The sequence below is a fragment of the Cibotium barometz genome, chromosome 18 (assembly GCF_041138505.1).
Source record: "Cibotium barometz isolate CiBa-2024 chromosome 18, ASM4113850v1, whole genome shotgun sequence".
In the NCBI taxonomy this organism is placed as follows: Eukaryota; Viridiplantae; Streptophyta; class Polypodiopsida; order Cyatheales; family Cibotiaceae; genus Cibotium; species Cibotium barometz.
Window position 1 is genome coordinate 1653156 of NC_141063.1, and position 53399 is coordinate 1706554.

Sequence of the window (53399 nt, forward strand, 5' to 3'; positions counted from 1 at the left end):
CTGCTGGGGCCATCTGTGCTTGGAGATGCCTACAAATGGGCCAAACAATGTGATGTGTGCCAGAGCAACTCAGCCAGCCGACTGATAGAGATCGGATGCCTCACAATCCGATCCTCTCGCTAGAACCTTTCCAAAAATGGGGGCTTGACTTCGTGGGTCCATTCAAGCTGTCAGTTTAATTTAGGGAACAAATACATTCTGGTGGCAATAGACCATAGTACCAAATGGGTGGAAGACAGAGCCCTTAAGGATAATACGGCCAAGTCCACGCGCAAAGTTCCTCTATGAGATGATCATCAATAGGTTTGACTGCCCGATAGACTTGATAAGTGCCTAGGGTAAACACTTTGTAAATGACGTCATTCGGCAACTGGTCACTCAGAACCTGATAACCATAAGAAATCCACAGTGTAGATAACCCATAGGCCAATGGTGGTCAGGTAGAGTTCACCACCAACAAGATACTGCAGCAGATTCTCAAGAAGCTGGTAAATGAGAATCGTTCAGATTGGGATGAGAAGCTGTATTCAGTACTATGGGAATTTCGCACTGCCTATAAGGTCCGTTTAAGCTAGTAGTGCCAATGGAGTTCCTGGGGTGCCAAGCCTTTAGATCACCAAAGCCAAAAAGCTAAGTCCTGAGGAATCCCTACAACATCGCCTAGATCAACAGCTCCTGCAACTCGATGAAGATATATTCAACAGCTTCTTCATGACCACAGTGATCCAGAAGCGGGGGAAGAAGTGGGTGGACCGCGTTCTCGATTTTGGCTATTTGAAGAAAACGATCTGGTCCTACTATTCCAATCAACGGATGGGTTCGCATCCGGGAAAACTGAAGCTACGGTGGAGTGGAACCCTTCTGGATTGTGGAAAAGTTCTATGATAGAACATTCCTACTCATGACGCTGATAGGGGAGCGCTTACAGAAACCGATGAGTGTCTACCGCCTTCGACCATACAACGGGCCAATGCCACCTAACCCTTTCATTTATGGGGCAGCACCTAGTAATCCACTACCTGAAAATTGGTCACATTAATAATGGGGGCATACTTCCGAGGACAATCATTGCAGATTTTCTTAAAAAATTGAATGTTTTAATACCCAGTAATCACGATCACTCAAGGGCTCCATGGCAATCAATCATGTACAGAACAAGGCACGGTAACCCTTTTTAAATTCTCGCATAATGTCGTTACTTTCTCACTGTCGTCAATCTTTTTGCATGTAGAGCATCTTCTTGCACAAAGCTTTCTAAGCTACAACCTGGCACCCGCACGCTAAGCGTTGCGCAAACCACCACAGCTCTTCTTGTGCAACCCCAACTGCACGTCCTTCCTACACAGCTTCTTCTTCTCTTAGAGCAGCCATGGTAACCTTCGAGCCCTTCACCAGCTCACCACAGATAACGCAGATGTGTAGGGGTTGCTGGGACTCATGCGGCTCGCTGAATTTCTCAATATGCCATGGCACACAATCTCGGTGCACCCTAGAGCTAAAGAGCCTTTTAGGCAACTGCGTAGGGGGGCACGACAATTAACCTACGGGACATCAAGATCAAGCTTACAAAAGCCTTAGTGGCAGAACAGCTAAATTTGCCCCTCGACGGCCTTACAAAGATCACCCTGGCAAAGCAAGAGTACATGATCCGACATTTTGGGGGGACTAGGTCAATGCACAGGCTGACAAATCACAAAAGCACCACAACTATCCTCTAATATACAGATTGGTTCTAGAGACACTGTGTGGATGTAGAACAAGACTAACACATCTTAACAGGTGGCTATGGGCTGGATGCGAAAGGCGGAGAAAAGTGAGTACATCAGTTGGGCCACCCTCTGTTTCACAAAACTTCAAAGGGAGGCCACCGGCCTGGCGAAGAGCAACACCCATACCAAGAAAATGGGACAGCTGATGGTGTTGTTTCTAGGCAGTGTCGGCGGGCCATTGCAGAACCCGCCCCAGCAGGCCAAAGTGCAAAATGCTCCAGAACCATGGCTAGAGCCACAAACATTGCAAAACCCAATCGCGATGGTCAAGTTAGAGAGGACGGTTAGCCCAACCTTTGAAATGGAAAGAACCAGATCAATGGCCATGGTATCACAGTTCAAGTGCAAGATGGTGCCGGCCTCCCAAGTGTCGCAAGAAAAGAAGCAATGAGTACTAGTGGAGCTGCAACCACCACAAATCCGGTTGAAACAGACCTCCAATAGTCCCAATTGCCCCTGCATAGTCGGTAGTGGTCTCCAGCCAAGCAGGTCTCTCCACCTAACGCCCGCCCATCGACATCCCCACCAATGGACAAATGGTATGCCGAGTACCTGGCCCAGTGCTTCAAGGGGGAGGATGCATTTGGCACATGCCGTGCTGAGGCCCAGACACTCTGCCTACAAGAAAACATCAATCAAGTCCAGCAGAAGAATGACAACCTGAGAGAGCATGAGTAGAGGGAGGTGAGCCAAGCCGCCGCCCACTTCATAGGCTTTCTAGACTTGGTCAAAGACCAAGTCCTCAAAGATAAAATGCAAATCATCTTTCTTGAAGCCTAGCTGAAGGCACACACACTCGCCCCTCCCCCAGTACCATTACAAATTGATGGAGGTCATGGCCAACCTCTCTGACACCCTACAGGACGATCTGTGTTGTTAGTGGGAGAACCTCATGGACCAACTCCGCCTGATTCTCACAGGCCAGTGCAAACAGCCTGCAATCCAACCAAGGGAGGACGCCGACTCAGATGATTACAAGGATGCTCAATCCGAACGCCCGCCAACAACAATTGGTTGTGCTAGGAGCCCCAATAGCTCCACCCCATGCCCCACCACACCGAAAGGATCGACTCTTTCCGTGTCCCATGACGACCTCTGCTGAAGATGGAGCAAGAGCTCGCCAGGTAGAAGGAGCAGAATGCCAAGCTGACTGCTGAAGGTAGGAGGCTTCTCCAGGTCCCACACGAGGAGCCAATCGACATGCAGAATCTACAATTGCCAATGGTTCCATACTTCGGGGTAACCACATCAAGGGAGGACTTGACCATGGCCCTATTGCAAGAGCATGCAACGGCTGTCCCAGAAAAACTATGATGAACTACAGGACAAGATAGTGGCCCATGAAGATGGCCTACAAAGACCAGCACAAGCAAGCCACGGAGGATAGGGGAAAAATGCAAGCTCACATAGATGAGCTAAAATCCAAGGTAGCAGCAGGGAAGAGGCCCATGGCTCGGTGGGGGAAGCACCCAAGACACACACAGGGATATCCAGTCAACCACCATAGCCAGCATTTAAGAGGCCAAGAATGTGATCATCCGTGCCAAACTTGCATCTATCCAAATGGAGATCACTGACACACAACAAGGAGCAATCAGGCAACAAGGCAACCTCACATAAACAATCCGCCAAGGATGTTACTACATACAGATCCTAGCAGGTGCCGTTGTTGCGGCCAACCTACCCAAACCCCGAGCCTGGCGCGGATGGACACCTTTCTGGCATGCAGCATTCCCTGCACCATTAGCCCCTCCCCAACCTTGCCTTGACTTTGGTCAACCCAAACAATCTGACACACAGCAAGGAGCAATCAGGCAACAAGGCAACCTCACATAAATAATCCGCCAAAGATGTTACTACATACAGATCCTAGCAGGTGCCGTTGTTGCGGCCAACCTACCCAAACCTCGAGCCTGGCACGGATGGACACCTTTCTGGCATCCAGCATTCCCTACACCATTAGCCCCTCCCCAACCTTGCCTTGACTTTGGTCAACCCAAACAATCTGAACCAACCTGTTGCTAGCAACAATGATGATGAGATGGGTGGAGTTGAAGACTAGAGCCTCCGGACCTGTGGGATCATGAATGCGCCCACCAAGCAGGTCAAGGCTAACAAGTTTGCTCATAAGACAACAAAAACCACAAATGTGCGTAGCCAAACAAACACCTATGGAGTCTAGGATCAAGTATATGCCAAGGCTGAGGAGGATGCCAAGGAGCATCAACAGGGGACCCTATCTCTGAGTGATTTGTTCCATTGTACCAACATCAAGGAAGATTGAAGTTTTGGTTCGTCGGATTGGGAATCCGACCCACCGGGTATGCCAGGTGTTGGGGTTGGACAACTGGCAAGCTGGAACACAAGAGTCATGGCCCAATTGGGCACATTTAACACCATAGTCGTAACTTAGTCGTATAACAGTAACGACTGGCATGTTAATAAGCCATCATGGATGTAACTCAGTCGTGCTTAGATCACGATGCCATCTCTTGTACCTTTGTAACTCCACCTTAAGCAGTATAAAGTTGTAATGGAATTTTGTACAATGGTTGTTGTTAGCCAGTTGTGTGTAATCAAAATCTACCATTTCTGTATATCCGTCTCTTAAGTCTTTTCATTTTCAATCCGGTAATATATACGGGTCGATTTATCTTGTGTAATCATTCTTCTTTTCAATCTCATGTAAGTTGATTATGTGGTTTTCCGCGTCTTTCTTTGTATGTTTTCCGTATCAAGTTGGTGTATTACTATGCACATAACTAGAGCCACTTAGTCTAGTCAGTCGACAACACCCCATTGAAGAGGTGGGCTTAAGAGTTGGTCAGGGATTGTCAAGCTCAATTAGAGGATGAGCCTCAAATGTCATACCTTGAAGCATGTCCCTCCATCTCCAGCATAAGACCAATTGGGAAAGCTTATGAACATAATAGAGGTTTCATGACCAAGCACCCTCTAAGAGACCTCCTCGGTGACAGTTGCTATAGATACCCCCCTCCAAGGAAACCCGGTTGTGGAGTATCTCAAAAATCTAGGAGATGATCGCCCAAAAAGAATAGACATGGAAGTCCAAGTTCCGATACCCTACACTCGCCTGCAAGAGCCTAAACACGGACAAGGGTGGTCCAGCTTAGGAAATTGCATCCGTTCCGAGAGACATTGCAGGTCTCTCTTCCTTCCTATTTTCTCAAATCCAAATCCCCATTGGCACCTTACTCCAAGGTAGCCTGAGCTTATGGAAAGATTTGAAGGATTGGATGGAAGAACGCCTAGGAGCAGGAATGCAAGAGCCCACAGAGCTAGAAAGCTCTAATGAGACAAATGAGGATGAATGGAATCACTGGTGCTAGGGCAATATTTCGAAGGAGATGAACTCAATGCAGCACTACCCATAACCTTCGATGTCCTTCAAGTCATGCCAGATGTCCTAGATGGAGGAGCGGGAGTGAGCACTGTTACTAAACAATGCTGTTAATCTATGAAAATATCATGTTGCAGTAAGTTCAGGCGAATGGTTCAAAAGTGAAGGTCAAGGAGTTGGGATGGGTTCTGGGGGGGAGGGATGGCGAGGATTGGTAGTTGAGTTGCAGTGTCCACCATCAGCCCATCGACCTTTTTTTTTAGCGCGCTAGGGATAGGGCCAAATGGGCGGGTTGGGCGGCTGTCCACCATCAGCCCATCGACCTTTTTTTGAGCGCGCTAGGGATAGGGCCAAATGGGGCGGGTTGGGCAGCCCGAGCTTCCCGACTTCGCATTGTGAGGTTTTGTGGTGGAGGGCTTCCTCTGCGCGCGACGTCGTGGTATTGCTGAAAGGCGAGGTTGGTGGTTGTGAGGGCTTCTTGAACTGTGGCTGCTCTTTGTTGGAGGTCTTGTGCTTCGGCTTGGGCAAGGAAAAGGAGTTCCCGTTGTTCTGCTTCTTGTGCTACCTAGAGCTATCACTGAAGCTCTGAGAGCGAGGAGAGGGTGTTGGCCAGGGTTTGCTCTTATTCCTCCAGTTTCCGTTGGAGGTTGAGGTTGGTGACGGTGGCATCATAAAGGGCTTCTTGGCTCTGTTGTTCCTAGGTCTTTGCAAGCAACATCTGCTTCTGCTGCACCACAGTCTTGTTAGTTCTTGCTATATCTATACATGCAATCCATCATATGGCTACTGATAAGCTCTTTGGTGGCCAAGTGTGAGAAGCCATTGGCGAAGTCCGGCACTTCCCCATGCAATGAACGGATGCCTTCTGAGTAAGCCTCACGTAAACGAAAACTACCTATGCATGCTCAACGAAGGGTTTCCAATGTGTTACCCTAGGAGGAGGCAGGGGAAGATGGGCCAACTTCCAAGAAGTGAGGAGGGAATAGATTGGAGCATGGAGTTGGTGGGGTCTCATACAGATTCTGATAAAAAAGGCTTTACGTTGTGCCTCCTCCTCAATAGCCTTGTGGTGGGCTTCATCCGCTTGTGCCTCCATGTTTGGGGCCAAGACTTGATTGGGGGGAACTTGCTCTTGTGGCTGAGGGTCCAAGTGAGGGTGCTTGTGGGGTGGAGAAGTGGCAGAGGAGCGAGGGGGAGGGAGAGAGGTTGGAACTCCACTTGGACCCTCCAACTGAATGGTCCTGCGGCATGTTATAGCACTGTTGTGAGTAGGGACACGACCGCCGCGAGCTTTCCCTGTGGTAGGGAGAGAGCAAAGAGTGAGGAGAATGAAGTGTTGGGCCTAGTATTTATAGGTTTCTAGGAAGGACACAGGCATGGCATTCTCCAAGGTATGGGCGTGGCTTCTGGTTGTGGTATGGACGTGGCTTAGGATGGAACAGGCATGGCTTCAGGTTGGCAAGGTCGTGGCTTCAAGTTGGCACAACCATGGCTTCAGGTTGGCACGGTCATGGCATCTGGTTGGTACGATCGTGGCGTTTAGTTGGTACGACCATGGCTGCAGGTTGGTAAGGCCGTGGCTCTTTTTTTGGGCACCTTGTAAATAGGTTTTATACCCCTAGGCTATGCAGCCAACACCCCATTGTGGGTTTCTATGCCCAGTTTGCCAAGTGAGAAGACGGCTCCAATTTGGTTGTGGCAAGATCAATATGTCCTTTGGAAGTTTAGAGGCTTCCAAGAAGGGAGCCACTAAGGGTGGAGAGGCAAGGGGTTGATTGGGATTACACAAAGGAAGTCGGATACTAAATTGTGGGGGGGGAGTAGCCGAAGTTGAGGGTATATTATATTTAGGGACCATGGGCTGTTGTGGAAGGGGCAAGGGTGCTTCATGCAGTTTTTGCTTCCCTTTATTCTCTGCAGTAGTAGTGGCGGAGGCCACTTTGGGATTCCATTGGAATATTGATATAATTGTGAGAGGGCAGGGTTAGGAAGGGTGTACCTTCGTTGTTTGGGGACCCAAATTTGGAAATTTTCCTTGATAGTAGTTCTGAGCTTCAAGCAGAGGCTTAGGGATCCACCGTACGTTGTTCGTTGGGGCGAGGCCAAAGGTGTGGGTGAGGATGGTTCGGCCTTGGGGAGCATTTCAGCGATTGTCCTATACCCTGTGGGCTTGGGGTGTCGAATGGGTTTCATGCAAGAGGAACAAGGAGTTGATTTTGTTGGTATGTGAGTGTGGGAAGTGGATCGTCAAGGGATCCACAAAGTAGTGGTACCTTCATAATACCCTTGGGCCGTGAGAAGCTTCTTAGGTATCTAATGGCAAGAGTGTGTTCCCTGTGTGCATTGGTTAGATTTGTTTGTATAGTTAGTGTTGTTAGTGAGGTTAGTCTTGCGAGGGGGTCAGCCCGATGATGACATTTGGGATGTGGGGTTGGGCTGTTGGAGAGTTGGGTAGTGGTGAGGATATGTGAGGCAACTGGGTGTTTAGAGTGGGAAGAGGCCTCTTTTTAGGCGGCATGGATTGGTGTTGGGTGGAGGGTGTGGATTCTTCTTCTGTCATTAGAACTGTAACCTATAGCCGAAGGTCAGTTGTAGGGTGGTAGCCCTTGCATCCCAATCGATGTTGCAGCAGTTGTGTGCCATCCACCTCAACCAAGAACAATTTCCTCACGCATAGTTCCTACAAGCATCACATAAAACTTCCCTTCCAAGGGATTATTTCCAGTGTGGAATAAGCTTGTGATTGTGCCTAAACATTGAACTGCTTGTTGCGAGGCCACTGTTGTGACTATTTCTGGTGTATGTTGTAATGGGGGCCTCCCAAGGGAGAGCCATGTGTTTATGACATTAAGTTTTGATTAGCCCCTATATCGACAAGAGAAAATTTTGGGTGCAGCTTGTCGGGGTGGTCATTCCTAACCACCACAACCAAGCAGGTTTCACATCCCAGTCTTCTTCTTCAAGGTCGACTACTTGGGCCATGTTGACCATGATGTTTTTCCCCTGAATTTTGGCTTGGAGGGGGCATCCGAAGTGAGTGATTACTGACTCATACAGAAATTGGCAGTGGATCGCGCATTAGCCTAGCGGGTAGCCCTTGCCTCGACCCATTTCGTGCAATAGTATGTGGCTACAATGATGTATCGAGCTTGAGTGTATCGAGCCACTGGCTAATGGGTCCTATGAAATCAATGCCCCATTTTTCAAATGGTTGTAAGGAAACGACGGGGTTCAGGAGCATGTTGTCCTTAAAGCATGGAATTGTCGCTCGTTGGGGGGGTATCTGTTGGTGGGTGCTGCTGCTTGTGTTGGCCTATTAGGGGGTGCTTGTTCTTGGGAACTCTCTATTATACACCTAAGCTTACTCGATAGGTTGCAAGTTGGAATCCAAGGGTAATGGCTCGAGGTTATCTGTTGGAGGCTCATCCTCTAGTTGAGCTTGGCAGTCCGAGACCAACTCTTGGTGGGCTGCCACCCATTAGCCTCTCCTTTTCCTCAATGGGATTAGGGTATTAGGCTAACTTTCTAGGAAGCTGGGTAGGGTCAATTGGCTCCCTGGCATGGGTAGCTGAAGGTAGTAGTTGTTCCTCTGTAGTAGATGAAGAGGTTGACTCATGGGTAGTTGTGCCATCTTCCGAACCACTTTTAATGACTACCTAGCTATCCCCTTTTCCAATTTTTGTGGTCTTCTTTCGCGAGTGTCTAGTCACGCGCGCTTGTTCAAGGACATTCTTTTGAGAAAAAACTTTTACATGTCCCTGGCTTCGTGAGGTCGATGCCTCAGTGCAGCGTGAGTTGTGGCCCTTTGTTTGCTCTGTAATCTGGTCACTGCGTTGAGAGGGAATGTGTGGATGAAGTCGTCTCTTACACTCAACAAGTTAATGATGGTGCTGGGTTTAGCTTCATCAAGGTATTGACATAAGATAGATTTTTTCCCACTAAATGGGATGTGTTAATATAGGGTAATGCTTTTTAGTTGAACAAAAGCCTAGGGACATTTCAAAGATTAATGTGTAATAAATTTAGAAATTCCTTGAGGTCTTCATGGAATACCTCTATGTCAATTCTATGTGGAGGATGTGTAATGTCTTTTGAAATTCCTTGAAGTCTTCATGGATTACCTATCTGTCAATTATATGTGGACACATCTATTGTGTCTAAGAAAGGTGATAGAGAGAGAGAGAGAGAGAGAGAGAGAGTGCGTGTGTGTGTGTGTGTGTGTGTGTGTGTGTGTGTGTGTGTTACAGACTAGACCCTGTGATCTAGAAGCTTATGTCCATAAGTGATTCAATATTGTATTTGTATTAGATGGAAGATTAGATGAAGGTTGTGGTGTGACCAAAACAAAAATTGTGAGGGTGCTCTTCTTTCCCTTAGATTTCCTTGTGAGACAATGAACTTACAAAGGTATGCACTCACACCCTCTCCTTCATTCACACACTGAATTGGTTAGATGTCCTTTATTAATGCCTAAAGGGACCTTGATAATGCCTCTGCCAAATCTATCCAAAAAAATCCAAAATGCACATCTTCCATTGTGGGAGTCATAAAAGCCCATAAAATGCATGCTAAATGGTCAAACCACGTCCTCCAATAATAGACCTTGTTGTTGCACATAAGAAAGTGGTGGCATGTACCCTCATCCAGAGGTCAATCCACTAAAGCGTGAACAACTCTCCCATAGATGAATCCCACCACTCAGGTCAAATGGAAATGTATCCTTTCGAAATGTTGTGTCATCCACAGTGTGTCCATTATTCCAACCACCGGGGTGAAATGGAAATGCATCACCCTCTTTTATGAAAGAGTGGTCCTCATGTGACTCTTCAACTTGTGTTCCTTCATGGTAGTCCTTAAACTCTTGAACTTCATGAGACTCCTTGGCATCCTCTCCTCCATCCATGCGAATCATGGTGGCTACAATCTTCTTATCTTTACATACATGCCCAGGTGACCATGTCTCTTTACACTTGAAGCATAAGCCTTTGCTTATTAACTCATCAATATTTGGGTCATCCATCCTTTGAGTCTTACTGAAGGTTTAAGGCGTGGAAGTATTCCCTTTCTTTGGATCAAAACGAGCTTTGCATACATGCCCAGGTGACCATGTCTCTTTACACTTGAAGCATAAGCCTTTGCTTATTAACTCATCAATATTTGGGTCATCCATCCTTTGAGTCTTATTGAAGGTTTAAGGCATGGAAGTATTCCCTTTCTTTGCATCAAAACGAGCTTTGCATACATGCCCAGGTGACCATGTCTCTTTACACTTGAAGCATAAGCCTTTGCTTATTAACTCATCAATATTTGGGTCATCCATCCTTTGAGTCTTATTGAAGGTTTAAGGCATGGAAGTATTCCCTTTCTTTGCATCAAAACGAGCTTCAGTCTTGGGCTATCCACTCCCATAAATGGTAGGAAATCTAGGAATGGAAAAAGGTGGTATAGGAAGAGAGTTTGTACCCATATTAGGAGAAATAATGGGTGGCTTAGATAAGTCATTCATGAGTAAAGTGGGTTGTGATTTTCTATATTTGGGCTCATAAAGCTCCACCAACCTCATAGCCTCTTTAATGGTAGGTGGTCTTTGAGCCTACACATCCACCTTGATGGAAGAATCTAACCCATGCACAAACTTCTTCATCTTCATTCCCTCACTTAGCCCTTCCACATACATGGATAACTTCATGAAACTCTTTATGTACTCCCGAATTTCCATGCCCTTTTAAGTGAGCTCCTACCATTGTGCATGGTATCTATCAAGCACCAAGGGGATGAAAGTCAAGTTCATCTCCCTTTTCAAATCCTCCCATGACTGCGGTATATTCCCAAGTTTAACCATGTGTCTCCACCATTGGTGAGCATAATCTTCCAAGTGTAGGGAAGAAGATTGCACTTTATCTTGATCACTCTTGGGGTAGAGCTGAAAATAAGTGTGTAGCTTGGTGATCCACTTCTCCAACTCATGCAAAGCAGAACCATCAACTCACCAATAGCTCCAAATGGTATGTCATTTGGTTTGTTTGGAAAGCGTTGGGATGGGGAATGAAGTGTAGGTGTTCAATTCAGGTCAACCCAAAACCCCTCGGACTGAATTTCACTTTTTGCAAAATTTGCAGGATTATGCCCAAATGTCAACCGCAAGCATCCCCTTTGCACACTCTTGCACAAATGCATGCTGACATACCCAAAGCATCATGTGGCATCCAATTAGCATCCTTTAAATGCATCTTAACTCGCTTTTGACAAAATTTTACTATAATTTTGTTGCATTTGCAAGCGGATCTCAACCAATGCAACCAAACAAGATCAACTATACATCCTTGCATAACCACATTGTGAACCATTGATTTCCAAGTGCATTTCCAAGTATCCTTGAAACCATTTCCACTTGTATTGTAGGAATTGTTACCACTTAATTAGATTGAGAGAAGTTGGTGTAGAGCTTTTGCTTGCCGATCTCCTAGCCAAGCCTTCCTACCCCCTTACCAAGGTTTAATTTCTGATGGTGGTAACGATTGGGACCATGTCTTCACCATCATGTACCTAATCCCCTTCCTTACCACTTTACCATCATACTCATGGCAAGAAAGGTTCAAGCAAACTCTCCCCTTGGCCTCTCCTCCAAGGTGCCAAGGTACCTCTTACACATTCAACTAGATTCTAGGGCTTTGGAATCAAAGATTGAATAGCAAGAGGAAGATAAGAGTACTCACCACTAGCATGACTTATGCCAAATTACAATGCTTATCCAAGCTCAACACAAGAGTTTAATTTTTATGAAGAGTTATCTCAACTCAAGAATTTCATGTTGATGAATAGATAAAAGAATGTTAATAACATGGCTTCAAATGATTAAGCTTTAGCTCTTCAATCAAGAGTGACTTCAATCATCTTCCAATTTGCACCACTTTACCTCTTCTTGGAGAAACGAGTGTAGAGGCTTGTAGAGGATAAAGGATCCATGAAATTGATTCTTAATCTTGACAAACCAATAAGACTTATCAAGAGTATGCATGATGGAATCTCAAGCAAGGTTAGCTTTCCCAAGAATGCATGTGTTGATGAAATTATTGATAGAAATCTTCTCAAATGGTATTTAAAGTTAAAAGGATCATTATGTATATCAAGAAGGAGGCTAAGGGGTTCAACTAAGCTTCAATTTTTTGTAAAATGTCCATAGAAATCCCTAATTTGAGCAAGAAACTCCAAAACTCGAATCCATTCAAGAAACCCTAATCCCCTATTAATTTTGATGCAAGAGTGGTATGGATGGATAGAGGAAGACTTTGTCAAGAGAATGAATGCCCTGGATCCTAGAAAGTTTAAGTGAAAACCCTAATTTTGGTAAGAAACCTCAAATCTCCAAAGTAGCCAAGAAACCCTAATTTCTTATGCATAATGCAATAAGGGTGGTATCTATGGGTAGAGGAGAGTATGAGGAAGAGCAAGGTGATGCTAGTTTCTTGAAAATGTGTGAGAAAACCCTAAGTTTATGAGAAATCCTAAATCTTAGAAAATCATGAAATCTCACCATTAAGGCTTGCAATCACTTCAAGAGACTCCCATATGATGATCACAAGCGACTCCAAGCATTATTTAAGGGTTTAGATCATCCATTTGTTCTCCATCTCCATGAAAATAAGTGCCGATTTTCGACACCCTTACGTGCAAAAACGGCGACCTTCCCATGCTTGATAGGTGCTTAATGTGTATCTCTTCAAGCTCCCAAGCTTTGCCCTAAGCATTGCTAAGCTGTAGAGGCAAGAATGGTGAGTAATGGCCATGAAAAACTCAACCACAAGGAGGAAGAAGAGGAAAAACATAGAGATGCAGAAATTTTCTTAATTTTGGTGCACAACTTCCCAAAAATTTATCCCTTTACCAAAATTGATGCAAATCTTGCCCAAATGCTCCAAAAGCTTAGAAAATTGATGAAATGAAGTAGAAATTTGCAACTATACCATCTCCCCCATCAACATCAAGAAAATCCAAGAAAATCTAAGAAATAAAGCTTATAGAAATCAAGAAAATTACCAAAATCACATGTGGATACCCATTTTCTTGCAAATTTCTTGCCCAAATGCATAAGAAAGCTCCCAAAAATCAAAATCAAGGCTCTGATATCAATTGAAATGGAGTAACTATAAGCTAATATTTGGGACAAATCATTATGCTGATTAATATGCAATTAGTTAAAAATCATTCACAATGCCTAAGTCATTTAGTCTTTCACCAAAGGATAGAAATAGCCTTCTGTAAGCCAAGGTATGGTAGCTCCAAGCTCCAATGTACATTCCAAAAGTCATATGATCAAAAGATACAAAAGAGGGTCCATTAGCCCCTTTTATACTTGAGCCATATGACCATAAACCTAAGCTATATGACCATAAACCGAAGCTAACTATTAAAGTTGCTACTCCATTCAATTAAGAAGAAGAAGGATTGAAGATAAATGATCACATGCCTTCCATTTTTTATGTTTCTATTTTTCCATACACAATCCTTCAATTTATGCTTTAAAATGGGCACCTCCATCTAATTATTTAAAAAACCCTTGATGATGATATTGGTCTCCTATTCTCTCTCTCTAGGGTAGGTCGTCTCTCTCTCTCTCTCTCTCTCTCTCTCTCTCTCTCTCGGGGGTAGAAATGGCTAGTGGGATTGCCCTTGGGATGACATGAACCCACCTAGCTTCAAGTCTCTCTGTCGATTGGTCTCTCTAGATCAATAAAGTTGACGTTAAGCGGCTCCGTCTCTCTCTCACGCACACACACACACACACAATTTTGTATCTCTAGTGAGATACTTTTAATTTGTTCTATTTGATTTTCTATTCCATGATGAGCTACGCAATGGAAATTATCATCTCACTTTGGTCTCATATGTTCATTGGGTCTTTAGGAGACTCTCTCTCTCTCTCATATATGTATTTGTGTTTTTCTACGTGTGTATTTGTGGTGGAGAGAGATGCCTGCAAGATGTGCAAGACTTTGTATTCAAAAATGAAAAAAGAGAGAGAACTTTACCTCCTTGCTTCTGATGGCCATTACAAAAAAAAGACATCAAGATGGCCTTTCACACACAATGCACGCAAACACATACACACGTTTCTCTCATATTTTTTTCCTTTTTTTTCTCGTTTCTCCCTTTTTCCTTCTCTCTCTCTCTCTCTCTCTCTCTCTCTCTCTCTCAATATACGCAAGCCTTTGTGAACATCAATAGGATGTACTCCTTGTTTAAATAGGCTTTCAAGTACTCTTTATATCTCCTCAAGGAGATTTTTTTTTAATTAAAAAAAGGCATATTTTTAAAAAATACTTGTGATTTTTAATCTTAAAATCAAATGAAATGTTTTTAAGATAAGAAAACAAAGCCATTAACTTTTACTTTTGTGATGTAAATAATATTTTAACATTAAAGTTGAAAATGGGTTCACTTGGTTTTTTTAAATGAAAAACACACTTATTGGATTATATACGTCAAGCTTAGATGCTTATTAAGTTTCAATCAAGTATCATCATCCAAATACCCCCCCCCCCCCCCCCTCTCCCCACCCACCCATACGAATATATTCTACATAAGGGTAATTTATTTTTTGTTCTATATATAGAGGGTTTACTGATATTCGCATCAACATAAAAAACAATTGATATAAAAACAAAGGATGTTCAATTCATTATTAGTTTTGATTGAACATAAGCAAGCTAAAAATCGTGCCATAAAAATCGTGCCAAGAGCTCAATTTTTTTTCTTTATGATGAATGACATGTGAAGTCTTTGTTTATGTTTTATAACTGTGTAAACTACTTGCTTTGGATCATCCAAGACAATAATAGCTGATCTCACCAAGACAATATTCTAGATAAAATTCGAAGAGAGGACTGCCACCCACGTTGAGGCTATATGGATCCCAATAAAGCAGTAGTTCCACATACTTCTATTATGCCCCTGATTTTAGCACTAAGTAGTAGTATCAGAGGGTTTTAGAACACACTATGTAGGTCCCAGACACTATCTCATTTCCTAGCAAACATTCCAATATATAAAAATAATTTCATGCAACATAATATGGTCCATGTTTCTGCAAGCACTGGCAACTGTGCAGTTCATGACAATGACATGGTTGTCCAAAACTCTCTACACGATCTAACAATCATCAAAGTTCCCTCCCACTGCAACCCCGCAGCCTAGGTTCTCTATTACAGGATAAAAAACTTGGTACCAAAAAAAAAAACATTGACAGGATGCGCATTCACAACAAAGCAAACAGCTACAGATCTGATAAACCACTCGTGGAACTGCGTGCAGCCTTGGAAATGCATTGGATGGTGGTAATTTAGTGTACCATTACTGCGCTTACCTCATTTAAATTTCAGCAAGATGCACCACCACTCAAACTCAAAATGATCAAGATGAAAGAAAACAAAAATGTGACTCAAAATCAAAATATTGGCTGTCCAAAACCACCAGATAACACTTCGAGCTCACAACACAGCACATTTTGGAGAAGAAAGGATGGGGAGCTCAATGTAACCATAACTATCTACACATATGTAAAGGTTTACACCAGATGGATTTGGAATAGCGAAAGTGCACATTAACCATTTGACAGTACAAGGGATCATTTGATCCTCGCTCACAATTGGTTTTATACCTTACTCATCAATGTCTTCCACCCGACTGTCACTATACTAAAATAACCCACCCTTTCTGCTTTATAATCCGTCACCTTTGAAGTAATGTACATATCAGCCAGTAAGAAAAAATATTTGGGTGAGGCTGATAATCCGCAAAAAGGTAAACCATCTGAAACATGAAGTCTTATTAAGACCTGAAAACAAACAGCTACATATAATGATGATATAAGGCCCTCAGAAGCCAAGGTCCCCCAAAAAAGAGTAAAGATTTGACTGTTTTTCTTTTGCCAGCAAAAGCTCAATCCCACGCACTGACCCCAGCACCATAATTGTTGTAACCCATAGAGCCTCCATAGCCTCCTGCATAGCCACCCCCACCCCCTCCATAACCACCCCCAGCGTATCCACCACTTCCACCCGTATAACCACCACCGCCACCTCTACCCCCTTTCCGCCGGAAGTCCCGGCCTCCAAACCTGGAGCCTCCTGACCTTTGATTTCTACTCCCACTTCCCCCAAAGTTAGCCCTAGTGGCATAATTCATTAACCAATCAGGAACAATTTGGTTTGCCTCTTGCATTAACTCAGTCAATGGCCTTGCAAGTGACATGTTGTTCTCGTTGAAAAAAGCAGTGGCCAATCCAGACTTGCCAGCACGTCCTGTCCGTCCTATCCGGTGAACATAATCATCAATATCATTTGGAAGATCAAAATTAATAACATGTGCAACATGGGGAATGTCAAGCCCACGAGCAGCAACATCAGTGGCAACAAGTATTGGAGTGACACCAGTGCGAAATGAACGCAACGCATGCTCACGCTCCTGCAAACAGAACAACTTGTAATTATCCACAATACAAAGAGAAAAGTATATAGCAATGGAAAGGTCAGGTTATTAAACTTAACAAAACCAAACTGCAGCCTCGACTCCATGAGAGCCTCCTCACAGTTTCAAATCATCAACTCCATGCATAGCATAGACTACCTGCTACTATGATGTCCACCAGTCTGGTTATTAGAACCCAAGAGTGGGTGCAGGTTCATGCAAAGATAAGCCACCTCAGTAGACAAATGTTCATGCATAAACCATTAGACTGAGTTTCTATCACTTCTCCGAAGGTGAAGAGTAGACTCAAGGTGGCAGCTACTTTTTTTTTGAAGAAAAAAGCACACGAGAAAAATTTCCGGCGTCCCTGCCCGTTGGTGCACCGGGTGGTTACGCGTTTAAAGAGTCGGTCTTGAAAACCGAAGTATTCGGAAAAATACCAGGGGTTCGAATCCCTCTCCATCCATGAGCATGGTCGTAAGTTAAAAGCAAGCCAGGAAACAAACAAACAAAAAAAGTGTCTTTATTACAAGGGCACTCCATCCCAGCAAGAAACGCACCCTACTTTTGATCTCTCAAGTATACATGTCAGTTTCTGAAAAAAACAGCAACTAAATTATGGAGGGAGGTACAAGAAGCACCACACAAGATTATACCTGTTGTGTGCGATCACCATGAATTGTGGTAGCGGGAAAACCCATCCTACATAACCAATCCTCCAATGCATCAGCTCCTCTTTTTGTTTCCACAAATACCAGGGTCAAAGATTGCTGTTTCCAAAACAAACCAATTATTGGGTACAACCATTTCCTGCCATTTTCTTTAAAGGAAAAACCAGACATTAAACTAATGGAAATACTCAGAGATGCTTAAAAGGAGCTTAAAAGGAGGATAAAAACAGCTTAAAAGCAGCCTGATTAGAACAGGCTGGGGACAAGTCTGCCGAGCACCACCATCTCAGCATTAGACAGGAGACTGAAAAGACAGCATACACGAATGTACCTTCCCCTGAACTCCTTGAATACCATTGCTTTGTGCATGAATCAAGTCCATCAGCATGCTGCGTTTCTCATGATCAGAAACATATTCCACTTTTTGCACAATAAGATCAGTACTTGAGCCCACCCTTCCGACCGCTAAAAAGATATAATTGAAAAGAAAGTCTGACGCAAGCCTCTGTAAGTTCACCACACACAACCAAGAGTTAACATAACAAGGCAATCAAATCTCTCTCTCTCTCTCTCTCTCTCTCTCTCTCTAAGCAAAAGAGGTCAAGGACCATCGACGAAATGATGGAATCCTCCAGGTGGAAGTAAAAACTCAAGTCAAGGAGATTCCTAGCACAATCTTTAGCAAAGTCAAATCGGGTGGCCTCCGAACTTGAGGCCACAACAGGACAGTCTAGCCTTGAATGTCCGACTTGCAAGCTTCCAGACGCGTGGACATGTGGTACCTTCAACAAGACAGCTTCATGGAGACATTCACCAGAGTGACCAATGCCACACCAACAATCAAATGGGAGGTAAACTCCTTACCACCGACTGCAAAGCTACAACCAGGCAATGATCACCTTCAAGACCAAAGAAGATAGAATTGCTATCCTAAGGCACTCCCAAAAGTACAATTCTATGGTTAGCACAAGACTTGACACGAGCACAGCTCAAGCAAAAGGGAGTAGAGCTAGAGAGGCATGCAAAGCAAGGAAATGGGCAATCCTCCAAAATGGCAAGGCCATCATTCAGGAGTTTACACTCCTAAATCGATACTCTCCCCTCCTCCAGATGTGGAAGGGCACAAGACTATGGATAGCTAAAGAGTTAAACTCCAGCACAAGTCAAATAGAAAGGTGCAGAATTAGACAAAGCCTGAAATGCATGCAAAGCAGACAAAAGGGCAGTTTTCTGCTGTGGAAGGAACTCATTCAAGACTTCCACAAGGCCAAACCCCCAATTGAGGTATCTTGTGTATCAACAACCACAACAACCCACAGTAGGGACCACTGTTTTCCCTTTTAGTTCTGTTCAAGTGTTTTTTTGTTAGCAATTCTGACTCAATTGAAGACCTTTCATTCCTTAGGTCTTATAAAAAGGTAACCTTTACTTCTAGTTTTCTGCCACTAAATGTAACCAGTAGATTATTCCAATGATCTTGAATGATAACATAGAAGCAGGAATTATCGCCTAAACTCAAAATTGCTTTTTTTAATAGCTCCAGGGAGTTTCTCACTGTTCATATCCTTTTAAAGATTTCAATAAATTCACACTATGTGAAGTTTCTTTACATCTATTGAATACAAAAAAGGTGCACACAAAAAGCCTTCCACTTTCATTAGGTATCCACAACATTACCAAAACAACAGGGTAAAAAAGTACGATTGATGCATGTACCTGTATTTCTCTCGGAAATGTCGCACTAAAAAGCATAGTTTGCCTTTCACCCCTTCGGGGCATATCCATCTGCTCCACAATCCTTCGAATTTGTGGCTCAAAACCCATGTCCAGCATTCGATCAGCCTCATCCAATGCCAAATACCTCACTTGCGAGAGGGAAACTCTAGCCCTTTCTAAAAGATCTGCTAGACGACCAGGAGTTGCAACTAGAATGTCAACCCCTTTATCCATCTCTCGTAACTGGAAGAGAAGTCCAAAAATACAAATCCATTACAAACCTTGTTGAAAACAAAGGAACACAACAGGGTAAAGAGTGATATCACAACAAAAGAACTCTCAATAACTTAATTGCTTAAAGAGTACAGTGAAGATCAGTGTTACTGGAAAAGCTAAAAACTGTCATTAAATCAAAGAACAAAGCCAAATTTTAGTGTATCACCCTGAGTCATAAAATTATCACCCACAACACTTCACACATATTTCCTCAAGAGGAAGGTTTCAAAACTGTGACAGAATATCCAACAAAAAGTGAGCCACCATTCCAACTTCAAGCAGTGTCTTTACTCTGTTATGTGTGAGCAAACCTTCTTCAAAAAATAGGAGCACAACAGGGTAAAATGTGACCAATATTACTCGAAAGCTAGAACAATTATTAAATCAAAGTACTGAAGCGAGACAAAATGTTATCACACCCACTTCACAAATACAACTTGGTTGGAATAGTTGGAGTCTTATTGGTGTGAAAGGATTTTCAGGTCTTTTGGTGAAGTATTGTACATGGTGAAGTCTTAGGTATGTAGTTCACTCATCATTGTGTTGTGCAATCACTCTCTCCATTGTGCTCCCAATCTCTCTCACAAAGGACATGGAGGGAAAACTTGAAGCCACGCAGGCAGGATGGGTTGAGGTGGTGAAGAAGAACATCCGTAAAGAAGTGAGGGAGGAGACTCAAAGGGAAGAACATCAAATCATTCACACCACCATTGAGGAGGAGAAGATGAGGCATGCCCGCCGCCTCAACATTCGAGTCACGGGTATAGCCGAGACACCCAACTCCACTCCCGAGAAAGATGGACAGCTTCTATGCATGAAGCTAGGCTACAGGGAAGAGGACCCTCTCCCCTTCACCAAAGCATGGAGAGCCGGGAAAGACTCAACACGCAAGAGAGCCCTCAGTTTGCAGGAGAGACGGAGAGGGTCACCTTCATGAGGAAGAGGGTCATACTACGAGGCTTAGAGGGAGCTCCTATTTTCTTGTATATTGATCTCACGAGGATGCAGCTAGAGCATAGGAGAGCTTGCATGCCACGAGTCTTACACGCGAGAAGGCAAGAAGGCCTTCTATCGAGATGGTCGGGTCATCATCGATGCCGGCCCATGGATTAGCGGTTTGGGGCCTATGGGACATAAACCAAGCCACTGACAGAGATACACATGGCAGTATGGAACTGTAATGGTTCACTATGGGTGCAGCCTGGACGACTGGAGCATGTTATGGGGAGGAGAGACATCATACTTCTGACAGAGACACATCAGAGCCCAGAGAGAAGGCTACCTCGAGTAGAGGGATTCCAGAGAGAGTCAGCATACAAGAGGACCGCACGCCAGGGTACCTCGAGAGGGTCTGGGGGAGTAGCTCTATTCAGACGGGAGCTACAGGGGAGACTGAGAGTGGTAGCACAGGATCCACAGGCCAGATACATGTGGATCAGCTTACATCTCTCACAGGACAGGGTTATATACATAGCCCTATGTTACTCTCCTCCGTCAGGATCCTCCTATGTCATTACAGAGGACATGCCACAGGAGGAGGAGCAGGAGCCTCCCCATACACTTGTTTGTCAGAGGAGATTATGCATTATTCTACACAAGGGGAAGTATTTCTTATGGGTGACTTCGATGCCCACACACACAGCAGACAGTGTGAGGTGTATGACTAAGATGACATGGAGATCCTCCACCCTGTGGATCCAAAGGAGATAGCCGCTAGTCGGGCATCAGAGGCGGACACTGGACCAGACAGAGGACATTATGGGTACCACTTACTAGAGTTGGGAGCCAGGCATCGTCTCGTTATTTATAACGGGATGCTACAGTGGCCGGGATCAAGAGGACTGACATGCTTCCCACATGGGGGTCATACACGGACCCGAGGCACCGTGGTAGACTACATCATGGGGTCTTTGGAGGCATCACAGCTTGTCACCTCATTCTCCATCCCACCTCGTCCTATTGGGGTAGATCATACATACTTGGCATTTTCACTAGCCGGATCACCAGTATCACCAACCCCCCACATACCAACGCCACACACTACCATCTACTTCACACATGACATGGCAGACATATACACTGGCAGAGTAGAGGATGGGCTCCTACTCATGGATCCCCTGACACCTCGCAGATCATACATACTTGGCATTTTCACTAGCAGGATCACCAGTATCACCAGCCCCCCACATACCGACGCCACACACTACCATCTACTTCACACATGACATGGCAGACATATACATTGGCAGAGTAGAGGATGGGCTCCTACTCATGGATCCCTCGACACCTATGGATACCATTACAGCCCAGCTGGCATCACTCCTACACACGACTGCATTACAGAGCTTCCCACATCGTGTCCACTCAGGAGAGCCTACAAGATCTGGGACTATGCCCCAGAACAGATGGTATGATGACGAGTGCAGAGCCCTATACTCACGGCTCCGCATACAGAGAGCCTTGGGAGCCATCACAGAGCAGGAGTCGAGGAGAGAGATGAGAAGACTTACTCGCCGCAAAAGGCGGGCCTTTGCAGAGATACAGGAGCTAGAGATCTTCCATTTCTTCATGAGTAAAGATGGCCCTATCTCATGGCGGCACTTCAGAGAGCCCCGGACACCGACACCCATTGCAGACCCACAGACATGACACACATGCAGAGGGCCTATACCACGCCCCACAGCAGCCACCTATACCTCAACCACAGGAGCCTTGACCTACCACAGCTAGCTTCTTTACCCACTCGATGGTAAAGGAAGCTATCCGCCGCCTACAGCATGGACGGGCCGCCGTCCATATGGGCCTACAGGGTGAGCATCTCATATATGCAGTAGATTCTTTGGCTCCTTTTCTTGCACACCTATTTAACAGGGCACTAGCAGAGGGTTTGCCTGCGGAGTGAACGATGCACACCATTGTGCCGATCCACAAAACAGGGAATATGCTCGATCCGAGCAACTACAAGACGGTTATGGTTGGCCACGTGTTGGCCAAACTCTATGGTGCAGTGTTGGAGCAAGAGCTTAGCTTATATGCTGAGCGAGCAGGTTTACGCTCATCAGGGCAAGCAGGCTTCAGGAGAGCTTTCTCTACGACTGACCATGTATTCACTTTGAGATGTATGATTGATCAGGCCAGAGTGAGGAAGAGAAAGCTCTATTGCTGCTTTGTGGATTTCCGCAAGGCATTTGACACACTACCACGAGAGAGGCTCTTTCAGCGCCTGCAGTCTCTTGGCATACCAGCAGATATGACATGGGGCATCTATGCATTATATGAGCAAGTTTTTGGGAGAGTCAGATGCCCAGGAGGTATGTCCGAGACTATTGCTAGCACCACTGGTGTGAAGCAAGGATGCCCACTTTCCCCCACGCTATTTGGGTTATACATTGATGAGGTGGCTGACTTCATTACATGGGGAGGCGGAGATGGAGTTGATCTAGCAGGTACCTCAGTACATATTATGCTTTATGCTGATGATATCGTATTAGTGTCTGAGTCTCCAGGAGGTCTACAGCAGCATCTACATGCACTCGATGATTTCTGCACACAGAGGGGTCTTACTGTGAACCTTGGGAAAACCAAGGTTATGGTCTTTCATACATCGAGACAGGGCAGGAGTCAGTTGACATTCACTCTCGCAGGACGCCAGGTGGAGGTGGTGACATCATACCTGTACCTAGGGGTTACCTTCTCTGTAGCAGCCACGCGCTTCACCATGGGTTCAGCAGCCAGAGCTAGACTGACACGGGGATATGCAGCATTGGCTATGCTAGAGAGACAGTGCCACCAGGTGCATTTTCAGGAGCCCCGGACGAAGGGGTGGCTATTTGACACATTAGTCACACCGACACTGATGTATGGAGCAGCGGTATGGGCGCCAGGCCTTGCTACCCATTGGTGGACACAGATAGAGAGACCACAGGCCCTCATGATACGCAGCAAACCGTCAGTACCTCATGATACGCAGCAAACCGTCAGTACCTCATGACATTATCCGAGCAGCGTTTGCTGCGCGTCCTATGATGGTAGAGGCCATATTCCAGACTATATGCCTGCTAGACAGATTCAGAGAGATGCCACAGGACAGATTGTCATACAGAGCTTTTGAGGCATCTAGACAGCTGGCTGAGGCAGGAGACAGAGGATCACGGTATGCACAGGTCACACATTGGTTCTCACAGCATGGCCTAGACATGGATCATCTACCACCATTCCAGTATGACAGGGATGCACCACATATCCGTCTCTCTCATAGTGAGAGGAACGGAGTATTGAGACAGGACCTATGGCAACTCTATACACGAGACATGGATATCGCCTACACATCCTCTTCCACCGAAGATGCTGTACTGCAGAGATCACTTCATGAGTATCACTGATGATGGATTTATAGAGAGGCCTAGATACATGGAGGGCTTTTTACCACACGGCTCCCGAGTAGCTATTGGTTAGCTTAGAGTCTCATCACATCGATTGGAGATCGAGACTGGCAGAGCAGCATGGATCCCCCGAGAGGAGAGGGTATGTAGATTGTGCAGAGAGGAGGTGGAGAGTGAGGAGCATTATGTATGCAGATGCAGAGCATATACAGCCATCAGAGAGAGATATCCCATTTTATTCAGAGATCAACATTCCCTACGCCAGCTCTTTGAGGCAGCAGACCAGCGCATACTCGGGAGATTCATTCTAGACATACAGCGTCACAGAGAGACATCCTTACAAGCTCAGACAACTCCAGAGGGGGGACGACAAACACAGATTACTACATTTTTTCAAAGATCCACCCCACTCGCAGTCCCTACACAGCAGGGAATTACTCTCCAGAGAGCAGAGACACTCAGAGCCCGCAGGAGACAGAGAACACCTGGCTTTCAGACACCACGCCTATACCAGAGAGAGATGACAGAGAGCAGAGCTCAGTTTCACAGAGAGAGTGCGGAGCAACTGGCTCGCTTCAGAGCAGACCCAGGCATGTTCTTCAGGGAGCTGTGGACACCCCCTTCATTGATGTATACCATTTTATACCCCCAGTATGGTACAGGATGGAGCTAGCTAGGTTGCATATCATGATTGTATACTCCATGCATATAGCTTTGCATTCTCCTAGTAGTAGAGCTCCATGCGCTCCCCCACTCATTGTACTTATTGCACACCCAGATTCAGCTTTTTAGTTCAGTACTTTTTCATTTTGTTGGGATGACAGAGGATACCCCACACAGGTACACTGATTTGTCTCATAGGCCGAGTTCGGTCTTTTGGAAGACGTTAATAAAATCTTTCTTTCTCTCTCTCTCTCTCTCTCTCTCTCTCTCTCTCTCTCTCTCCCTCCCTGAAGAACATGCCTGGCTCGCTTCAAAGCAGACCCAGGCATGTCTTCTTCAGGGAGCTGTGGACACCCCCTTCATTGATGTATACCATTTTATACCCCCAGTATGGTACAGGATGGAGCTAGCTAGGTTGCATATCATGATTGTATACTCCATGCATATAGCTTTGCATCCTAGTAGTAGAGCTTCATCCCCTCCCCCACTCATGGTACTTTTTGCACACCCAGATTCAGCTTTTTAGTTCAGTACTTTATCATTTTGTTGGGATGACAGAGGATACCCCACACAGGTACACTGATTTGTCTCATAGGCCGAGTTCGGTCTTTTGGAAGACGTTAATAAAATCTTTCTTTCTTTCTTTCTCTCTCTCTCAAGCACGCTGTAATCTCAACCTGGCACCAGAGCCACCATATCCACCTCTCACATGTGTCTTCCATCCCACCATGCTCATGCTTGGCTAACCCTTTGCTCATCTACTTCTCTACGTTTTTTAGGGTCTCTGCAAATTTTTGGGTTTTGGCATTTTTTAGGGTGTGTGTTTTTGATGCCTCTTCTGCCCGCCATGTAGCACCACACATAGCTGCAGTTTTTGCTACATAATCTGCTTGTTCTGTTGTCCATCAGCCGTTTGCAACCTCCATGCACAAGCCACCACAAGATCATACATAAGCTGTGTCTTTTTCTTTGCTACATGAGCTGCATTTTTCCCTTCATCTAGAGCACCCATTGTTGCAACTTTGGCATCTTCTTCAGGATCATGGGCTTCATCAATAGTATCTTCCTTGAAAAATATGCCTAAGCTCCAAGTCACATTGACTTGGAAATGATGACGCAAAAGGATCTTCATTGGCATTGAGGGGAGACTCTTCTTAATCAACTTCTAGTCCTTCTTTATTTGAGTCAAGGGTTCTCTCCTTGGGATGTTCCTCGAAATCTGAATATTTTGAAGTCATGGTTTCTCTACTCGGTTCTCGTATTCACACTTTAATAAGTTTCGGGCCAAAACTCGCTTATAAATTATGACCAACCCTGTGTACTTACTCACTGAAATCACGAGGCAATCACAACCCAATGTCCGGGTGCCCAAGCCTTATCCCTTTGTCCAAAGTAAGTATTGTCACGTACACACCCTGTTGGTGTACAAGTGACATGGCATTCTAGGCATTCATAAACATTTAGCAGAGCATTCTTGGCATTAAGTAAAGGCATTCAAGCATTATCTAGGCATTTACAGCAGTTAACACATGTACCCAAGCATATATCACAACATGAGCATCAGTGTAAGGGGCTGTTACAAGGTACATAAGCCATTCAAGTCATTTAGGACATGTAGCACTCCAAGTCGGGGCATAGGGAACCAGCCGACACGTGGGTATCGACAGCCGATAGCATACAAAAGAGCATATTAGGCATTTGGCCAGTCGTGGAGATATTTTCAGTAGGCCGACAGCATAAGCTGGCTGACTAGCAGCATCACTCACTACATAAGAAGCGCATCATTCATTCTCAGAAGGGAGGGCATCATACATCTTACATCTTCTCAGCGTTTCCTTCCTAGGGAGCAAGGGGAGTCAGCAGTTCATCATCATCATTCAACAGATCATCAGCATATTCAGCATTCAGTTAGAAGACTGTATACAGTTCATCTCCTACCTCCTACATAGAGGAAAGCCAGCATCTCAAGGGTGGACCTCACCATTAGAGAAGGGAACATTCAGTCAGCATCAACATTCAGCATCTCTCTCTCTTCCCGAGATAGATATTCATCTAGGATGGGCATAGCTCTATTCATAGATCTTCATTGTAACCATTGCATTTAATATAGATGCATTGCATTAACACCATTGTCTATCTCTTAAGTATAATTAAGTGTAGTTTAGTTAAGCCTAAGGTTGTTTTACTGCGATCAATCCCTCGCATGTCACATTGGTATTAGAGCATTATAGGGTAACTAGCCTTAGGTCATGTTCATTCCAAAGGTCATTCAGTAAGTCAACATGTTAGTCGCTTCCGCTCAGTTAAATCCAGTCCTCAAGATCTTGCATGCCATCCTTGGGGTTTTCCCCTTAGGCATGTATCAGTAACCCATCCATCTGCATTCTTACATAGCATATAGGGTTGCACATGGCTTGCATCAACATAGTAGTCATCCTAGCAATCAGTCTAGCATCTTGCATCTACAAGGCATACATGATCAAGGATGAATGACATCCATCATCAAAGGAGCATGTCATCATTTGGTCCCTTCGCCAGTCTTGAACAGTGTTTCACACACTGGGCGGAACCAAGGTGTTAACGGGGATTTTCCACAGAAGAAAGCTACAGCATTTTACTGGCATGGTTTGGCCTGAAAGATAGCCATACAGCATGTGCAGCATGGGATTTTATCCAATAAAGTGACTTATAATATTTATAAGTCGGTGTGTTCTCACATCATTAAAGACAGGCTGGACATATTATTATTCTAGGCTTGGACAGGTGGACAAAAGGAGGCACCTAGATGAAACTTGGGCATCAAGCCAGGAAAATCATAAAAGCTGATATATTTCGACAAGTTCAGTTATTTTTGGGCTAAGACTTGGAGTACAAGCCAAGGAAAGCATAAAGTTGATATTTTTGGGCTAAAACTTGGAGTACAAGCCAAGGAAGGCTAAAAAGTTGATATTTTTGGGCTAGCTCAGCTATTTTGGGCAAAAAGGAGAAAGTGCAAATATAGCAACTCGACTCTATTAAAGCAAGGTTTGGGGGCTGATTTGAGGGGGGGGGGGGGGGGGAGGATCACTCTGGAGCTCTCTCTCTCTCTTCTGCTGGCCGACTACAGTTTGCTCTCCCTCCTCTCTCTTGCGCTGGCCGTACAACAGTTTCTAGGCTGTTTTCAGCAGGTTGACTCCTCCCAGGCAGCCATAGAGCTGGTCGACTTGTTTTTGGAGCTATTATGGACTGATTGAGGGACTGATCTGAGAGCTCCTCTGGGACTGATTTATGGCTCTGTTTTGGGGCTAAATTGGCATGGAATTCGGGGCTGTTTTATGGACAATTTAAGAGCTGTTTATGGACAGCTTATGGGCTGATTACGAGCTGGATTTTGGGACTGTTTTGAGACAGTTTATCGGATGGGCTTTTGGAGCTATGTTTGTATCTTGGCTCTAGACTGAGTTTTGGGCACGTCTGTGCTGATGCTTTGTGGAAAATCCGGTGCTATATGCACCCACACCTTGGTTTATTGTAAAAGCTTATAACTGAATAAAGAAGTTCCTATGGGGGAGCGGCCATTCCGGCTCAGTGCGGTGTCTTTGTATTATTTATGGTTCTTCCGCTGTGTTGCGATGCTCTGTCTCTGGTATTTGAAGTGTTGGTCTATTATTATCGTTCCGGGTCCCCGCCCATAGTTGGATTCAACTCCTACAGTCGAGACCTCAATCCCGACAGAAGAAGACAAGGTGGGGCAGTGGTTTCAATGGAGGAGGATCGGCAGAGGAGTTGAAAGGTTGTCAAGTGTACCACATAGCAACAATTTAGCAAAGGGGAATATCACATGCACACCCAATTGGTGTACAAGTGACATGGCATTCTAGGCATTCATAAACATTTAGTAGAGCATTCTTGGCATTAAGTAAAGGCATTCAAGCATTATCCAGGCATTTACAATAGTTAACACATGTACCCAAGCATATATCACAACATGAGCATCAGTGTAAGGGGCTGCTACAGCACCTACAACAGGTACAAAAGGCATTCAAGTCATTTAGGACATGTAGCACTACAGGTCGGGGCATGGGGAACCAGCCGACAGGAGGGTATCAACAACTGACAGCATACAAAAGAGCATATTAGACATTTGACTAGTCGTGGAGATATTTTCAATAGGCCGACCAGCAGCATCACTCACTTTATAAGAAGCGCATCATTCATTCTCATAAGGGCATCATACATCTTGCATCTTCTCAGCGTTTCCTTACATAGAGGAAAGCCAGCATCTCAAGGGTGGACCTCAGCATTGGAGAAGGGAACATTCAGTCAACATCAACATTCGGCATCTCTCCTTTCTCGAGATAGATACTCATCTAGGACAAGCATAGATCTATTCATAGATCTTCATTGTAACCATTGCATTTAATATAGCTGCATTGCATTGCATTGACACCATTGTCTATCTCTTAAGTATAATTAAGTGCAATTTAGTTAAGCCTACGGTTGTTTTACTGCAATCAATCCCTCGCATGTCACAAGTATCCAACCATGTATTACCTCCATCTTGCACCCCTTTGCACTTACCTTTCGTAGGTGGACACACCTCTCCCTCTCTCCTCCCTTCTCAAAAGTGGGTGCCTACTTCAAGAGGGCTCTATGGCTATATTTTCTGCACTTCTTCTCTCCCAACTCTATATCGAAGCTTACTAGAGCATTTCTCAAGCATCCAAGATTGTTTCCGGGTCATATTCTTCCTTCTACACACTCCCAATGGCTCGAATTCAACAAAACGGTCCATTTGTTTGCTGCAATTTTTGGTCTTTGGCTGAAAATCCTAATTCAGCCATCCTTTCTTAAGTAGAACCGTGGGTGAAGCTTTCCCAAGGTTCCCTGCACTTTCTTGAAAATTATTGTAGTGAAGGATCACGACAAATTAAAGATTTCATCCTTCTAGATACTTTCATCGTGAAGACTTCCACTATCGTCGACTCTACTTGAACTTGGTAAGCTCTCATGACCAATTATGGTGGCAAGTAGTGTAACTATTTGGCCTCCTAGCTCTTCTCCACATGATGGAACTCATGTACACATGGACAGATAGATGAAAGCATTGGAACAAGGATCTTGAATTTGGCTCATGAAAAAGCACCAATTTTGGTCAAAAAGCAAGGAAAAGCAAAAAGTCAAACTGAGTTGACCATGAGCTAAGGGCAACATTGGAAAGCGGAGACTGAGTCGAACCAAAAAGCTAAAAGCCGCTTCTCCAAAAATTAGCTCCAAGGCCAAAAAGTAAGGCCCTGAAGTTGGAAAAGCATAATTAAAGAACTTTAACCAAAGTTGAGTATTATTTTATTAAAAGTCCCAAAAAAAAAAAAGACAAGCAAGAGTTTAAAAAAAGTAAAAAGCAAAGCTTGGCCTACTTTTGGCAAAAGCAGGGCCTCCTCCCTCAAGTATAAAAGAAGCAAGAATCTTCCTTGATGGATATCATCTACAAGGTGGAGATTATCAAGAGTGGAGCCCCTCAAAGAACATCTTTGTCATCTTTGTTCCATCGCCACCACCCAGAAAAGTCACCACCACCGCTCTGCTCTATTTTCCGTCGCTCTGCCCTCTGCCCATTTTCGCTTACTTCCGCTCAACGGCGTGTACCTAAAGAAGAAAATATTCAAGAGAATATTTTACTAGAATGTCATGACAATCCAAGTGCAGGACACATGGGAATTTCTAAGACCTATGCACTTGTTAAAAGATAATTTTATTGGGTAGGTTTAAATAAGGATGCCCATAATTATGTTATAAAATGCCCTAAGTGCCAAGTCATTAAAGTTGAGTGCCTAAAAAGTAGGTGGAATATTATAACCACTACTAATACTTGAGGGTAAGTGTAAAAGTATTTCTATGGATTTCATAGTGGGACTACCCCAAAAAAAGTATAGGGCATGATTGAGTGTGGGTAGTAGTAGATAGGTTAACCAAAGGCAAATACGATTCCCACTTACCTTGCTGATCGTGGACATAACACTTCAGCACATCAAAGGCCAACCGGTTGTATATCTCTGTCTGGCCATCTGTTTGTGGGTGGAATGCACTGGAAAAATTCAACTTAGTACCAAAATTATCAAACAATGCCCTCCAAAAATGACTGGTAAACTTGGCATCTCGGTCTGACACTATGGTTCTAGGAATCCCACCAATCGGGTACCAATGCTGAATGAATAACTGGGCAACATCCTCGGCGAGCACATTGGCCCTGCAAGGAATAAGCATAACAAATTTGCTAAACCTATCAACAATAGTTAAGCACTGCGTATTACGCTTACTCGGACCGGGAGGCAGATTTGTGACAAAGTCCATCGAAATGTCCTAGAAAGGACCCTCAGGAATTGGCAAGGGCTGTAACAACCCTATCTTCTTTCCACGAGGAGCTTTCACCTTTTGACAAATGTCACAGCGTTGTACATATGTAAACACATCACGTCTCATCTTTGGCCAATAGTATTGCCGTTCTAATTTCTCGAGAGTCGAATTCATGCCCTTATGACCACCTGTAATAGCGTCATGGGCATCATGGAGAAGAGCTGCCTGGAATGACTTCATGACACATAGTCGGCCTTTGTAGAAAAGCCAACCATCGCGTATCAGAAAATGGCATGGTCCTGTGGCATCCAATGCCTGTTCCCACTGAGTACCGAATTCCTCGGAATCCGCGTACGTGTGCTTCATGTCCTCTAGTCCTGTACCAACAAGGTCAAGTCTAGTGGTCTGAACCGTAGACACTTGTCCCTTCCTGCTCGAAGCATCGGCCACTGGATTGGCCTTTCCTAGAAGGTACTCAATCATACCACCGAACTGTTGGAATATCTGACTCCAGCGGTGTTGTAGATCACTCCACTGTGCACTTGGCATCGTCTGAATCCAGCGCAATGCTTGATGGTCAGTGCGAACCTCAAAGTCACGGCCATACAAGAAATGTTTCCAATGTTTGAAGGCCTGTATAACTGCTAGGAGTTCTCCATCATAGACTGAGTAGTTCTTCTCAGCGGGCAGTAACTTACGAGACATGTAAGCTACTGGATGACCATTCTGTTGCAATACACCTCCGATTGCGATGTTACTCGCATCGGTGATCACCTGAAATGGTTCGTCCCACGAGGCAAGGGCTAAACAAGGCGCTTCTGATAAAGCCACCTTGAGGTTCTGGAATGCCTCCAACGCTCGTGGAGTCATTCGAATCTTTTGCCTTCTTGTTTTCACTCCCTTTAGCAGATCGGTGAGATCTGCCGAGAGATCAGAAAACTTGTCGATGTGGGTAGAATATGCCTGGCATATACCCACAAATGATCTAATGTCATAAGCTGTCTGAGGTACTTCCCAGTTAACAATCTCGGCCACTTTAGCCGGATCAAGTCGAATGCCTTCAGCACTAATTATATATCCCAAGTAATGCACCTGGAACAGATAAAATTTCGACTTCTTTTCATTGACGTAGAGCTCGTTGCTTAACACACTTTCCAATCAAATCCCGGAAAATACGCATCATCATGCGGTTAAATGTAGCTGGGGCGTTCGTCAAACCAAATGGCATCACCACAAATTCATAGTGGGCCCGTTCTGTACGGAAGGCTGTCTTGAGGATATCCCCCTCTACAATCCGTACCTGGTGGTACCCACTCTTTAAATCCAGTTTTGAGAACACCTTTGCTCCATTCAGCCTCTCGAGAATTTGCTCTTGATAGTTAGCTTGTTGAGTGCACGATAATCGACACACAACCGAGAAGACCCATCTTTCCTCTTGACAAACAAGATCGGTGCTGCAAATGGCGACACGCTGGGGCGGATGATGAAACCGATCCCGTCAAGTGGGAAAGACTCCGTTGGACATCCACACGCTTAATAGCACAACTTTAAAACCACAAATTTGAAATGGACAACTTAATACAACTTGAAATTTAAATGAAATGAAATGGAAAGATGGACACCAGCACTGGGGCCGGAACGGGCCGACCCCCCCTCAATATATGATATATTTATTGGGAGTATTTAATAAATACAATGCTCCATGGGTTCCAAGAACCAGATAATGTCCATGTACATATGAAAACAGTACCAAACAAATAGGCTCGAAGTCGAAACTTGATGTAGAAGCTCGAAACAGAACGACCACTAGTGTGGTCCAATCTCTACGGTCCTGTGCTTGCACTGGACTCCGCGGAGAGCGCCTCACTAGTGTTCCGAGACCACGCACAAACAGGCGCTCTTGTACTAACGCCTGGCTCTCCCGATCTCAGCACCTTTGGACCGAGGTTCGCCAATATAGCTTGGACAACCCGGCACCGAACGGGTGTTGGCCGAGCGGGATGAATCCCTTATCAGATTTAAACATAAAATACTTTATTGAAATCTGAAATTCACTTACTTGTAGATGGTTGATGGAAAACCAATACTTGTGGTGTTTGTGTAGAATATGAAGCCACCCTTGTTGAAGAAATAGTTGCCTCGTGTAGAACTATCAAGACAAACACCACCACAAAGGGTACAGCCGCCTGCTGTGAGAGAAGAAGCATCCACTTGCAAGAGAGGAGATGCCTGGCCGCAGTGTGGAGGAGCCCAAACAGAGTTGCCTGAGGGCAGTGTTCTACTGGCCGGAACACAAGCGCATAGCCATAGCCGCCTGTAGGGGCATGCGCAGCTTGGAGAGGTGCAGCCAGTAGAGAAGAGGCAGCCTGCAGGTACTGTCGCCAGGGGGAGTAGCTGCCTGTAGGAAGGGAGATGAAAAGAGATAGTTTGCTGGTGAAGACGTGCAGCCTGCAGGAGAGCTCACGCAGAGGTGAGGACAGCGCCACCTGCTGGTGTACTGTCGCCTGGGGGAAGTAACCGCCTGCAGTCAGTGCTGGCTGGCAATACAGCCGCCTGTAGTAAAGCAGGCGCAACCAGCAGCAGTGTATACAGTCGCTATTGGAGGTGACAGCCGCCTGGAAGAGAGTATGTGCAGCAGTACAGGGGGAGATGGCAGCCGCCTGCAGCAAGTTCAGTCGCCAGTAGAGATGGGAAGAGTCGCCGGTTGTCTCACGTAACAGGGTGGAAGCGGAGATGATTTACGCTTGATGGAGAGAGTTTTTTTTATAAAAATTAAGGTGAAGTTACAACTAGAGATTTCCACGCATGCATGTGGGGGGACTAGTGTGGGTAGGTGACCATGCCCACCCCCACACTCACTTAAAAGTGGGGCTCTCCACCTTGGTCCCTAAGTGGGTGCCCAAAGGGGGTGCCCACTTTTAAATAAATGTGAACACCTAACCTTATAAAATAAGAGGTTAGAAATAAAATAATAAAAACAACATGTACAACATACTTACCACCTGTTCACATGCACCAAAACTCGTCAGAATACAGAGCAGACTTCACGACTCACTGGCAGGCGTCCCCGCTCAGTAAGTAACACGTCAAGCAGACAAACACACAAATACATGTCATGCGAAAACAGTTTCAAACATGCAAAATATGTGTGCATGTGCAAATAGTAACATGGACATATCTCCCGTTCATGGAACAAGTACAAAATATCTGTCGGCACAAAACTGGCACGACATAAAATATAAAATCCTGGTCTTCCTGTGGAGTGACAGTCCCATAGGTGAGACACAGATCCAGGCACGAGTCTCCCTATGGCGTGACAGTCCCATAGGCAAAACACGGCACGAATACTGGCTCTTCCATGGCGTGACAATCCCATGGGTCGAACACAGTCCACGTCATACACGGGTGGCACTGGTCTGGCTCCCGTCCATACGACACCATCCTGCTAACACACGGGTGGCACCAGTCTGGCTCCCGTCCATGTCAGCAAAATACTGGCCTCTTCACACGAGACACCGGCCTGGCCTCAAGTGAACGAGACGCAAAAACTGGAGATGGACCAAATGGTCGGCCAATTGGTGACATCCCCCCGGGCTTCTAAAGAGTTGACCTCAACTGAAAAGCGTCAAGATATGCGTGCAACAACTGTGGATAATCTGCAAAATAATCCTCATTTATCCACTTGGCATCAATAGGCAAATAATTTTTAAACTTCACAAGGTATCTCCTGGAAAGCTTTCCTGCAGGTAGCTTTCTCTCCTTGTGAAAAACAATCTGTTCTGGCTGGAGGATCTCCTCAAGCTCTTCAATCTCTGGCGGATCTTCTGTGACAGGCTCATCAGGATCTGGCCCCACATATTTCCGAAATAGACTCACATGAAAAGCATTGTGAATCTTCCAATGACTAGGTAAAGCAAGCCTGTAGGACACTTCATTGATCTTGTGAATCACCTTGAAGGGTCCATAATAGCGACAAAAACTGGAGATGGACCAAATGGTCGGCCAATTAATGACAGATGAAGCCAGCTTGCAACAATTCTTGGAGTTGGCAGTCCAACTCCGATTCCATTGCCTTAGGAAGGCGATATGGAAACTTGCTCGGGGGTTCTGAGCCTGGGAGGAGGTCAATCATGTGATCCTCTGGTCTGGACGGGGGGAGCTGGGGAGGGAGGCTGTCCCAAAGAAAAATCTTCTGGAACTTTTCATGGAGAACCGAGTACTTCTCGGAAGCACTGGCCACCGTATGGGCTGTCTGGATGTAAATCATCGCACACTGTGCGCCTTTCCTGACTGCTCGCTTAGCCTGCAAGTGGCTTATGAGCAGAAAGTTCGGAATACTTAGCTCACACTTAATGGTCACCGGGGTGTTTGACACATTCCGATTGATCTGGAACGTGTGCTTGTCCCACTTGACATCCGGAAGAAACTTGTGAAACCACTGGATACCCAAAATTATGTCTGCTCCTACAAGAGGGGCAACCATAAAGTCACGCACAAACTCTATGACCTGAATCACTAACTTAGCACCTAGAGCTTCATACTTGACGCTCGTTGTCATACCTGTGCTAAAACCCTCAACCTGTTTGTCCACCGAAGTCAGCTCGAAACGGGCACGCCTAGCGGCCTGTTCCGTGACCACATCCTTCGTGCTGCCGCTGTCAAACAAGACAACGACTCTCTGGCCACCTATGTAGCCAAAGGACTTGAGCAATTCGTTGCGCTCATACTCCTGGTCATGGACGCCCTTCTGCTTATCTTCGAGCTCCCGGCTAATAATTGCTTCAACTGAAGCACCGGGGTTTGAAGAACTAGGGTTAGCCGTTGGGGTCTATGTGGGAGCTGAGCTCACCACGGAAGCTGTGGAGGCGGCGGCGGCCTTTGGCCCTTAAAGGGAGACCTAATCTTGTTTCCAGTCCAAATTCCAATCAATGACCGGATCTATCTTCTTATTTCAGGGCACACCCAAAATTACATTACAATGTCCAACTTTTACCTACAACAAAGTTCTCATGGTCCACATAGTCCCCAATCTGTAAGCAAAGCTTCCCCAAAATAGGGGTCACCTCTGCTGACATTCCCTCAAAGGAAATGGATAAGCATGGGTTGGTTAGCCACTTTGCCCCAAGTCTTGAAAAGTTGCCTTCTCTCTGGTGGTGATGTTGAAGTTCCTTGGGCAATGCATTGGTTTGGGGCGGCTTGGCTTCTTGGTTTGGCCTGTCAGGACATTTTACAGCCATATGTCCCTTCTTCCCACATTGGAAACACTTTCCTTCTTTGACATATTCTTCAAGTTGCTTGCGGGATAACTTCTTTCGGTGAAGTGGAGGTTTATCCCCCCTCTTGTCCTTCTTCTCCTGTGGCTCGTTTCTTGATTGAGATCCCCCTTTGAATCTCTTCTTTTGGGATGGATCCCGATTTTTGTTCTTCGATTTGCAGACCATCCAAGGCATGTGTAGGGCTTCAGCTTGCAGGGCTTTGTCTTGTCTTGCTTCCAAGGTTTTCGGTCCCGCCATGTAAACTGCTTGCATAAGCTAGCATCGAATTTGACGCTCCTCTCCCTGCTTGAAGTCTACTTTGCCAGTTGAAGGTTCCTTTGTGTTCTTTTTCCTTGCTTGGTCTGAAGAAGTTGCATCTGAGAGAGCGGGCCTATGAGTAGCCTCTCTATTTCCTTCATGGGTAGCGGATCGGGTAGCTCTGGATCCTTCTCAAATAGTGACTCCTTTGGCTCAAAGATAGGCTTTGGCAACTTCCACTCCTTCGGCTTCAGTGGCTTGATCTTTGATGAAATCTTCGAGCATCTGAGGCCTTCCATGATCCTGTTCCTTCTTGGCTCTGCAAGCTAAGAACTCTTCTTGGAGAAACTGTCTAAGCTGCATAAAATCTCGATACTTTGTTGATGTAATGGTTGCGGTTTTATGAGAAACAGATTGTCGGCTTGGGTTCTCATCTTGAAGTCTTGTACTAGCCTCGTAGTTGTTCCCTTCATTAGGCCCTTGGTCTCCCTTTGCTCTTGACATGACTCCAAGAAAGATTTCTTCAATAGAAATCCTTGCTTTGATACCACTGCAAGCCGAGCGGGGCATGCAGTGACAGACTCAACCACGTGTCCAAGAGTTATTGAGATAGAGAGAGAGGGGGAGAGAAAGAAGGGAAAAAGGGATCTTGCATAGGACATCACATTGAGCGGGGAAGAGGCCTCGCCTCCTTTCAAGAATTTATTCAGGAACAATCCATGAGCTTTTCCAAGCTAGGACCAATACAACGAATGAATACAATATCAAACAAATATATTGATGTAGAAGTCTGGGTCGAAGTCAGTGTAGAGGCACAAGATCGCTGATGCTGAGTACACCACAAGGATGACCTACAAGAGTATCTCAACGGGCTAGTAGTGAATCCAAGTACAGTTCCAAGTCGAAGTTCTAGATCCAAATCCAAATATCACCTAGCTCACACAGTGGATGTCGGCAACAAATGAAGCAATCATTGTTTTCAAAAATTGGCCGACACACGGGTGTTGGCGGTGGTGCTATTTGCAAGCATCATTGCAAAATGGGCAGAACAGGGCGTTGCTGGTTGGTGGTGGCAGGCAGTTCAAGCTGTTTTGAATGACTCTTTTTCTTCAGCTATTGGCAGGACTCTATATGAGGCAGCGTTTGGAAGACCTTTCCAGTCGTCGTTAACCAAGACTTCGTCTTCAGTACCGGAGGCGAACAGAGTGACGGAGTCCTACCAGGAAATCTTAAGAGTCAGTAAAGGACAGATTGGCTAAAGCACAAGAGGCCTACACTCGACAGGCCAATAAAGACCGAAGGGATATGAAGTTTTCGGAAGGAGATTGGGTTTATCTTCAGATTATGAAGCAAAGACTGAAACAGGTGGGCAAGCGATGCCCAAAGTTGTCTTTCAGGAGCTTCGGACCATTTTCCATCCGGAAAAAGATTAATGAGGTGTCTATGCAGTTAAAGCTACCTCCGAGTTGGACTATGCACGATGTATTTCATGTCAGTTGGTTAAAGCCATACGCACGTCCACTCCCTTCAGAGGTCAAAGACGAAGCGGAACCAAGCATTGTGGATGAAGCAGAAGTAATGGTTCCAGAACAGATCCTTCTGCACCGTTTCAAGCATGGCTCACGCCGAAGACTACGACAGTTCCTCACGAAGTTTCAGGACCGAGGAACTCATGAAGCGGTATGGCTCGACAAAGAGTTTTTCGAAGACTATCCGTCGTTATTGACGGATTATTTAGAGGCTATTCAGCTTCCGTCAAGTTAAGCAGAAGGGAATGTCACGTGCATCCCGCACTTGGATGCCACGTAGACATTTCTGTACAGAAGGTGCAGGACCTGGGATGGTGAACTGGTCCCATGTGAGCCCAGTCCGGGACGAGTCAGCCAAGGATCCATCTCAGTCGTCCGAGGTCAGGTGTGCATTGTCCTGCACATGAGTCCGAGGTCAGGTGTGCATTGTCCTGCACATGAGTCCAAGGTCACGGTCCTGCACATGAAACAGTGCCAGTCCGCGCTATGAGTCTCCCTCTAGAATGATGACAGTGGGTCTGTGTATCTGGTATGGTACCGGATAGTGGTTAGGACAAGGGGCCAGCCCATAGGGCTACCCCGGATCTGAGTGTGGGCATGGGAATGGTGTAGAACCACCCCCATGAGGACCAGGAAGGCCCAGGCTGAACCCACCAGCCATGGAGGGGCTGTAGGACAGCCCTAGGGCACAGATAAGGCAAATTCCAGGAGTTTACAGCCTTTAGATGGCTGTAGGGCATGTATGGGGCAGCCCATACAGGCTGCCCAGCCCTGGGATTGTGGACAAAAGCTGTGTCCAACCAATCAGAAGCAAGCGCATCACTTTCAGCCTGTTAGGAAAAAAAGGCAGCATTTTTTGGGATTTAATTCAGCATTTATTGCTGAATTTTCACCAGTCGTGGGACATTGGTGCTGCCTGCCTGTTTATCAGCTGGCCGACTGCTCCTGAAGAGAAGTATAAATAGTGGAGGCCATAATCCCAATGATTCATCTCATTATTCACCAAGTGCTCAAGTAAATCAAGGGCTAGACAAGCCAAGGGACTTGCTAAGCAAAGGGGTGGAGAACTGAAGGTCAAGAGCAAGATTTTCCAGCCAAGAAAAGGTCCAAGATTGCTGTATTTTCTTTCAGATTTTCTCATCATTCTAATAAAGCAAATACACCATCCGTGGTGGGGGCCCTACAGAGGGTAATTGGGACCCAATACTATGTCCTCTCTCTCTCTCTCTCTCTCTCTCTCTCTCTCTCTCTCTCTCTCTCTCTATTTTCTGCACTTCTCCTTTCAAGTGTTGTGCGTTAATTTCCGTCGCGAAAAGAGTGCTGAATTCTGAGTTTTGAAGTTACCGATCTTTCTCCGAAGCTTCCACATATTACACACCGTCTTGCTAAGCAAAGGGGTGGAGAACTGAAGGTCAAGAGCAAGATTTTCCAGCCAAGAAAAGGTCCAAGATTGCTGTATTTTCTTTCAGATTTTCTCATCATTCTAATAAAGCAAATACACCATCCGTGGTGGGGGCCCTACAGAGGGTAATTGGGACCCAATACTATGTCCTCTCTCTCTCTCTCTCTCTCTCTCTCTCTCTCTCTCTCTCTCTATATTTTCTGCACTTCTCCTTTCAAGTGTTGTGCGTTAATTTCCGTCGCGAAAAGAGTGCTGAATTCTGAGTTTTGAAGTTACCGATCTTTCTCCGAAGCTTCCGCATATTACACACCGTCTTCTGTATCCCGAGTTTCGTGAGTTTAGCAATCCACTTTAATACTTCAAACTTTAAAGAGATATGAGAGAGAGAGATGAGAATTGTACACCAGATTGGGTTTCGAATTACCCACTGAAGGGCCCCCTATCCCGATAACGAGATAGTATTTGCTTTATTACTTTAGAGAGAATGACTGTGGACTGTAGATAAGCCAAACACAAGATCTCGGAGGATCGAAAGCCTAGCTGAACTGTACACGGCTGTAGAAACACCTCAATGAACTGATCTCGAGTCTATGCACTCTTCCCAAGGGCATGAGGAAGGGCTGCACACTTGAGGCTGAGAAAAGAAGGCGGTGGACTGTTCTAAGCTATGTTAGAATGCTGTAAATGCTTATGAATGCTATGTTACCTTCACCAGATGGCTGGGGCAGATGTGGATGATGATTAGAAGGCTGAGAACTGCTGTAGACTGAAACGCAGACTGTATGGATGAGGCTGGACTGAAACGCAAACTGCAGGCTGATGCTGGACAGAAACGCAGGGCTGTAGGCTAATGCTGGACAGAAAACACAGGTCTGTTTGCTGTTTTGGGGACTGTAGAGGGCTGTACGGCTGCGCCTGTATGCTGTCCTACTGAATTGCTGAGTTATGACTGCTGAATTGCCGCGTTAGTACTGCTGAATTGCTGCGCTTGAGGCTATGGTTTTTGCTTCAGGTGCTCGAAGGGTTGGAGAAGCAAAGCTCAAGAACTCCAAGGCTGGATGATACTAGTCTAGTGCTGAAGGCAAGGGAACTCCTAGGGCTGAGGAGGAAAGCTCTTAGCACACTGAAGACTGAATGGGAAACTAAGCCCTATGCAAGCCTATTTATACTAGATAGGGGTTGGTCAAGTTCTTAGGGAATTTACTAGGATTTATCTGGTATTTTCCCCATATTTTATGGTATTTATTTGGCATTTATTGTCATTTATAAACATAAAGTTTATCAAATTATGACCAGCCACTTCTGGGATGTTCTAAATGATGCACAGGCATATGAATGCATATTATGCAGGATGCAGAGTGCTTTCTGATGCAAACCCTAAAGGCTAAGGCTTCTACTGACTCTACATGCATGAATGATTCTCTCCAAGTGGGTTAAGGGACTTGACTGACTGACTGACCGACCGACTCGCTAAGGCTGAGGAATGACCTACGTAGCTCGTGCCTGACTTATCCTGGACTAAGGATGTACAATGGGGTCACGACGTACGACAATTATCATCCTACTGGGTTCTAATAATGTACAACTGGTGCACTGTTGATGACGAGCCATCTTGTCACCATGCACTGAGTGCAGAGTGCATGTGACAATCTCATGGACACATACCATAGTCACAGGGGACACCCGTTCTAGGCCTTTGGAACAGGGGAACACCATCTCGGCCTCCCTTTCACACAGGGATGCGTCCCTCTGTAGGGGAGACGTCCCATGTCCCATCCCTCACCATGGGACTGACGTCCCCTGTCAAGGGACGCGTTAATCTTGTGGGATGGCTGGCAGCTCTGTTTGGGGACGAGAAGGAAAAAAAAAACAGGATATTTTGTCTTCGCCTCGTTTAATGTTTTTTTGTTAAAAAAAAGGACTGTCGTGCGAGCGATCTCTGCTCTCCTCCGCCTCTGCTGTCGTGCGATCGATCTCTATTGAGTGCTCTCCAGACTCGTCCGTCCTTGCTGTGACCTGTCACCTGTGCAATGTGCACACTTGCTCTCCTCCGTCTTTGCTCTTCCATCTCTGCTCTCCTCCATCTGTGCTATTGTGCAAGAAATCTCTGTTGAGTGCTTTCCTCCGTCTCTACTGTCACTTGTGCACACTTGCTCTCAGCCTCTCCTTCGTCTCTGCTCCTCCATCTCTGCTCTGCAGAGTGCAGTGACTACACAACAACACAAGTTCTTGAAACTACCACAGGCCCACATGGCACAACTCCATCTTAGCTGCCCAGGCCCCAGTGCCATCAGCGACCAGCCTTCAAAGCTCAAAGTTCAATCACAATGGCTATATCGATGCATTTTGATGGATATATTGATGGAAATATTGATGCATTTTTTGTGTACCGTCCCACCCCCTGTCCTCGTTCCCTACCTCCAGGCGTTTCCCATCCCCAAACCCTTCCACGTCCCCGTTCCCCGACCCATGTGACTATGACACATACACCCTCAACATATCCTGCATAGTCTAGTTCGTCCTCTCCGTTTTACAATTAAACTCCAAATAATCCAAAGATGACATGCTCAAACATGTTTCAAATTTGGAGAACGCTAATGGTAAAAATTGTATAGTGAATTTGGCATCCCGATCTATAAAGCTTATACAATTGCTCCACGAAGAGTTGAGCCAACTCGTGACTCTTTACTAATGACTTGGTAGGGATAAATCTAGCCAACTTCGTCAATCAGTCGACTACGACCCAAATTGAATCGTGGCCCCTACTAGTCCAGGGCGATACTTTGCCACTTGTTCTTAAGAATTTGCAAATAATGCACTTACCCTCCAGCTCTAAGCCTTTCAGCCTTATTAAGTTGGCAATGGAGGAGAGAGAGAGAGAGAGAGAGAGAGAGAGAGAGAGAGGTGACTAATTGAAAGTGAGAGCAAATGATTGCACGGTACAATGCATAGTTGTCTCCGTACAACGTATGACAGCATATCGTACGAAATACCGTACGGCACGATACCGTAAGGACTTGTACGGACTTTTTCGTGAAAATAAAATTTTTCCGGAATTTTTTTTTCCCAAAAAAAATTTTTTTTTTTGGAAGTAATGGTCTTGTTTTTGCTTGTCTATGGTTGTTTGAGCTTTCCTCTGTACTATGATGCTTCCCTTCTTTTTAAAATACTCCATATCTCGAAATTGGAAATACCTAAGTTTATAAGTAATTTTTTAACACACACGATGAGGTTCCGGTAGTTCTTCCTCCGCTCTTGCAAATGAGGACCCTCCGATTGCCTTGTCACAGGAGCTTAGAGAGCCCGAGTTTGATGACGAGGGAAACATCCTTAGCGAGGGTGACTTCTGCAAGCGCTCCGATAGGCACTCTTCCAATGGAGATGATCCTAGCGAGAGCTCTGATTTTGATAGTGATCACTTCTCTATCTAGATTCTAGCCCCAACCCTCTAGCCTCTCTTTCTTGTGCACCACTTTTTGTACTTACTACTATGGCTACATGCGCCTAGAGCGCCTCGCATTGTATGACTAACATCTATGTATGTTTTCAACTTGGTTTTAATGGAATTTTGGTTTGAGTCATGTGACAACTTGTCTTCTCTTTGAAATTGAAAATACTAAAGTTTGTAAGTTTTTTTTTTAAAGACCGTACGATAAGAAATTTTTTTATATCATACCGTATTTTCCCGTATGGTATCGTATCGTACAAACCGTATGGTATCGTACCTGACAACTATGGTACAATGATATGCTTATTATTGATAATTTAAATTCACAAAGTTCAATGCTTTTATAGCCTTAGAGGCTCTCTGACATCACTGCTTATGTCACACAAGTATAATATCTAGATATTATCTAAATCACTCATGGGGAGTGTTCGCACACACTAACACTCATGGGGAGTGATTTAGATATTCTCGAAATCACTCATGGAGAGTGTTCACAAATAAGAGACTATGAATCCCAACAATCCCCCTTCGGAGGTAAGGTGGTGTTATGAGAAATCACTTTCATAATTAAGGTGATTTGGGCTTACTGGAACCACGTGATACAAAAGATCACAATGGCCATACCTAACGTGATACAACAAATTATAGTCAAGCCTGCAAATGGAGCTTAACCACACATAAGATTCTTCAACTTCCGAAACCATCCAGACAATTACTTAAGCTTGTTCAGTATTATTATAGGCAGATCCTGACCAATCAAATGATCTCTCGGTGTTGAACATGTGGAATGTTCCACCAAAACTGATGTATCCTCTCTACTGCTTGACAAACTGAGAACAATCATCATGAGTAGGTGTCAGAATACGCAGCGAAGATGATGACCAAATCTGGGAACACGAGCAAAAACGCAGGCAGAAAAACAGCACGAGAGAGAGAGATGTAGGCGTGTAACTCTGCTCTATATACACAAGAAGATCCCGAGAAATGATACAAATGAGGTATGGGGGCTGAGGACCTATATATACCTCCCTAGAGGGCAGTCGGCCAGCATAAAGAAAAGCCGACGACTGATAAAAAGGTCCACGACTGCATAAATGCAGTCGGCCAGCAATCTGGTGCCCAAAACTGATCAAAACCAGTCGGCCAGCAGCAAGAGTGCCCACGACTGATAAACACCCAGTCGGCCAGCACTATACTGCTCTTGGCACCCTCTGGGAGCCCTCCCAAGCCTCAGAAAAATGGGAAAAAATAGGGGAAAAATACGGAGTGTGGGGAAAAATGATAAAACACCTCATAAGGGCAGGCACACCCACAACAAAGGCCCTGGTGTATAAATCTAGACAGGAGATGACTTCTAACACCCCCTCTCAGCTCCTGGCTGTGTAACCAACCACTGGGAGCTGGGGTGCCGCCTGAGAGAGCGACTTCGTGAAGAGGTCCACCGTACTGTCCTCCGTCCAACAGAACTCTAGCAAGATGTCATCAGCAACGATCTGTTCACGAACAAAGTGCCTCTGGATGACCATGGGTTCCTCCAGTGGAAGCCCAAACCTGCAATGTAACCTCCTCCTGCTCCGTAAAACTGCTCCTTGGCCTGAAGTAGATCCCCTCGTGTCCGGATCTCCTCCCCAAACTGAGTCACTCCAACCGCGGAGTCGGACTCCATCCAACAATCCCCCTCTTGTGTACAAGAGTCCATGATCCTTCGCATGCTGCAGAAACCACAGGAAACGCAATCCTGCCTCACAAAGAGACATCTGCAACCATGAGCTCAACCGCCTCATCAAGAAGCTCCCGTCCAATCCGGTGTCCATCAACCAGATCAATGAACCATACAGCTTCTGAGTCACAGAGACATCACACTGCTCACAAGGATCAACACCTGTTACGGTGCACAAACAAGTCCTGGAAACCTGATGAAACCTGTCAACCACCCCCTCTGAATCTGGAACCACAAAGCCCGGAGAAACCACCTCCTTCTGCAAGTAATCACTTGTCACCTGCCTGGCTTTCCGAAAGGTCCCCGTGGAAAGAACATTCTCAACTACTGGAAGTTCTATGTCCCGAACACTACGAGACATCAGAGCAGAAGTGACCTGTTCAGCTTCCTCTGACTCACGAACACAAGAACTACCAACCTCAGTACTGGAAAGTTCCTGCCAACTGCTGCCATCTATTGGCAACTTATACACCACTTGGTCCCGGAAAGCCCGCACCTGCAGCGTATCCACACTTGAGTAGCCATTACCAGACTGCCACTCATCACAATCCTGAGGACTTGGGAGAGAGAGTGCTGAAAGCCTGTAAACTCCATTCTCCACTCCGCCTTCCCAAACCACTTGGCCTGTTGCTTTGTCCCGGAGAGCAACAAAATGCTCATCAAACTCCACCCATACGCCAGTCTTGCAAACCTGATGCACTGACAACAGATGAAAACCAAGTGCCGGAACATACAACACCTGGGAGGAATGCTTTCCCCCTCTGCCATCGGGAACTATCTCCATCCTGCCCTCACTGTGAACTGGGATAGTGGACGTATCCCCAGTAAGAATATGACCAGAAAGCCTGCAGAGATCCTGTAAACCGGAACGGGAAGGAGTCATGTGCCTGGAAGCACCACTATCGAGAATCCACTCCCGAGTATCCGTTGTTGCGGAGAGTCCTCCAATCTCCTCCCTGCCTGAAGAAAATGAAGCGTCGGTGTCCATCACCTCCAGGTGCACAAAAGCCGGAGTCTTCATGATTGCTGAGGAGTCTTCACCCTTCTCGGTCTTCCGCTTGGGACACTGCCTCCAGTAGTGGCCTTTCTCGCCACAATCATTACAGGTCCTCTCTGCCTTCAGTTTCTCGCGGTCAGCGTCGGACTTCTTCTCAGAAGACTTCTCCGATGAAGCCTTCCCTTTGCCCGAGTTACGGCCTTTCGACCGTTGGCCAGTAAAGGCCTCCGAACCTCCACCCTGAGGAGGGTTCGTAAATCGTTCCTCCTGGTCCAAGATCATGGGCACAAGCTCCTCCCACGTGATGGTGCTGAGCCTGCCACCACTGGTAATCAACGACGAGTAAAATGCTGAGTACGAAGAGGGCAAATGTGACAGCAGCGTGATGGCCATGTCCTCTGACGATATCTCCTTCCCAGCCTGAAGAACTTCCTGCTGAAGAGCCTGCAGCTTGTTAATATGCTCCCGCATCGTCGACGACTTTGCAGGGCTCATAACCCGCATCTGTACTTCCAAGGAAATCCTCTTCATGGGCGATACCCTGTTGTAAAGTGAGGCCAAATGCTGCCATATACCTCTGGCCAGCGTCATATGCTTTACATGATTAATTACCTGTGGTGTGCAATTGAGGAAAATAAACGAACGGACCCTGGCGTTGACGCGATCCCACATCTGCGTCTGGGCCTCCCGGTCCTTCCGGATTGACGGTAACTCCCCTTTCTCTACTTCCGGCTGTGGAACACCAACAACGACGAAATCGGCGAGGTCGTAAGACTCCAGAACGGATTCCATCATCACCTTCCATATGCCGTAGTTGCTCCCGTCCAACTGACGGTCCACCGGGAACGTGGGGAGTGTCGGGATCTTCACATGTCTCTCGGCCATCTCAAACAGATCTGCCATAGCGGGGATGTACTCTGAAAAGGGTGGGTGGGTGGGAACAAAGAAGAACTAAAACTTGCAAGTGGCTGTCCAGCAAATCAGCCCGCCTTCCTCTTGCTTCTCCTCTTCCCGATCAGCCCAAAACAGTCCACCAATCTGCCACAAAACAGCCCCCTCTTGCTCACACAAATCCCAAGACCTATCTAGAGCCTAGGGCTCTGATACCATGTCAGAATACGCAGCGGAGATGATGACCAAATCTGGGAACACAAGAGCAAAAACGCAGGCAGAAAAACAGCACAAGAGAGAGAGAGATGTAGGCGTGTAACTCTGCTCTATAGCCAGCAATCTGGTGCCCAAAACTGATCAAAACCAGTCGGCCAGCAGCAAGAGTGCCCACGACTGATAAACACCCAGTCGGCCAGCACTATACTGCTCTTGGCACCCTCTGGCAGCCCTCCCAAGCCTCAGAAAAATGGGAAAAAATAGGGGAAAAATACGGAGTGTGGGGAAAAATGATAAAACACCTCATAAGGGCGGGCACACCCACAACAAAGGCCCTGGTGTATAAATCTAGATAGGAGATGCTTCTAACAGTAGGAACCTATCTCTGTCAAACTTTGACTTCTTGAAGTATCGAGAAACTTCAAGTCCCGAGAAACTTGAAGTCCCAACTCAGGTCAAGGTAATTAAGATATAAGCGAAATCTATCAACATTAACACTCTCTATTGGAATTGGATTGAACTAATATAATCCCACCAATCAATACCTCGCTACACAACTCTGGATAACACCTATAAAAGTTTATAAGGTGGACATCTACCTCGTCAGAAGCATGGCCCGTAAACCGTAAATCTGCCATGTCAAAGGTGTGGCTAATGAATTGTACATCTGCCATATCAGAGGCTGGTGCACTCACCCCATGAACTAGGCATCCAATAATCTTGAGTTCGGGATAACTATTTCATCAAAAGCTAAACACTTACCTCAACGGAACCTTGTAAACCCGCACATGTGAGACATTTTAGCATCCCATACCACCAGAACATACGCCATATATGTGACTATGTCTTAAATGCACCTTCGAATCACGATTCTCCCAGTCTTGTAATTCCGCAACAAATTCATCCTCTTGATCCTGAGTCCACCTCCTAGAGTTCTGAGGACGCTCGGGCTTCCTCTCAGTGCCCTGAACAATATCCCACAAACCCTTGTGGGATGAACCAGATCCACATTTGAAGCTTCCAATGGGCATAGTTGGGTCCTTTCAACTTGTCATCCTTGTTCGTATAGGGTGGAGCCATATCCACAGCAACAAGAAACACGAATCTTAGCTCTGAAAGACTCCTCTCAAGTGCTTTCCAACGAAGCGAGGCTCCAAAACCAATCAGCCCCCTCTCAAACCTAAGAGAGACAGAGCGTGGACAGCAGCAAAACAATCCAAGAAACCACTCGGAACCTCCTACCGGAAGGGTAGGGACTTGTGGAGGAAGAAGAAGATGTACAACCACTTGTTTGGCAACTCCACACGCAAGAAGCTCACCACAATTGATGCTGAAAACAGAAAACGCAGCCAATAACTCCAACGCTTGCTTCTGAAGAGCAAAACACAGCCTGTAGGGCTGGCTGACAGTAGCAAGAGGGCTGGCTGGACCAGAAAACGCAGCAAGGCAGTAAAATGCAGCAACTAAATATACTGATCTGTAGCCGGAGAAGCTATGGAAGCAAAACGCACAACAGAATAGAAGACGGGGAGCAGTTTGCTGAAGGATGGAGCAACTTGAACCTAAGCGAATGATTACCATGTTGGAGAATGCACAGGCGGAAGCATAAACAAAACCAAAGAGAGAGTAGAGAGAGCTTGTGGACAAGATCACCTTTTTTAATAGCTTGAAGCTTTACAATGGCAATAGCCAGCCGGAGAATGTTGAACTTGTGCAAGGAATGGATAAAATACAAGTGAATATGAGAGGCCCATATATAGTGAGGGTAGAAGCTGGCCGACTACATGATGACAAATAATCCATGTGAAAATAGATAAAATGCCCAATAAATAGGCAGAGTCCCATAACATTGAGATGCACAATTCTAACATTACAATCCATCACTTCTCAGCTTGCATTCTCAGCTTGCAAGTCTTCTGAAAGTTTTCTTAAGGTTGCTAGCAATCTCTTTCGGCATACAAACTGGATCTTCTTGGGAGAATAAATCTATATGCGAATCCTGCTGATCTCAACATCAACAAAATCTCATCTGAATTTGGATCTCTATAAAATATATGTGCGCGTGCCAATATTCTCATAACTATCTTAGTAAAGAAGCTTTACCTGGCATCTAGCAAACATAACCGCTTTACCCAAAACATAGACCCAATCGTAGTTGCAAATACCATGCAACTACATAACACTATCTAATCATCTGCAAGGCTTAATTTTGTTTTTCCTTCCTTATTGTAATTGATTTCTCAAATCAATTGCCGCTTCCTGTAAGCCCAGCGGGGTGTGCAGTGAGACTCAACTACGTGTCCAAGAGATAAAAACATAAAGAGAGAGGGGAGAGAGAAGGGAATGGTGATCTTGCACAGTACACCACATTGAGCGGGGAACAGGCCCCGCCCCCTTTCAGGAATTTATTCAGGAACAATCCACGGGCATGCTGGCTAGGTAGGATCAATACAATTAATGAATACAAAACCAAACCTCATTAATGTAATCTCCTTGATAACACACTTTCCTCGTCAGTCAAACTCAACAGAATTTAACTACCCACATGAAGCTACACTAAATCCCTAGCTTAAGGCTTGACCTCTGTCAAAAGAAGACTTAATAAATTGTCCTTGAAATCTTGTGCACTACAGCCAAGAGATGTGCTCAATCAAATACATGATGTAAGATTATTGTTGGTAACTCAAAATAGGCAAGAACAGTGATCGTTCAAGAAAGTAATAACTACAAGCAGTCACAAATTTGGTCACTGGCACTCGGCTGTGACACGCATAGATTGTAATCGAAGCAAATGTGTGACAAAATTTCCTCGTCAAAGCTTCCCGATTGGCATCTATCTATCTAGCACTAACTAATTTCTGGATGTTATCGATCATGACAACTTTGTCAGCAAAATAAAATTAGATAAGTGCATATTATACATAGTACTATCAAAGTCATGCTATCGATCCTTCGCATCCTCTCGTGGTTTGCACCAGGTAGCTTGTAATTTCCACAAAAGAGGTGGGTTTCCACTTTGGCAACACACGGTTCACGGGATAAATACCAAAGTACATCCACATCCAAGTGAAACAAACTCAAGGTTACCTTGGCAAGACTAGCCAAAGAAGGCTCTCTAGTCTCCCAAGTCAATGGTCTCTACAACAAATTCCTCTCTACAGGTCAAGGTGTTTCCCAGAAGGAAATCACCCTTCTACAATTCGACCCCGTCAAATATCCATAACAATAATCTTCTAGATATCGCATACCAAAAAGGATACCAACTTCCAAGGTATATATCTCCAAAAATCTACTTCTCGGTACTTAAGCAAACTAAACTCTCTCCACCTATGTTTGCTCCTCGTGGGTGTGAAACCTACAGAACCCTCTAACAGGGGGGAAAGAGCGATCGGGTCTCTGGAAGGAACCATAAGCTTACTAAGACCTTCACCCGCACAAACTCCTAAGAGGGGTGCAAGCTAGCTCACCACCCAATCATAGGTTCACGTCTACAAACCTCTCTCGAGCCAGAGACTAAGGCTCTGATCCCACGAATCATGCTAGTCAGCACTAGTATACCACCAACGCCTGCCTGTTGAGGCCTTTGGCATGACCATCCATGATCCATCAATTCCAATCATGTTTTTGATGGTAATCTTGGTCCATCATATACCACAGAGTGAATAACTCTTTATGAATGATAATAACCCAACTCTCACTAATATAGTGGCTACTGTTGCTATATATTTAGTATGGGTGTCAACCCCAATTTCCCTTGGGAATTAGAACTTGAAGATGTAGTTCCAGGTGTAGTTCTGGAAAGAATTCATCTGCTGTTAAGCCAATTTTACAGTTAGACCCATGGTTAATATTACCACGTATACTGGCTAATTATGATCGGACAGTTATTTATAGCAACAGCAGCCACTGTGAAAGTGAGACTTGGGTTATTATTGTTCACAAAGAGTTATTCACTCCGTGGTTATGATGGTCCAAGATTACCGCCGTCAGAAACATGATTGGATTCAACGGTCATGCCGAAGGCCTCAACATGCAAGCATTGGTGGTATACCAGTGTTGACTGGCATGGTTCGTAGGATTGGAGCCTTAGCCTCTCGCTCAACGGAGGGTTGCGGACACAAACCTACGGTTGGGTGGTGAGCTAGCATGCACCCCTCTTAGGGGGGTTGTACTAATCACTCGTGTTTTGCTTTTAGGAGATTTGTGGGGTTGTAACATTTATATAAGCACCAAAAAAGTTCCTCAAACTGAGCAACATCACGTCCAAATTCTCTCACTCAAATGTTCATGGATAATTATTTGCATATTCTAACACACGATGGCAAGGACAATTCTAGGACATGTGCTTCTCAATTAACTAAGCAATAGTTTTACACAAATCACACAGATTACACGTGATGAATCTAATGAAGCATGCCAAGAAAGGCAAACAACACTTGCTCCACAGGACACAAACCCACCCCAACACCCAAGCAGCATGCTAGTGATGTCTACATAGCAAGTAAAGGCTCCTGATTTTGATGAGAGCTACATCTTGACCAAAAGAACATCAGGGTCTATCACAACATCAACCAGATCGGCACTACGGAAGGGTGCTACTTTCTGAAAACCTCACCAGTAAAAGCATGATCAACGTAACTCAGCAAGTCTCAAATTTAAAGCATACAATGCCCTCACTTCCAAACAAAACTTACAAGCTCCACATAGGTGTGGAAGTCAGGAAAAATCTACCTAAAAGAGAGTTTCAACATCTGGGCAGGTCCAACTTGAGTTTTCCGTACACACACACAAACACAATAAAGGTTTAGGCAGACGAGATAAGTTCATCACAAAAGATACTTCACAAAAGCAAGTAGAAAACCAAAGCTTGTAAACAACATTATGCAAGCTCAAAAAATGACTTTTCCAACAATGTATCTTTAAATGGCATATCACTCCTCAATCAATATGACAAATCTCACTACAAAGCAGACAAAATAATATTCGCTTCAAAAGGTCTCACATAACATTTTGTAACCCAAGTTGGACACATCAGCAAGTAGCTTAAACCATACCCTTGACATTGAAACAGAAGTCTTCCTTTTATTCAAGTAATATGAATCCGCACCTGATGATTGATAGGTGCACCCCCATAAGCAACAACAACTCTTAGGCCTGTTTGATATGCAAATTTTTTGGCCTCATCATGTATCTAGATCCATCCAAATAGCAAAGATTCAGGGTCTTTTTTTTTAAGAAAAAGATAAGCTCGAAAACAAACTGATGTCACATACAAAAACCCAGCACAGAAACGCAAGCCAACACGATGCACCTGCATGGAGAGCTCCCGAGTGGGCGAAAGAATGAGGGCAAGGGGATAAGCTTTTCGACTTCCTCGCGGTGGCCTGGCATTTGGAGGAGGGCCTTTCAAAATACCTGCTATGATAGGAAAGCAAAAGGCTGCTGTTTTACCAGAGCCAGTTTGGGCGCAGGCCATCAGGTCCCTTCCTGCCATGGAGATTGGGATAGCATGTCGTTGCACAGGGGTAGGTTTGACATACTTGCACCTTTTGATGTTGTCGTTCAAAGCCGGCCCCAAATCAATTTCTGCAAATGTGTTCACAGCACGAGGCACGTTCTCTCCACTGGTTTCTACAGGGATATCTTCATAGGCATCAAAGTTGATACCCGTGTTCTCTTGCTGGAAGAGCTGTTCGTCAAAGGTTTCATCATTAGCAAAAGGGTTAGCCTCGCGGTTGCGACCCCTGCCCCAGCCACCAGATCTTCCAGACCAGCCAGTGCCACCAGCGTTAGGGTTAAGAATTCCCCGTGATGCAGAGACACCACTGTTGCTTCCAGGCCAGGCGGTGCCACCACTACTGCGGCCAGCACCACCGTGATGGTGATGAGGCTGGCCGCCTCCCCATGCTCCGCCGGGTCTGGCACCAGCGGATCTCAAAACTCCTCCTGCCGCAATGGGAGCTGCAGGCTCCGGAAGTTTCTGCTCAGAGAAAGCAGGGCCACTGCCCTGAGGCCTCCTTAGATGTGGCGGGATGTATGAAGAGCGGCCTGACCGAGGGCCACCGGTAAAAGCGCCACCACCACCGCTCTTGTTGCTGCTGTTGTTGATGATGTTGTCGTTGTTGTTGTTGTTGACGATGATGCTGTCCGCAGCGTTGCTGTTGATGGTGGCAGCTACATGATCAGCTGCCGAGTCCTCTGACCACGCTGATAGCATAATTCGCAGAAAACCCCGCCTCCTTTTTTCCTGTATGAGCAGATCTTGCAGATGATGATGAAACCCTAGGGTAGGGTCTGTTTGCCCTTTAAAAAATCTCAATCTCTTCTGCCTGCTGACAAACCCCTGCAGGTGAACGATCCCCACAAACTTCCTTCTGCAACACAAATACCTGCCTCGCAAGCGGGAAAAAAAATTTCTTCACACCGAAAATAGGCAACTAGAGCAATGCTACCCTTTTTAGCCTAACTGCCTCAAAGTGTGGGAAAATGCTTAATTAAACTAATTAAATGGAACGAATCCGATTCAAATACATTTCCTTCAAATTAAGGGTGGCCATAGTTTACTCAATAAAATTGAAGCAAATGCCGCATTCCTAGACAAACCAAAGGGTTTTATTGTTAATTAGTTAATTCCCTTCATGATCTATTACATATTAACCATGGAGAGAAAAGAGAAATCTTGAAATGTGGAGCAATCAACTAGATAATTACAATGAATCCTCTTAAAAAAATTCAAACGCTTCATTGTTGGGCTAACACTTCATTGCTGGGGCCGCTTCACCTCCCTTTTACATACTACAGCAACGTGCGGGTTGAGGACTAGTGTTGTTAATTTGTACACTCCACCACCACCTTGAATATCATCTTAGCTATAGGAATTGGCCACCATGCATCATGGCTTATCCATTGAGGGGGGTGTAAAGAAATGCCTCCAAGAAGCCAAATTATGGAAAAGAGGTCTTCAAAGTGAAGAACCAGTTCTACTTATTTGTTGGAGAACTAAGAATGCAACAAAATTAGAAATAGCAAAGAGTCTCATCTTTTGC

The 53399-nt window shown here is 45.4% G+C and overlaps 1 protein-coding gene across 1 annotated transcript; it reads right to left on the reverse strand.

Moving 5' to 3' along the window:
• Positions 1-15706: 15706 nt before the first annotated feature.
• LOC147628817 (DEAD-box ATP-dependent RNA helicase 37-like) lies at positions 15707-52788 on the reverse strand. Its single transcript, XM_086811972.1, has 6 exons — positions 51665-52788; positions 51461-51544; positions 18984-19226; positions 17599-17772; positions 17253-17366; positions 15707-16593 (listed from the first exon to the last, which is right to left on the reverse strand). Exons 1-6 carry the CDS (start codon positions 52568-52570, stop codon positions 16069-16071), a joined length of 2046 nt encoding a protein of 681 aa, XP_086668098.1. The 5' UTR covers positions 52571-52788; the 3' UTR covers positions 15707-16068.
• Positions 52789-53399: the final 611 nt, after the last annotated feature.

What these genes read in the sequence shown, in the direction of transcription:
- LOC147628817 (XM_086811972.1), bottom strand. Translation starts at nt 52,570, where the DNA reads ATGCTATCAGCGTGGTCAGAGGACTCGGCAGCTGATCATGTAGCTGCC. An exon ending in TTCAAGGAGTTCAGGGGAAG is followed by an intron (nt 17,367 to 17,598) that starts GTACATTCGTGT and finishes TTTTGGAAACAG; the next exon opens with CAATCTTTGACCCTGGTATT. An exon ending in ATGGTGATCGCACACAACAG is followed by an intron (nt 16,594 to 17,252) that starts GTATAATCTTGT and finishes TTCTGTTTGCAG; the next exon opens with GAGCGTGAGCATGCGTTGCG.